General features: G+C 37.6%; 1 non-coding gene across 1 annotated transcript; it reads left to right on the top strand.

The window, feature by feature from the left end:
* Nucleotides 1-35,223: 35,223 nt before the first annotated feature.
* On the top strand, nucleotides 35,224-35,329 carry LOC141635139 (small nucleolar RNA R71). The gene has a single exon (XR_012539843.1). It is a non-coding gene; the product is annotated as a small nucleolar RNA R71 (small nucleolar RNA).
* Nucleotides 35,330-72,089: the final 36,760 nt, after the last annotated feature.

Genomic DNA, 72,089 nt, shown 5'->3' with positions numbered 1-72,089 from the left:
CTAAAAAAAAAATGACAAAAAAAAGAAAAGTATTTTAGAACTTAACCCCTTATAGTCTATTTTTAATATATTATTTTTATTTGTAACCAATGGAAGCCTAAAAGAACAAGAAACGTGAGCAGACTTCGTTAGATGATTGATTGTACAAATAAAATATTTTAAAAGAATGATATCTTGATTCGATCACGATTTCTATAATATATTTTTTTTTCAGTATGGATAAAAGATTATCCTATGTTATACTATTTAATTTGCGACAACGAATTGATATAATAGTTCATATATTGTTATTCATGATATTAGTCCTATTCAATATCATCAAAATGGAATACATATATTCCATATAAATTTACAGGTGACATTTTGATCATCTCTATGGGATTAAATCCCGAGTATTGCGAACTAAAAAAATGATGAAATTATGGAAGTAAATATTCTTGCATTTATTGCTACTGGCGCTCTTCATTCTAGTTCCTACTGCTTTTCTACTTATCATTTATGTAAAAACGGTCAGCCAAAATGATTAGTTTGACTGAAAATTGACTTCTTCGTTCTTTATCGTAGGCTAGAATCATCAGTATTTGATTCGATTTGGTAGTAGTATGGTAGAAAGAAAATTGTATTTCTTTCTACCATATTATTTTTCTATTTTTACGATTTTTTAGTTATTATTATATTTTTTTTGTCGTGGATAAAAAAGTTGTACTATACTACAGATTTTAAATTTTTAATATTGACTAATCTATATTGTATCCTATATATGTTATGTACATATTGATCCTAATTCTATTGTTTTGCTACATCTATTTGATCGATTTGTATTGATAGTGATTCTGATCAATCTAAAATAATCGGAAGGCAACTCTGACTTTTATTTTACAGCTCAAATTCTTATATTTCAAATAAAAAAAATACTAGGGAAAGAATCAAAGAAAGAAACACAGGCATTTAAAAAATATCTGTTTGATTAACATTAGTATCTTTAAAAATACTTTATGGAGTGATCTACAAAACAATTGATAAGGTTTGATTCCCCAACTAAAAACTCAATTAGTTAAAATTAGCTAAGTTAAGTAGTATTTCTAGAGTCCACTTCTTCCCCAGACTACTATTAAAGCAGCCCAAGCGAGACTTACAATATCCATGTGAATTTTGTCCCCTATTTCTATGAATATGAAGGAATTATTCCATTATTGATTACTAATAATAGTGAAATCGGTACAAAGTTCAAATTTTTTTAGAACTATTTCTAAATTTAATGAACCAACCCAAAAAAATTCACGTACATATAAAAAATTCTTACATAATTTTTACCCGGTTACTGAAAAGGGGTTTTTTAATAATTGAATAACTAAGTACTAAGATATTTTTTTTAGTTTGTATACAAATTATATCTCGCTTTTCTGCCATTACTAATTTAGTTAGTATATTACCTCTCACCGAAGTGGCTCCAATAGGAGTGTAAGGGAATCGAGACGTTTTGATAGCCCTTACACTCCTAATGCTTATTATTAAATAAAAAAATTTTCCTTGAATTCGAGATACAAAGCTTTAGAGCCCACTAGATGCTTAGAATTAGATGCTTAGAATCAAGTACGTATCAAAAGACCCTAAGGGATTAGGATATTTCAATTTTTTTAGAATCGGGCGACACTCGGATTTGAACTGGGGAGTAAAGGATTTGCAGTCCTCCGCCTTACCACTCGGCCATGCCGCCAAAACAAAATATATATGAAAATATTTCCTTTTGTATTGTACTTGCGTTTTGAATCCCATTTCCTTAATTCTCTTCCTACTAACAAAAAGCCTTTTTTTCCATACCCCTAAAAAGTCAAAAGAAATTGGAACCATTAACTATTTTGGAATTCATGAAGGAGTCTTGGATTATGACTTCAAATCATGATTCCCTAATAACATAAGAAAATTTAAGCAGTAACTAATAATTATTATTGTCTTTTCAATAATTTTTTTTTCTTTTTCTCAATTTCGATTATAACAACAATTATGCCTTATATGTAAATCCCGGAACCATAAAAGAAATTGCACAAAGCGTATCTTATATATGATATATAGAAGATGTAACGGCACGGATCTAAATTTAACGCTTTGCTTTACAATATAAATAAGCCTATATTAAGAATTAAGATTAAAAAATTTACGAAATAGTACTAAAATAGATCTTGTCTCCGCAAATAGGTTTTTGTTAAAAAAAACCTATAAAGTAATAAGTAAAAAAAAAACTCTATATTGTTTCTGATTATTCTTATCTCGGTAAAGGGATCAAATACTGTCATCTCTTTATCCAATCAGAGTAATAAGTTCATAGCTTTCGCGGTAGCTTCATCGATGTTACCTACCAAATAAAAGGCTTGCTCCGGAAGACCGTCTAATTCTCCGGAAAGGATCAATTGAAATCCTCTAATTGTTTCCGCTAGAGCAACATATTTTCCTGGGGATCCTGTAAATCCTTTAACTGTTTCTGCTAGACCAACTGTTTCCTGAAAACTTTCTTTGGAGTCCGAGCTTAATGTTAAGCTCCAATTTCTTGCTTGGTTGATATTTCTTCAATCTTTCTTTTCTTTTCTCTTCATTTGCCGTTGTAGATGATGTCCCGCGCCATCTCACTCTTCATTTTCCCCGTGGCACACTTCCCAAGAATACTTTTCCGAACCACTACACACTTCAACAAACCGTCAAAAGGTTCCACAATTGATGCACATTTTTAAGGCATACATACTAGCTAGGAAAGCGGCAAATTGCAGAATTTAACTATTTTATGAATGCATGTAAATACTATTCTAAGGGATAGTCGTTTATTTAACGTCGACGGCTCGACTTAGTCATTGTTCGGAAGCTTAATCATGGTAAATTGGATCCTCCACAAGAAGATTCTCTTCACCATTCATATAGACTCCCTTGAAATAGTGCTTAAGTTTTTGTCCGTTAACCTTTGACTATTTTCCCCGACTTCGGGTTTTCAAATTCTATTGCTCCGTGAGCAAGCACCTTTCTTATCTTGTAAGGTCCAAACCATCTTAACCTCAACTTGCCGGGAAAATTCTTGAATAGACTTTGAAAAATCACCACATCCTGCCCTTCTTCGAATACCCTTCGGTTTATCATCTTGTCATGCCATACCCGGGCTTTCTCCTTGTAGAGTGCCACATTATCATATGAGTCATTCCTTATCTCTTCCAATTCTTGATTTTGGAGTTTTTGGTGCTACCCCGCCTCATCGATATTTTTGATTGAATGATTTGATTGCCCAATAGGCTTTGTGCTCCACCTCCACGGGGAGGTGACATGCTTTCCCGTAGATGAGCCTATATGGAGACATGCCAATTGGAGTTTTATAGGCCGTCTTATAGGCCCATAAAGCCTCATCTAGCCTTTTGCTCCAATATTTTCGGTTGGGGTTTACCGTTTTATCCAAGATGCTTTTAATTTCCCAGTTGGAAACTTCCGCTTGACCATTTGTTTGTCGGTGATATGCCGTGGAAACCTTATGGATGACTCCATACTTTTTTAGCAACACCCCAATTAATTTGTTAAAAAAATGTCTCCCCCTATCACTTATAATGGCCTTTGGAAATCCAAATCTTGAGAAAATATTGCTTTGGACAAAAGCACTCACCGTCTTGGCATCATCACTTCTTGTGGGGATTGCTTCCATCCATTTTGACACGTAATCAACGGCGAGGAGAACGTATAGAAAACCATGGGAATTGGAGAATGGCCCTCATGAACATACCCGGCCTGTAGACACCTCAAAGTTGTCTACTAGCCTTAAGAGTATTCGGTGATAAGGCTAAAACTAATGACTAAATGAAAATTGATAATGTTATAATTAACTGCTCTTTACGCTTATTTCTCCATAAATGACTCAAAATGACACAAAACCACGTTTTAGCTCTTTATTCCTAATTAGCCCACTTTAATATATTAATGGCACAAAACCGTAAATAATAAATGACTTAAAGTAATATCTAATTAAAAATGCGCCAACACCCATATTGACCTCACCATATTCTAGTCAAACCAACAGCCATTTGATTACTTGCTAGCCTTATTCAAATATAACTAAAGCCCATATTACAATCACCGACATTGTCACGTAGTTTGGCAACTTACCAAACAAAATGACAAGTGAAAGTTCATTGGGATGCGGAAGTGGAATAAAATTTGGAGTACTTTGATCACAAGGAGTCTAGTATGGCCGGCTTTCTAGCTAAAGACGTAAAGAAGGAAAGCACAATTCCTTATCAATGTTTCTTATTGGATTAGGAAATTAAATAAATAATTGTTAGATCTGATGGACAAGCATATTGCATCGTAACTAATGTGAACAAGATTGATTTTGCCAAGCTAGAAATTTATCTTTCCCAAACACCAATTCCTTGTATATCCCAAATAGCACAATACTATATAAATACCATGCAAACAAACGTTCACAAGAGAGAACAAAATACTCCCTCTGTTCTAGTGATATATTTACGCTTTCTTTATTTTGTGAGGGGAAAATAAAGGAAGTGTAAACATATCACTGGAACGGAGGGAGTACACAACTATACGACACACCCACAAATCACGAAACCATATACCAGAAATTATATACTCTCATACACCGTCTCAAATATTCTATCCCAATTTCAAACCAAACCATTCACATAAAATCATCCTAATTTTCATATAAGCGCATAAGAGCCAATAATTTACCACAGTCGAAATTCATTCATAGTCAACATCCAAATAGGCCTGAGGGTACCGAAATCAAATAAGTTTTCTTTACTCTTTTTATTCTTCTTTTATTTATTTTCTCTAGTTTATTGCATTTGGTGAGCCGAAGTCGTATGCTCCCAAAGATGATATTTATAACACCTAAAACCTCTAACTAAATGATAGTATATGGTAATAAGGATCGATCCACAGAGAAGACAATGTAATTTGATGTGAATTATAGTATAGAAAATAAGTAACCAATATGGGGCGAATTCAAGTGATTGAGTAACTAAACTAGAGATTAGATAAGCAACGTAAATTGAGTAATAAAGCTAATGACTTTCGGTGTATCAAATGATTTAAAAGGGTCTTAGAGCCAAGCATATATCCACACTCAATAACAATTGGTCACTGTAAGACGGTTTCAATTACTGATCTTGATTACTCTATTGTGAATGACAAATTCCAATTCTCCTTATGAATAGTTAATTAAAACGAATCCCTTTCTTAATCAACCCTAACTGTTAAACAACCTTAACAATCCAGTTCAAGATTTAATTCAACAACAGCAATATAAAATAGAGAACTCGATAGGGAATAAATAATGCATACAATCAAGTTGCACTTTAGATATTTATGTGAATGCTTCTAAGTACTAATATCAACGTATCCCGTTCAATATTAATTCCTAGTTGTTACTAGCGTAAAGTTAATCAATAAATCCTATTCAATTAACAAAACTAACAATAGAATGGAGAAATCAATCACTAGTTGTACACCTAGTAATAATCAACCAACATTCATATAAATAATAACTAAGCAATTCACAATAAACAAGAAGAGGAACTAAAACATTCAAACTCACAATCGGTTTAAGAGTGCTTCAATTGCTTGAATCCAAGAAAAAATATTAGTTGCACATAGTCTTGATGAAAATAACAATAGGGTTTTTTCTCTAAAAACTGCATAAGTCTTTTCTAAAACTGCAATATTAAGTTATATAGTAATTAGGTAAAATAACTAGATTAGGAAATAAAGTACTAAAAATAATAATAAAAGTAATAATCGGAACAAACCGACTAAAGTAAAGAAACGAGGTAAGTCAAATGTAGGTCGCGCCTCGGTCGAACGACAGTCATGAATTTCGTGAATTCCGCTGCTGCCAAACTCCTCGTCTTTCATATGCGCGCATGAATAGTGCGCCTAATTCACGCGCACAGTGACCTTTAACTTCTTGGGTCACTAATCCTCGGACTTCCGGACTTGGACTCCATCTTTAACTTGTAAAACCGACCCATAATCCAATCAAAAACCACGAACAAATAACCTGCAATAAAGCTCCATAACACCACTTTCAACCGTCAAAAACATGATAAATATCCTCAATTAACTACGACTAAATGAGTCGTATCAAATTCCCCATGCTTGAACTTTTAATCGTCTTCGATGAAAAACCAAAGACTACAAGGGAAAGTTATACCAAACCAGCTCAAAACAACCTCAGCCTCATGGGAGAAAAATGACTCACAACAAGAATGCTCTCTTCGCTCACTCGCCCTCCAAAACTCCTTCCAAGTTAATGTATACGGTCATTTTGCAATCTACATACTTACACCAAACACTAATGACCGTCATAAATCCCATATCATAGTATCCACAACGCAAGACAAAAGGTTAACCACGTGTCATAGTTAACAAGTCATTAACAGCTATGCCTCTTATATCTCCAACCTAGACATAAATTCACATGGCTTACCAAAAGTAATATATCTAAATCAACAAAGTATGCGTCAACAACACGACACCAAGCCATGTGAATAAACCTAATCGCCTCTACTCCTCTAGCTAAACAGAGTACCAACAACCGCTATAGCAAGGTGCCCACAACAACGCACCGCGGTTCTTCTCACCTTAGCCACTAGTCCTATCTGACCAACCTTCTTTAACACCCTTCTTATGACTCCAAACCAGAAAACAGGACAAAAGAATAGTGTGAGATCAAACTTTTTTTTTCCCTAAATCTCTCATTTTGCCTAGAGCGCCCGCCCTTGCGGGTTTTCACCCTAGCTATTTTCCTCACACTACTCTCGTGGCACACATCTCCATTCTTCATTTTATCCGGTGCCCCCTTTCGGGTTTTCACTCCGTCCTCGACCACATTTCCCATTTTTGCCTAGGCGCCCTTTCGGGTTTTCACCTAGCCAGGTATTTCTCTTTTTTTTTTTGTCTTTTTCATTTTTTCAATTTTTTTAAAAGACTTAAATAAAGCAAATTAAATTATAAGTGACGGAATAAAATATGTACAATAGTGCATATACCCCTCCCCATACTTGAACTCAACATTGTCCCCAATGTTGTACGGGAACACAAAAGAAAAAGGAAGGGGACATACCGCCAACTAGGAAGAACGAGACCCGAACCACGAGCCGAAGCACGATGGACGGGTCTACTGCCTGGCTCGAGCACGAGCCTCTCTGTCAAGACGTCTAGTAGCCAACTCCGCATACAAGGTAGCCTGAGGGAGTTTGTAAGACTCCGGATACATGTCCTTGAACATGTCACTCATGGCACGCTGAAGTGCCAAAGACTCCCTATTCTGATCAAGAATAGCCTCCATATCATCCCTCAATTCCTCCAAATCAATCTCCACACGGCCTCTCCAAGTAGCATCACCAGCTACTACTCCAGCACCAGCACTAATACACTCACCATCATCAGCCTCCTCTTCCTCATCATTCCCAGGTTTGCTCGAACTGTCAGCCTCCTCCATAGTGACATCCTCACCACCCTCAACTCCATTATTCTTCTTCTTTGAGGCAACTAGAACAAGTAGCTCCGAAGGGTCCTGGGGAATGTATAGATCGCTGTTACGCGGCCCCACCAGAATCAGCACTCCCTCCGGGCGAGGTAGTCTCAAGTAGGCTTCCTTCTTAACAGTGCCTAACAGCAAAGCATAAGCCAACTCCTCACAATCAATGCGACCCAACATCTGCATATGGCAACACATGAACTCAATGGTTAAAGAAGAGATCCTGTGGACGCGATCTCGGGGGTCTAAATCATACCCCAAATGAGTAGCAAGCAAAGTCACCATTCCTCCCATAGCAATCTTACCAGTTGTCACACTCCGAATATTAATACACATTTGAACAAACTCGCTCACCCAATCCGGCCGACCTACTCCTTCCGGCCCCATACCCAAAAAACATGTCAATCTCACTCCGGTTGATATTGGTAGGTTCTCCTTGGCACAAGAATGTCATGACAAGGACACGGTGAACAAAGCGGAATGCTGGGTGAGATATCCTAGAACTTTTTTGAGTGCGACCAGTACTACGCTGATGTGTAAGTGCATACCAAAATTCGTTTTTTTCCGCCCAAGAGGAAGTACCAGCTCAACTCTACGTATCAGTCTCTGGGCTACACCAAAAATCTCCCTCAAAGCACTATATGTGTGACACCCCCATACTCCAAGTGCCTTACCAGGACCACTCTGGTATAGAAATATCACCATCTCGGTTTCCCGAGACAATGATAATCAAATGACAATAGCGAAACATAATTTAAATAGTAATAAGTTTAAAGTGATTACAATCCAAACCCAAACTGACAAAATACGATACAAGTTCCCCAAAAACTAAATGTCTAATAACTAAACAACAATGTCTGACAACAGCGGAAGACTCTTCTAACTGCAGGTGATGACTCATCCCAGCTAGCCCATAAGCACCATATCAAACTTGCTCAACAACTGCTCACCATCCCCGAATGGATCACCACAGTTTTACAAAACAAAGAGGGGTCAGTACTAATCACACAATAATATAATTACAACCAAACAAGAAATCAACACAGCTCAATCATCACATCAACCCGAACTCCATCACCAACTCCCCAATACTGACTACACACTAAAGTGTGTAGCCCTGCCAGAGTACCCATCGCAACAGGTTACTCCTCGCCGCCATGGGGACCGCAGCCGTTCCCACCTAAGCCCCGCTCATCTCCATCGAGCGATAAACCCAAATCCATTAATGTGCACATCCCTTCTGTGGCGGGTTCCACAGAAGGCGAATAATGGGCGTGAAGCCACTCTCGCAAGTGACTCCACTCAGCCAGGGACGCACCCCGAAAAACACAGACAGATACAATCAACAACAACCAAATCCAACAACCGTCACAATACGAACATGATACTTTAACAACAATCACAATCAAACAGCAAACGATATTATGTGACTAATACTGAGTAGGGAAAACCCTACCTGGAATGCAAACACAAACAGTCGATCTCAACAGCTGTCTCAAAACCTTTCCTCTACGAATCCTCCTCCTAACACATAATCACATAATTACTAACAGTACAACTAATCACAAAAACCCCCAATCCCATAAATTAGGGTTTAAACAAAATTAATCAAATGCTATAAAATTGGTATGTAGATCTTACCCTTGACGCAAGGATCACTAAGATGCAAAGAATAATGAAATACGACCTCTCAAGCTCCGGGATTTGTCAATAACGCGGATGAAGAGATTAACGTAGTTTTAAATCTCCCTTGAATGAATTAGGTTTATGAAAAGTGTTTAGGGAAGAAGAAGATATAAAATTAATACTAATCCGCGTCATTAACAAAACCCGTCAAAATATTACCTGTTAACCGACTTACTCGATCAAGTAACTAACGTACTCGATCGAGTGCCACTTACTCGATCGAGTACCAAGGCTACTCGATCGAGTACCCTACAGACAGAATACTGTTTTGTAACTCAAAACACCCTTACTCGATAGAGTAAGGCCCACTCGATAGAGTACCCAGAGACTCATAAAACTGTAGTATTACAATATGATAACACAAATTCTTGGTTCATTAATTGAAATTTAATGCTAGGAGGGTCACTCTCAGACACATGCTCAACGGTGGATAAGAACTCCAACGTCAATCTCTTATACGTTTCTGCCTTCTTATTCAAAAATTCACTCAACCCAGCCCGTCCTAACAACACCTCCACCACCTGAAGGACTCCCAACTGACTCAATGCCTCTCGGTCATAAAATTTGGTTACTCGAATGGTTCTGTTTGGAAGGATAAGGGCTCTCCAATGTTTCTTTTGGGCATCAGTAAAATTACATCCCATATAATCTATAGCGGTACTAGCATGTAAGGTACTAGCACCAGCTTTTGAGGTAGTTTTTGTAGCTTTTTGAGGTGGGTTTTTTTCGTTTCGGGGCCATCTCACGACAACACAGCACTAACCAGCAACAAAAACACAAACTGCAACAACAACTTCAACAACAACTCAGCAACATACACCTGTAATTCACGACACAACCTCTCAGCAACACAACATTTCCAATTACAATGTCAACAATACAGCAACCCAACAGCAGCATGCATGACATAGGCCAGCTCAACACTCACCACACTTCACAACCCGACACAACCCTAAATCCGTACAACAACCGATAATTCAACAACAGTTCCCAACAGATAAATTGAAATTAAGCAGAAGGACTCACAAGTGTTCTACTCGAGCAATGGAAATAAGAATTTTTGCAAAAAAGAGAGATAGAACACGAAGACATGAGTACTTACAAAACCATGCGAAAGCAATCGTGACGAACTAGAAGCCCGATGAAACCGACGCAACAAACCCAAATCAGCGCCCCAAGATCGGCAATTGAAATAGCAATTCGATGTGTCATAAATTAGGGTTTCGGAAACCCCAGAATTTCGTCCTTATTTCAACAGTATAGGGATGAACTAATAAAAGAGCAATGAATGAAATCGATTTATTGAACAAAGAGCTTGGATCTTCGAAATTTCGGAAATTAGGGTTATAAACCCCCAAATTTTCGAACTAATTGCAGAAATATGGAGATGGAGTTGAGATAAAACAAAGAACGAATTAAAGCAATTGCTATTGTGAGGGATTTTCGTGAGATTTCAGCAGCAATTTGGAGGATAGATTTGGAAATAAGAAGGGGTTTATGTTTGAGTGATTTGATTTTTAGAAAATAGAAGGGAACGAGTCGAAGGAAAAAGGATTTCCATACCTGAGTGATGCGCGACATTCATGTGAATGTAAGGTGTGCCTTGGGTGAGCGTCGAGCGCACGTCAAACGCGCCTAAGGTGAATGTGGGTCCCAAAATAGGACTGCTCGTCATTTAGTCTTTGATTTATGCGCGTGAGAATAGTGCGCTTGAAGCTCGAATAGGTCGCGCAAGCTTGACTCTCCGTCTTGAAATTTTGACCTCACATCTTGACCTTCTGTCTTCACAACTTTTTCCCTCCGTCTTGAAATATCATTCTACGTTCCTAGTATACATAATAAACCGTCAAAATAAAATTAAATAAAACGATTAATGCATGTAAACACAATATTATTTCTAATTACTAATTAAACGAAATAAATTAACTAACTATGAGCCACAATTAAAGAATATTTCAAAGAAAAGGATACAAAATTTGGGTTGCCTCCCATTAGCTCTTTTGTTTATAGTCGTTTGCTCGACTTAGTGGTGAAATTAATCTTCATAAATGGGGTCGTAGAGATCCAGTGACTCTACCACCTCAATCTCAACACTATCATGATAGGGCTTTAGTTTTTGCCCATTTACTTTTGGCACTTTATCCGTCGTCGGATCTCGTACCTCAACTACACCATAAGGATAAACATTATTAATTATAAGTGGACCAATCCAGTGGGATTTCAACTTACCTGGAAATAGGCGAAAGCGGGATTGGAACAAAAGGACTTTTTGACCAACTTTAAAGTCCCGTCTCAATATCATCTTATCATGCCAAGCTTTCGTTCTTTCTTGGTAAGTAGCTGCATTCTCATATGATTCAAGTCGGAGCTCTTCCAACTCTTGCAATTACAACTTCCGATGCAACCCCGCGTCATCCAAGCTCATATTAAAGCTTTTTATTGCCCAATATGCTTTATGCTCCAATTCTACAGAAAAATGACACGCTTTCCCAAACACAAGTCGATAAGGTGACATACCAATTGGGGTTTTATAGGCCGTTCGATATGCCCATAATGCATCATCTAATCTCAAGCTCCAATCCTTCTGATTAGGATTCACTGTCTTCTCAAGGATAGATTTAACTTCTCTATTGGACACTTCAGCTTGTCCATTGGTTTGCGGATGATATGCCATGGAAACTTTATGAGTAACACAATACTTTTTCAACAAAGTACCAACTTTCATGTTGACAAAATTTGTTCCACGGTCACTTATCAAGGCCTTAGGAATTCCAAATCGAGCAAATATGTTAGCCTTGATAAAATCTGCCACTACCTTTGAATCAACGGTCTTAGTGGGGATAGCCTCTACCCACTTTGACACATAATCTACCGCAAGCAAAATGTAAAGATTACCATATGAACTTGGGAAGGGACCCATGAAATCGATTCCCCAGACATCAAAAATCTCACAATTAAGCATGTAGCTTTGCGACATCTCATTCTTTCGGGAAATATTGCCTACTCTTTGGCAATTGTCACAAGTTTGACAAAATCCATGAGCATCTCTAAATAAAGAAGGACAATAAAACCCACAATCTAGCACCTTTCTCGCCGTTCTTCTTGCACCAAAATGACCACCACAAGCATGTGAGTCGCAAAATGTAAGGATAGAGGTCATCTCATTCTTCGGTATACACCTTCTTATGATTTGGTCGAAGCAATTCTTCCACAAATAAGGCTTATCTCACACATAATACTTCGCATCACTACGAAGTTTGTCGTTTTGAGATTTGGAAAAGCCTTGTGGAAATTTTGAAGAGAATAGAAAATTTACCAGATTGGCATACCATGGCTTTACAAAACGAATAGCGAACAAGCTTTCATCAGGAAACAGTCCTTTAACCGGATTTTTCTCATGTGGATTCACATCAACATCCACCAATCGGCTTAAATGATCCGCTACAATATTTTCTGCTCCCTTCTTATCTTTCACCTCCAAATCAAATTCACTAAGCAATAAAATCCATCTTATCAACCTCGGCTTAGACTCTTTCTTTGCCATCAAATGGCGCAGCGCTGCATGATCTGAAAATACCACCACTTTAGTACCAAGTAAATAGGATCAGAATTTCTCCAGAGCAAAAACAATTGCTAGAAGCTCCTTTACAGTCGTGGTGTAATTCCGTTGTGCTTCATTTAGGGTCATGGATGCATAATGAATAACATGGGAAGCCCTCCCATTCTTTTGACCCAACACCTCTCTCAAAGCATAATCACTCGCGTCACACATGATCTTAAAGGGAAGAGACCAATCCGGCGCTTGAATAATTGGAGCGGAGGTAAGCCTACCTTTCAACTCATCAAAAGCCTCCTTACAAGCCTTGTCGAATATGAAATCTATCTCCTTCTACAACAGCTTGCATAAGGGTGAAGCGATCTTAGAGAAATCCTTGATAAACCTGCGATAAAAACCTGCATGACCAAGAAAAGATCGAACTTCGCGAACATTAGTAGGGTAAGGTAGAGACGAAATAGTATCAATCTAAGCTTTGTCTATCTTAATACCTTTTGAAGACACAACATATCCAAGTACTATATCTTGTTCCACCATAAAGTGACACTTCTCAGAATTCAAAACAAGGTTGGTGTCAATACAACGCTTAAGAACAAGAGATAAACGGTGTAAACAACTATTCAAATAATCACCATACACTGTAAAATCATCCATAAATACCTCAATGAAACATTCAACATACTCAGAAAATATGCTAACCATACATCGCTGAAAGGTAGCAAGTGCATTACAAAGTTTAAAAGGCATGCGTCGATACGCAAAGGTACCAAAAGGATAAGTAAATGTGGTTTTCTCTTGATCCTCAGGGGCAATAGCTACTTGAAAATACCCTGAATACCCATCTAGAAAGCAATAATAAGCCTTACCCACTAGTGTTTCAAGCATTTGGTCAATAAAGGGAAAAGGAAAGTGGTCTTTTCTTGTAATTTAATTTCCCCGGCAACGGCGCCAAAATTTGGTGAGCCGAAGTCATATGCTCCCAAAGATAGTATTTATAACACTTAAAACTTCTAACTAAATGATAGTATATGGTAATAAGGATCGATCCACAGAGAAGGCAATGTAATTTGATGTGAATTATAGCATAGAAAATAAGTAACCAATATGGGGGGAATTCAAGTGCTTGGGTAACTAAACTAGAGATTAGATAAGCAAAGCAAATTGAGGAATAAAGCTAATGATTTTCGGTGTATCAAATTATTTAAAAGAGTCTTAGAGCCAAGCATATATCCACACTCAATAGCAATTGATCATTGTAAGACAGTTTCAATTACTGATCTTGATTACTCTATTGTGAATGGCAAATTCCAATTCTCCTTACGAATAGTTAATTAAAACGAATTCCGTTCTTAATCACCCCTAACTGTTAAACAACCTTAATAATCCAGTTCAAGATTTAATTCAACAGCAGCAATATAAAATAGAGAACTCGATAGAGAATAAATAATGCATACAATCTAGTTGCACTTTAGATATTTATGTGAATGCTTCTAAGTACTAATATCAACGTATCCCGTTCAATATTAATTCCTAGTTGTTACTAGCGTAAAGTTAATCAATAAATCCTATTCAATTAACAAAACTAACAATAAATTGGAGAAATCAATCACTAGTTGTACACCTAGTAATAATCAACCAACATTCATATAAATAATAACTAGGCAATTTACAATAATCAAGAAGAGGAACTAAAACATTTAAACTCACAATCGGTTTAAGAGTGCTTCAATTGCTTGAATCCAAGAAGAAAGATTAGTTGCACATAGTCTTGATAAAAATAACAATAGAGTTTTTCCTCTAAAAACTGCATAAGCCTTTTCTAAAACTGCAATACTAAATTATATAGTAATTAGGTAAAATAGCTAGATTAGGAAATAAAGTACTAAAAATAATAATAAAAGTAATATTCGGAACAAAACGACTAAAGTAAAGAAACGAGGTAAGTCAAATGTAGGTCGCGCCTCGGTTGAACGTTAGTCATGAATTTCGTGAATTCCGCTGCTGCCAAACTTCTCCTCTTTCATATGCGTGCATGAATAGTGCGCCCAATTCACGCGCACGGTGACCTATAACTTCTTGGGTCACCAATCCTCGGACTTCCGGACTTGGACTCCATCTTTAACTTGTAAAACAAACCCATAATCCAATAAAAACCCACGAACAAATAAACTGCAATAATGCTCCATAACACCACTTTCAACAGTCAAAAACATGCTAAATATCCTCAATTAACTACGACTAAATGAGTCGTATAACATTATTCGTATATTTTGTACTTACACTAACCTAGTTAACTTGTCTTGTAAATAAATTGTATATCTTTTGTATAAAATTGTTTTATAACCTTTTTTATCGTTAATTTTCGTCAAATATATAATATTACAAATAAATAGTAGAGGCTGTCAGTTTGATGGGCGGTCCGGGTACCTAACACCTTCCATGACCGTACCTTTACCCCCGAATCCGCAATCTTTGGTTCAGATCGGAGTGACGGATCAGTCCCCACTCCAGGGATCAAAAGGAGCCTTTTTCGTTAACTTGTTTTTGTATGTTTTTTTATAAAACCTAGTGTCGACCTCATATTATTGACTTATATTTAAAAAGGATATTTTTTCAGGGATCTCACAGTGAAGTCGCAAAAGTTCCCACCACATGCATACTCGTGGCAATATCGGAATATGGACGGTATCTCTTGATCGGTAACACATCTTCGAATCACTTGATCTTGGCAATATTTCCAAAGGTATGGGTCATCCCATAAGTAGTATTTGGAATTTGCCTTGACCTTACTCCTTTGACTAGATGATAGGGTGGGAGGGAACTTTTTAGTCACCATGTAGTTGACTAAGTTAGCATACTAAGGTTCAACCGTCTTTGGAGCATAAAAAGACTCATGTGGAAAGCTTCCATCCACCACACCCATTCTTCTAGCTTAATCTTCATAAATGTGTATTCTACTAAGGTGGTCGGCTACCACATTGGTCACCTCTTACTTGTCTCTTACTTCGATATCAAATTCACTAAGAAGGAGGACCCATCTTATCAACCCCGGTTTCGTATCCTTCTTCTCCACTAGTTGTCTTATTGCCCCGTGATCAGTGTAAATGATCACTTTGACACCCAAAAGATAAGAACGGAACTTCTCTAGAGCATAAACCACCGCCAAAAACTCCTTTTCGGTGGCGGAGTAATTCTTTTGGGCATCATTGAGCAATGAAGAGGCATATTGAATAACATGAGAACATTTACCTTCCTTTTGGCCTAGAACGGCCCCAATAGCATAGTCACTAGCATCCGTCATTATCTCACATGGGAGCTCCGAATTTGGTGCTTGTATGATCGGTGCCGAAATGAGCCTTTCTTTCAAGAGATCAAATGCCTTCCTATATTCATCATCAAACAAAAACTCCGCATCCTTGTGCAAGAGTTTGCAAAGGGGGTTAGCAATTTTCAAAAAATCCTTTATAAATCTCCTATAGAACCCTGCATGTCCTCGAAAGGACCTAATGTCTCGAGTATTAGCTGGGTATGGCAAACTTTGAATTACTTCAACCTTTGCCACATCAACTTTAATCCCTCTTTTGGACACTACATATCCCCACACGATGCCACTACTCACCATTAAATGACATTTATCGAAGTTTAAAATAAGGTGGGAGTCAATGCATCGTGTCAAGACCATAGTTAGGTGCTCTAGACATGACTCAAAGGATTCTCCATGGACCGTAAAATCGTCCATGAAGACTTCCAAAGTACGCTCTACAAAATCAGAGAAAATACTCATCATACACCGTTGAAATATTCCTGGTGCATTTCATAGGCCAACCGACATCCTAAGGTATGCATATGTTCCAAATGGGCAACTAAAAGTGGTTTTGGATTGGTCCTCCGGCTTGATAGGGATTTGAAAGTAGCCGGAATACTAATCCAAAAAGCAATAATATTCTTTCCCTTTTAACCTTTCTATCATTTGATAGAGAAAGAGTAGTGGGAAGTAATCTTTGAGTGTTACCACATTGAGGCGACGGTAGTCAATGCATACCCTCCACCCCGTGTCCAAGGGGGTGGGAATTAATGTTCCTTGGGTGTTTTTTACTACTGCCATCCCACCTTTCTTGGGTACCACTTGGGTGGGACTTACCCATTGAGAATTGCTTATTGGATATATGATGCCCATTTGAAGGAGCTTGATTATTTCTTCCTTAACTACCTCCATCATTGGGGGGTTTAATCGCCTTTGAGGTTGTCTCACCGGCTTTGCATCCGCTTCCAATCTAATCTTGTGCATGCATAGGCTTGGGTTCAACCCTTTTATGTCGGCGATTCTCCAACCAAAAGCTTCCTTATGCTCCTTCAACATGTTCACCAACCTTTCTTCTTGATCTCCCTTAAGTTGGTTTAAGATAATTAATATAAGGGTTTTGTTTGCTCTCAAAAACACATATTTGAGGTGGGTTGGAAGAAATTTGAGTTCAATCTTGGGTGGTTGGATTGTGGATGGGAGTGGTCGTTCAAGGTTGGCTTCAAGTGTTAGGAATGTCCCCTTGTGATAAAGAGCATATAGTGAAGAAGCATTTGTGGGGTGGCAGAGGATTGCGCAGGCTGCGCCGTACTGCGCATGCTATGCTTTTCTCTGGAGTCTTTTCCTCTTTTTCCTTTGTTTCATCTTCCTTGCTTTCTTCTATAGGTTCTTCCCTCTCCAAAGCTTGGATACACTCATGCACATCACTAGACACAAACATCCGCAAGCCTTATTGCTTCAAATTAGTAGTAAGGGTCACTTCAAGTGGATCCCTTTGGCATAAGTTATAGACACGATAAAAAATTAGTTCGATTTTATCAATGAAATAGCATGAGTGTGAGTCATCAATTTGTTTCATAGCATAATAAATCTTGTAAGTGAGCCTTTTCCCTTGAAAATCCATGGTCAAATCCCCATTTGAGACATCAATTTTGGTACGAGACGTTTTCATGAAAGGACGCCCTAATAATATTGAGGTAGCCATAGCATCGACTTCCATGTCAAGGACATAGAATTCGGCCAGGAAAGTGAGGTGGTCAACTTCTACTATTACATCCTCCACCATTCCCTTAGGGTAGATGTTTGAGTGATCCGCCAATTGGATTACTAAGTACGTATTGGTCAATGGGGGTAGTACTAGTGTCTCGTAAAGGGTGTAAGGCATGAAATTCATGGACGCACCTAAATCAAACATAGCATGTGTGAAACTCTTTTTTCCAATAAAGCGTGGGATAGTGAACATCCCTGGATCGCCGCACTTCGTAGGAAGTGACTTTTTGAAAATGGCGGAGACGTATTCACTAACTCTTACCTTTTGAGTGCCTTTATTTGAGTTTCTCCCACGCGTGCAAAGTTCCTTTAAGAACTTTGCATACCTAGGCCCGCTTTTCAATAGGTCGAGTAGTGGGATATTGACCTCACACTTTTTAATTGTCTTATAGATGTCAGAATCATACTATATTTTCTTAGAACGTGTGAGGGCACTGTAGGGAAATATCCGTAAAATTCCCTTAAATTTTAGGACTATAACGTAAATTTAACATGTGATTATTGTCATAAAACAAAATACAAGAGAAAACGATAAGAGAATAGAATCAACCTCGGGTCCTTTGAAATTCGGCCTAAGAACAGAAATCAAAGTAGATTTCCTCCTAATCGTTGCACCCAAGATAGTCTGAGACTATGCCCCTTGTGCTAGAATTGCTCTCTAATTGCCTTGCAATATTGAGAGAGCTTTTGTGAGATTTTTCGATGAGAGATCTAGGATTTCAGAGAAGAGAGCTCCAAAACCCTAATTTTGTGTAAAATGAAATGCATTTGGTCAAAAGGAGAGAGGCTCTCTCCTTTTGTTGCTTCGTCCAAACCGAGATCACAAGGGAGGGAGTGGGCTTTCACTTTCTCCTTATTTGTAACTCGTGGTCCGACTCAAAATGCTAAAATGTATATGACGGGATTTTATTATAAATCGTCATCGGTTATCGGTTATTAAAATATCAACTAGTAACATGACTCAGTCGATATATTAATACTTGTCCGACAAAGACAATATTGTATAATTAATTCAATATACATCAATTAAATATAATCGTTTATATTCAATTTACGAAATAACCGCTTAATTCGTCTTAGCCATTATTATTTAATCCGTATTAAATAATTATCTCAACATCGCGTTTGACTAATTATTAGTCAATAATAACTCCGACTAATCGCTTAGTCATATTGGGCATCAACATGACTTTGTATTTTCATACTTGTCACATCTCTCAAACGTATCCTATAGGTGTGACTTTTAGGGACCATTGATCACCGCCATCGTGATGACAATAACGTCAAACTTATCTAGCAAGCCAACCGTTATTGATAAACGTGGATCAACTGATAATAATACAAAAGTATACCCTTTGATCCTTTTAGAGATTTATATGTCATTGCACTAACTGTAGAGGACACCAGCCCCAACAAGCTCCCACTTGTCCGTATAAGTGTACGTGCAATGACGTTATCTGCACTCATTGGAGGACACCGGCTCCAACAAACTCCCACTTGTCCGTACAAGTGTATGTGCGATAACCGATTCTCATATTCATTTAAAATTTCTCCCACTTAATGTAAAACAATTTGCAGATCCTGATCTGCAAAGGTCGTATTTTACAATCGATCTGTATCAAGAGTGGTTTCCCCGACTAGAGAGTAACTCAACTGATAAAACGAATTCGTATTCGAGCATGGCCATGCATTTCAGTTACAGCTCCTCGAGTGGCCTTGAGAAATATCGAGTACCTGATAAAGGCTGAATATTTCCTTCAACTCGACTCCTGCCGATCTAAGCACAACATGAAATGACCCAGAAAAAAATTTACTTGGCCCCCTGTTACGGATGACCGTGAGAAAGAAACCAAAGTCACCCAAAATAAGCCTTAGTCTCAAGAGACAGTCGATAGTCAAAAGAATCGACTCTTAGGATCACCATGGAGGTCCTATCCACGACCTGGCACCGAATGTTATAAAACATTTAGGACTCCACGTCGCTGTCACAATTGTGTCCTACGAGATATCCGTATAACTCGCCTCTGTGATTGGTCAGTCAACCTTTTGACTTATGGCTCGTTGAACCCACCATCAACCAACGTCACAAAATAATTGCCAGAGTTATCAGCTCACGTGGGCAATTAAGGACCAAAAATATAATGTTTGTTCAGTTCACTTTGTGGTGTTCAAAATTGTCGTACAAATCCACATGAAAAACAAAATATATAAATATCAAAACGATGATGTCGTATAGAGTACAAAAGAGAATGAATCTAATCCATAAAAGAGTACTATAACTCAGGAACACGTTTAATTCCCATGGAATTAACATGCCCTTCATGCTTATCTTGTCGTAATGGTTTAGTGAGAGGATTTGCTATAGTATCATCTGTAGCAATCTTTTCTATCACTACCTCCTTTTGCTCCACGTAATCTCGGATTAGATGAGCTTTCCGTTGTACATGTCTAGACTTGTTGCTAGACTTAGGCTCCTTAGCTTGGAAGATGGCACCTCTATTATCGCAATAGATGGTGATCGGGTCATTCGAACTAGGCACTACAGATAGTCCTTGTAAGAATTGACGTATCCATATCGCTTCCTTTGCAGCTTCAGACGCGGCATAGTACTCGGACTCAGTCGTAGAATCTGCTGTAACACTTTGTTTGGAACTCTTCCACTGATCTGCGCCATTTAAGAGTAAAAACGAATCCAGACCGAGATTTCGAGTCATCTCGATCCGTTTGGAAGCTAGCATCTGCAGAATCGGTTGCGCATAGCTTTTGTTCGCCTCCATAAGTCAATGCCCAATCTTTAGTCCTCCGTAGGTACTTAAGAATGTTCTTGACAGCCATCCAATGTGATTCACCTGGATGCTGTTGGAATCGACTCGTCATACTCAATGCATATGCCAGTCCGGACGTGTGCATATCATGGCATACATGATTGATCCTATAGCCGAAGCATAAGGAATCCGGGTCATGCGCTCTTTCTCTTCCGGTGTCTCTGTTGCCTGAGACTTGCTCAAATGCACCCCAGGAGCCATAGGAAGAAACCCCTTTTTGGAGTTAGTCATGCTGAATCTCTCTAGTATCTTGTCTATATAAGACTCCTGACTAAGAGATAACATCCGACGTGATCTATCTCGATAGATACGGATGCCCAAAATTCTTTGTGCCTCACCCAGATCTTTCATCTGGAAATGGTTCTTCAACCATACTTTTACCGAAGTTAAGAGAGGTATGTCATTCCCAATTAGGAGTATGTCATCAACATACAATATTAGGAAGACAATCTTGCTCCCACTCGACTTGATATATAGACATGGTTCCTCGACCGATCGAGTAAATCCATTTTATTTTATCACTTGGTCAAAACGATGATTCCAACTCCGAGAAGCTTGCTTAAGTCCATAAATGGAACACTTAAGCTTGCATACTTTCTTAGGATGTTCGGGATCGATGAAACCTGCGGGTTGTACCATGTACAACTCTTCCTCCAAATAACCGTTTAAGAAGGCGGTTTTCACATCCATCTACCAAATTTCATAGTCATGAAAAGCGGCAATCGCTAAGATAATCCGAATGGAACGCAGCATGACTACGGGTGCAAAAATTTCATCGTAGTGCAAACCTGGCACTTGGGTGAAACCTTTAGCAACTAGACGTGCTTTATAGATATCTTGTTGACCTTCCACAGAATGCTTTATCTTGTAAAGCCATTTGCATTGAAGGGGACGAACCTTAGCAGGCAAGTCAACAAGATCCCATACGTTGTTCTCATACATACAGTCCATCTCGGATTGCATGGCCTCAAGCCATAGCTTTGAGTCGGAATTAGTCATGACGCCTTTATAGGTTGCGGGTTCACTACTCGTTAAGAGCAGAATGTCATCTATGTCATGTTCCTCGACCATACCAATGTATCTGTCCGGAGGAATAGAGACTCTTCCCGACCTCCTAGGTTCCTCAGGAATATTCACCGCAGCTGGGATTGAAGGAACTGGTTCCTCCAATGGTTGCTCGGCATTTGGTTCTGGAATCTCCGACAGCTCGAAGGTTCTATTAATGTCGCACTAGCCGCAACAAATACACGTTGTTCGGTTGGCGAATAAAAGTAATGACCAAGTGTTCCTTTAGGATAACCTATAAAGTATGTCTTGACCGATCGCGGGCCGAGCTTATCCTCGTGTCTCCACTTGACATAAGCCTCGCAGCCCCAAACCCGTATAAAGGACAAGTTAGGGACCGTTCCCTTCCATAGTTCATATGGAGTCTTGTCAACAGCTTTAGACGGTCTTCGGTTAAGTATTAGAGCAGCTGTCAGAAGAGCATAACCCCACAATGAATCAGGCAACACGGTGTAACTCATCATGGATTGAACCATATCAAGTAGTGTTCGATTTCTCCGTTCGGACACACCATTCAATTGAGGTGTTCCAGGTGGAGTTAATCGCGGCAATCCCACAGATCCTTAAGGTGTTGATCAAACTCGTGAGAAAGATACTCGCCACCACGGTCGATCGCAGTGTTTTAATCTTTCTACCCGAGGGTTACGTACCCGATTCTGGTATTCTTTGAATTTCTCAAAGGATTCACTTTTGTGCTTCATTAAGTAGACATAGCCATATCTACTTAAATCGTCCGTGAAAGTGATGAAATACCTATAGCTTTCTCGTGCGGTGATTGACATAGGTCCACACACATCCGTATGTATGAGTCCTAATAGGTCAGCAGCGCGCATACCAACACCTTTGAAGGAAATTCGAGTCATCTTGCCAATGAGACATGATTCACACGTGCCAAATGATTGAAAATCAAAGGCCGAGATAGCTCCATTCTGTATGAGCTGTTTAACGTGTTTCTCATTAATGTGTCCCATACGGCAATGCCATAGATACGTTTGATCTTTGTCACCAACCTTTAACTTCTTATTCATTACGTGCAATATTTCGGTGGTCTGATCTAAAACATAAATTCCGTTCATGGAGACTGCCTTGCCATAAATCATATCGTGTAATGAGAAAATGCAGCTATTATTCTCTATTACAAATGAAAAACCAAGTTTGTCAAGTGCGAAACCAAATAATGTTTTTAGAAAGATCTGGGTACATAATAGCGATTATATAAAAATAACTCAAATCCTCTAGGAAGCTGGATCACGTATGTTCCCCTCGAGACGGCAACCACTCGTGCTCCATTCCCGACACGCAGATCCACCTCACCCTTTACGAGGGGTTCGATGTTTCGGAGCCCCTGCACATGATTACACAGATGAGAACCACAACCAGTATCTAGTACCCAAGTTCCGTAACTTGCGTGGTTAATCTCAATCATATGAATAAAAGTAGAAGAGGAAGAAGACATACCAACAAGTTTAACGCGACTTGCTTTTATGTCCACATGGTAAACAGGACATGTACGCCTCCAATGCCCAGTCTTGTGGCAATGATGGCATTCCATGTTATCGGTCTTGCTCTTTGTCGTGCCTGATGAGGTGCTCGACTCACCAGGCCCACTCTTACCTGATCCCGACTTCTTAAACTTCGGTTTGCCTACCGCTAGGTCTGCCTGAGCTTTGCCCTTACCCTTGCCCTTGTTTGAGACAACGAGAACATCCTGTTTCAAGCTCCCACTAAACTTCATATCCTTCTCGGTCTGTACGAGTAGGGAGTGTAGTTCATGAGGACTTTTCTTCAAATCATTCATATAGTAATTCGCTCTAAAGAGCGCAAAACCATCGTGGAGTGAATGAAGCATGCGGTCAATCACGATATTCTCGCTGATTTTACAATCAAGCGCCTCCAGTTTCTCGACATTCTCAATCATGCTGAGAATGTGTGGGCTAACCGGTTGACCCTTCTGGAGTTTCGCCTCAAAGAAGCGAGTGGTATGCTCATAGGTCACGATTCTCGGTGCTTTCGAGAATTCCCTAGTGAGAGTGGTGAAAATATTGTTTGCACCTTGGGCTATGAAGCGTTTCTGCAAATTGGATTCCATTGCAAAAATGAGTACGTTTTTAATCGCACCCGCTTCCATGACGAAATCGTTATACTTGGCGATCTCGTTAGCTCCAGCCGTGGGGCCTGGGTTTGACGGGATGGGCTCTGTCAGATATTTGAGCTTCCCGTCGCGGCGCGGCATTCCGTAATGCCGCCTCCCGATCCGCGGTTTGATCCATCATTCTTGATCGAGTAGACGATTCATCGATTCATGAAGATCCGAAGCCGGGACTCACGGTCCAATGTGGCACTTGGCATTGGGTCGTCGGCACGACCAACCATTTTGTTATTAGCGCTTTAAGTGATCGTGATCTACACTGAAAAAGAAAGGAAAAACAAAACGAAATAAGCAACTCATCGAGGTGATTTAAGTCTATTTAAAATTCATTTTAACGTGTAGACTCATTGCACTTGCATAATTGATCTCCCTCAAGAGTAATACAAGTGATCCCAAGACTCAATTTCCGTAAATTGATAAGCCAACTGTTTAGCTAGTTCTACCATTAGAACTCTTGGTCGATAGATTTCCCTAAATCCTATCTATAGTCCATCATAATCACGGGATCGCATTTAGTGACCATAGTGTTGAGATAAAATAGGTCAATCAGTTCCAACTTACCCGACGTAGAAGGGGTCATATTATGCCTACCGACGAAGAAGGGATTCATTGGAGTTTGACCTATAAAGACTATTCTCAATTTTTGGTTATACGAGGAAGATCCCATCAACTTAGTTTTAATTCATTTTAAGTGAACGAAAAACTAGCATTGCGTGAATGAATTAATTTAGGTGATGGCTTATAAAAAAAACGTGTGATATCTGTATATCAAAGAAAACTAACGCGTGACCTCTATATGAGACAATTTTCATGCAATTATTAGGTGGTTTGGTTTTAGGCGGAATATGATGCAAACTATCGTTACAATAAAAGATGTAAAAGAATGCAAAACGTAAATAAAAGTCCTAGTGTGGCCTATCCTAGTAAAAAGAACATAATACAACTTTGGAATCCACCGTTGGACCCGAGAAGCTTGTCTTGATGTTCCATCTTTGTCCATGCAGCGGGAGTGAGCATCCGATCTCCATCTTTGGTCTTCTCAAAATTACAATTTAAAAATTACAAAATATAAACCTATTTACATTCTAAATAAAAAACTGTAATTACAAGGAAAAACCAAAACGGAGATACAAGATCTCAAAATACAACCAAGACCGTGTTCCATCATTACGGTAACACGTTCTACTAAGGCCACAATAAGTTACAACCGTTTGTAAAATTAAATACGTAATAAAACATTCAAGGCATTCAAAATAACGATAAATAAAATGCATCAACTAAAACAAAATTTATTCGTGACATAATTCCGTAATTATGTTAAATTTATCGAAATCACCTTTTGACGATTAAAATTATTTGACAAAACCGCTTCTATCAACTTAATTTTAATTCATGATAATCCGTTACTTTAAATTGCTTTAAAATAACTAAATGGTACGTGAGTGAACCGTTTCACTATCAAGCGAGTGTACAAAATCCGTATTATGTACATATTATGGCCAAAAGAAAAATTAAAACATGAAAAAAAATGATTTTTCAACACTGCCACAACTCATTTCCTCGATCGAGACACTAAAATCCTCGATCGAAGAACAAAAAGGCTCGATCGACTGATGCTGCAAGTCGATCGAGAGGTTTGACAAACAGAAAGTGCTCGATCGACTAATCTCGTGGTCGATCGAGGACTTTTATTTGCAATAATGTTCGATCGAGTACGAGGACTTCTCGATCGAACAGTTAGGGTTTTAAAACAGTTCTGAAACAACAAAACCCTCGTGAATTCGATTGAACAAAACAAGATCAATTGCAATTATGATCTAATTCATATACAATTAAATCTACAATTGATAATACTTTAACATATTGCTATAATTATCGTTTAGAATAACAATATGCAAAGAACAAATCGAAAAGCAAAACATATCAGCCGTGTATATACATGTCACGGTTTTCAATGCACGAAAAAAAATAGGAAACAGCCGTGATGCTCATTTGGCCGCACGGTTTTCTAGACAAAAATTATCGTTTCAAAATCGTTTTATGAAAATCACAAAGAAAAATTTACGTGGCCTCGCTCTGATACCACTTGTAGGGAAATATCCGTAAAATTCCCTTAAATTTTAGGACTATAACGTAACTTTAACATGTGATTATTGTCATAAAACAAAATACAAGAGAAAACGATAAGAGAATAGAATCAACCTCGGGTCCTTTGAAATTCGGCCTAAGAACAGAAATCAAAGTAGATTTCCTCGTAATCGTTGCACCCAAGATCGTCTGAGACTATGCCCCTTGTGCTAGAATTGCTCTCTAATTGCCTTGCAATATTGAGAGAGCTTTTGTGAGATTTTTCGATGAGAGATCTAAGATTTCAGAGAAGAGAGCTCCAAAACCCTAATTTTGTGTAAAATGAAATGCATTTGGTCAAAAGGAGAGAGGCTCTCTCCTTTTGTTGCTTCGTCCAAACCGAGATCACAAGGGAGGGAGTGGGCTTTCACTTTCTCCTTATTTGTAACTCGTGGTCCGACTCAAAATGCTAAAATGTATATGACGAGATTTTATTATAAATCGTCATCGGTTATCGGTTATTAAAATATCAACTAGTAACATGACTCAGTCGATATATTAATACTTGTCCGACAAAGACAATATTGTATAATTAATTCAATATACATCAATTAAATATAATCGTTTATATTCAATTTACGAAATAACCGCTTAATTCGTCTTAGCCATTATTATTTAATCCATATTAAATAATTATCTCAACATCGCGTTTGACTAATTATTAGTCAATAATAACTCAACTAATCGCTTAGTCATATTGGGCATCAACATGACTTTGTATTTTCATACTGTCACATCTCTCAAACGTATCCTATAGGTGTGACTTTTAGGGACCAGTTAATCACCGCCATCAGTATGACAATAACGTCAAACTTATCTAGCAAGCCAACCGTTATTGATAAACGTGGATCAACTGATAATAATACAAAAGTATACCCTTTGATCCTTTTAGAGATTTATATGTCATTGCACTAACTGTAGAGGACACCAGCCCCAACAGGCACTTAGAAAGGGTACCTCCGAGATGTAATCCCTTACTATTTCCTCAAGTTTGTCCTTTGGAAGTGCACATTTTTCTTCATCTTTGCTCATTGTTCAGGAGTGCCCTTGCTCTTTCTCTTTAACCCTTGTTGATGGTGCTTTCCCTTTCTCAACCACAAGCTCTTATTCTTCATCAACTTGGTCTAGCTCCCTTTCCCTTGAATTTGCTTTCCTCTTCTTCTTTGGAGGGGTGTCTAAGACTCTTCTCTTTCTCAAGGTCATAGCACTTGCATTTTCCTTTGGAAGGGGAATTGTTGTTGAAGGTATTGATATGAAGTGCCTTGTCTTGTCCTTGGCAATCTCTTGCGAAATTTGGCCAAGTTGATTCTCAATAGTCTTGAATCTAGCCTCATTGAGATACTTGTCATTTTCCGCCCGTTTGTCTGAATCGATTTGCCTCTCAAGAGGAGTTTAAGCATCTCCTTGGTGGATAAATCATCCTCATTTTGAGAAGATGTACCCCCCCCCCCCTTCTTTGTTGTTGTTGTTGTTGTTGTTGTTGTTGTTGTTGTTGTTGTTGTTGTTGTTGTTGTTGTTGTTAGTTTGGCTGCTAAATTGAAGGATCCCCCTTAGTCTTGGTTTTGATTTTGAAAGTTAGAATTTCGGTTTCTTTGAAAGTTCAAATTTTGGGCTTGTTGGAAATTTTGGTTCCGGTTTTGGTTTTGGGTAAAATTTTTTTGATTGAAGTTTTGACCTCTTAGATGGTTGAATTGCCCATTTTCAAAACTCTTGAATTTGTCAACACCCCAACTAAGAAGAGGGTTATCTCTAGTTCCAATGTTGTTGTATGGATTTCCACTTGGTTCATAGTTGTAATAACCTACTCCGGATGGGTTTCTAGAGTTGTACACTACTAAAAGAAATAAAACAAAGTGACCGATTTTGGCGGATCGAAATCGATCGCTAAAATCAATTTGGCGGTGATTTGATCATAAACGCCCGATCGCGCGGACTTTAGTCGCCTTTTCTAATTTTGGCGACTAATATCGGTCGCCAAATTTGGCGACTGACAAATCAGTCGCCAAATGACTAAAATAGCGACTGAAATGGTAGTTGCCAAATTGGCGACTGATTTAGGGTAGTCGCCAAAATGGCGGCACATCAATTTCGATCGCTGAATCCTTTTAGTCGCCAAATTTGGGTGACTAGACCAATATCAGTGAGTCAAATTTGGCGACTGAAAGGGGATTTGGCGACTAAAATTCAGTCGCCATTTTGGCGACTACCCTAAATCAGTCGCCAATTTGGCGACTGAATTTCAGTCGCCAAAGCCACTGTATGTTTTGGTGGTTTTTTTCGTTTTCATTGCTAGCCAAATATTTACAACCTGCATACAAACCGATGTTCCACAACGCCATACATCCCAAACTTCAACACACACAACACCATACATTTCAAATTTCAACCCAACACCACACATTTTCCCAAACTTCATTTCATATATTGAAAATGAAAGTTTTACAAGCTAAGATATTCTAAAGTTAAAGTCTAAAGTTCAAGTTTTACAAGCTTACATGCTAAAATCATCTTACTTGGAAGCCAACACCGGCTCCACTCCCCCCTTGTGGACCATGCAGATCAAAAGGATCGTAGTCGAGTCTAGGTCCAGGGTTATAACCTTGCCACCAAGTCTCAAACATTGCCATTTTTTCCTTCATTTGGCGGAATTCTTCATCACGTTTTTTTCACGTTCATCACGCTCTCTTACTTGAGCTTGAAGTTGACTAATAATTCCCGGTTGATACGTGGTGCTGGGAATTGTTGAAGTCGATCTCGTAAGTGTGTTCTCATAGAAAGCCAGTGTTGAACGTCCGGTACCATACACGTGCCCTTTCTTGAAGCCATTCACCAACTCAAACCATATGTCATTATCCGGTTTTTCTGGATTGACGGCTTTTTCATGTTCAAATGCATCCTACAATATTAAGCAAATGGTAGTAAGTTAATATGGTAACCAGCTTATATATGACATTTTAAAAGAGAATAAATTAACAAAAATCAAGTGTTAGGGAAAACTTACATATAATTCCTTGTCTTTTGGCTTAGTCCAACTTCTAACCCCTTTGTGGTCAACCCTGGAATGCGTGTACGAAAGCTTGATTCACCGCCGCAATCGGCTTTGACTTCTTCTTTCCTTTCAGAATGAAAAAAAAAAACATACATGTTAGAAAATCAACAAAAAATCTAACATAAAATAAACATGTTGCATTGAAAACCAAAAAAGTGTGAAATAATAGACAAACTTACACCCAATACACATATGAAATCATAACTAATAAGTTACTGATATTATTTATAATATAAGAGAGTATATGCTAATTAATACAAATAACAAAACAAGTTAATTAAATACCTTTCATGTTCTCTGGCTCCTTCGGGCGCCTGACCGTCTTCCAGATCACGTCCCGATATCGTCGAGTACCGACTTCATTGTACCTGTTACGGACATTCTGTTCTTGAGACGGTGACCAAGCAAATGATAGCTACAAAAAAAAAGGTGACAAAATTTCATATCGTATAAAATAAAAGTCTAACCTTGGTTCTTAAAAAATTTATCAAAATCAATTATTTGGTTTCTAAAACAAAGAACTACGGAAAATATATATCCGAAAGTTATTGAACCACGCCTCTTTTTTGTGCATTAGAAGCTTGTGTCCACGATGTAGGAATTGGACCCACGAAATTAGTATTCGTGCTTTTCGTGACACCTCGTATCACGCAATCGTCCATAAACCTGCATTTATTTTGAACATGTAAAATTAGAAACAATTATTATTTTACAAAAAATAATAATAATAATAATAATAATAATAATAATAATAATAATAATAATAATAATAATAATAATAGTAGTAGACTAATAAAGAATAAGACTTACCATAATCCCGCTGGCTCAAGTATCATCCGATGATCCGAAGTGTACCGTATCGGCACCAGTACCGCCTCGTCGGTAGCGTCAATCTCGTCACCGTCACCGTCACCGTCTGTCTGCATCGGATCCTCACGGACAAACTCCTCCTCCTCCGCACGCGTACTCTGTCCAGCACCTGAGCCGCCTCCACGCTTCCTACCTCGACCTGCTCCAGCCATCTGCAGTAATACAAATAAAAATTAACACAAATAATGATAAATAAAAATTATACGGACTTCTAAATTTTACTCTTGAGGAATACAAAATTATACCAAGTTAATCATACTCATCATCATCGTCGTCCTCCTTCTCATCCTCATCCTCATCATCGTCATCATCATCATCATAATCATCTTCATCTCCAAACCCCTCGTCCCTCCTCCTCCTTTTCTCCTCCTCCCTTCTCCTCCTCACCTCCTCTTCCCCCCTCCTCTCCTCTTCTTCTTCCCTTCCCTCCTCCTCCTCCGCCTCATCCTCCCCCGGCAGTCTCTCTTCCACATCATAATATTCTTCCTCTTCCATGCCTTCACCATCTTTATTCTCATGCTCATAGTTGATTTCATCGGGTGGAGACAAAAGTGTTTCATTTGAAACTTTTTCTTCTTGGAAAAAAGTTGTATCAACTTGTGATCGTGCCTTTGTCTTAAAGATTGCACACCACGCATTTTGATTTATATCATTTGTTGTGCTTGGATAAGTAGCAAAATACACTTGATGAGCCTGATGTGCAAGTATAAATGGATCATACTTAGAGTATGTTCTAGTACGATTCACTTCTACAAGCTTGTATTGTTCATGTACTCTCATTCCAGCCACAGAATTATCCTTCCAGTCAACCTTGAATAAGACAGTTTTATAAGCTCGGTCACGTCCATTATAACTAATTTCAAAGATATCTTAAACTATACCATAGTATTCGTTGTCATCAAGAGAAGAAATAGTAACCCCCCAATTGCACCTAGCCTTACCTTTACCGTGGTTGAATGTTTGAAAATTAAACCCATTAACCGAGTATCGATTCCACGTTCTTACCATTTTTTAAGGACCAAAAGCCAAACTTCTTATCCAATCATCTTGAATATTCAACTCAATTACATGTTTCTGAAACCATGTTGGAAATTGGTCCTCATGTTTGTCCCAAACATCATCCATACTTATATTAGGATTCCTCTCAATGAAGTCATTAACAAACTGTGTTTCGTATGACTCCAAGAGGTCACAATTAGATAGCACGTAAAGGTGGGCACGATTATACTCCTTATCATCCAAATATCTTGTTTGCCCCTTTGATGAACACCCTTCATCATCTTGAGTTTGAACAAATTCGGGTAAACTTCCGTCTATTTCATCCGGTTTCTCAAGATTCAAGTTTTTTGCTTTGGTTTCTATATGTTTTTCAAAGTAAAGAGAACAAAAGTTTGCAATCTCTTCCGTTAAATAAACATTGCATATAGAACCTTCCACCCTAGCTTTATTACCAATTTTTTGCTTCAAATGATTAAGAAACCTATAAAAGTTAATGACGAGTTTTATTAATAATAAAGTTAACATATAATAAATAGATTAGTTATTATTATTAATAATTTTAATTTAAAAGTAGCTAGATTATCTTAATTACCTTTCAAATGGATACATCCACCTATATTGGACGGGTCCCCCAACTTTGGCTTCATATGACAAATGAACCGGTAGATGCTCCACATTATACAATAAACATATGAAAATAATATATAAATATTGTCAATAAGTAATCCATCTTCGAATGGGGTCCTTATCACTCCAACCTAAACCCGTCAATGTACGTTTCAAGTCACTAGCAAACACACTTGTAATTTATTAATGAGAAAAATTAAAACAATTCCCTTGATTCTCCAAATACACATCAATGTAGAATAACTAATTACTCCACATATACATGTATTCGGAGAACATTAAAGGGATCGCCACCAAACTCATTCCTCATTAATAAATCACAAGTACGTGTTTACTACCGAAATGACTTGAAACGTACAAAGACAGTCCCAAAATGGGGACTATTCAAGAATTACTCCTAATGAGTAATTCTTGAACGGGTACTAAGTCAACATCAAATCAAACTAACATTAATTTGAAGTTTAAGATAAACAACAACACACTTGGTACTAAATTAATTAAGTCAATCAATATCACAATTCAACGACATAATAAAGGTTTCACTACAAGAAATCCTGTTTCGGGCGACTAAAAATGACGACTGAAAAAATAGTCGCCAAATTGGCGATGAAAAAAAAAATCGGGCGACTACTAGTTGCGCTAATTTGGCGACTACCAAATTCCTCCAAATTATTGGACACAGCGGCGATTTTGAACAGGCGGCGAAATCGATCGCCAAATTGGCGACTACCCCTCTGTCGCGCCATTTTGTGTGAACAAATAAAGTCTAGGATGACACTTCCCCCAGTCCTCACCTACTTTTACTTTTACAAACCCAAAAGCTCTTCTTTCTCTTGTTTTATCCAAAACTTCATATCTCCATCTTCTTTTATTTTAGATTCTAACCCAACTCAGATATCTTCACCTTTCACTTGTTTTCCCAATAAAATCACAAATATTCAAAAATCTCCCAACATAATCTCATTAAAACAACATTAAGCTTCCTCACATTTTTAGTTTTATTAAGTCTCAATTCGAATCTCATCTTATTTTTATACTTGTTTGATTAATTAAAGATATTATTTCTCTTTTCAGTTTTATTACTCTCTTATCTTCATCTTCCTCTTTTTGGATTTCTTCTCATTAAAACAAGGTGTTGAGTCGGCCGAAAACGAGACGAGAAGCAGTGGAGACGGATTCTAGGTGTTTTTTTTATAGCTTTTGTAAGTATGTTCATGTAATTTATGTAAATGTCAATACTAGTTTGTAATGTAAATTTTTTTAAAGTATGTAAATGGAAATTGATTGTAATGGCTTTTGAAGTATGTATATTATGGCCGCACTTCAAATTATTTGGTTGTAGTACAATTTAGAAATTAAGCTATTACTTTTTTTGTATTTTTTTTTTTTTCACATTTATTTTCCTTTCACTGGATGGTTGAATTGGATTGTGTATATGACATTACATCCTACAAGGTGTTGATTAAGAAAGTTGATTATTTGGATTTGAGGGTTGTTAAAGTGTTTTGGTAATTATCGTTTAATGTGCAACACCTTTTAATAAATGCCTAATTGTTGTTGAGAATTTCTAAGCACAAATATAAAGGTACAAAAAAGTAGTGGCCATCAATATTGCAAAGTTGCAGTCGAGTTGCGAAAGTGCCTTTTTTATGTTGAAAGATAAAAGTGGCGGCGATTTCGATCTCTAAAGTGGCGGCGAAATTATTTTTTGGAGACTGATTTCAGTCGCCAATTTGGCGACTACCTTAAATTTCAGTCGCCAAATTGGCGACTACCTCTCAGTCGCCATATATCCTATTTGGCGACCAACATAGCAGTCGCCAAATTTGGCGACTGAATTCAGTCGCCCGAATCAAAATAGGCGACTATCGCTTGCGACTGTCCTCGGGCGACCAATTTTAGTCGCCAATTTGGTTTTAGCGACTGTTTTCAGTCGCTTTATATGGTCGCCCGAATCCTTTTTTCTTGTAGTGTTTCTATCCTAAAGTCCGTATCATAATTTGAACTAAAATTAGTAAATTTAAAAGGTAACCGGTAAGAGGAGGTTACCTAATCAAATAAAAGCAAAAATGAAAACTAAAGCAAGAAGCAATAGCTACCGCGGACGGTGGTGCTCAGCAGCGCGGTGACAACCCTGAAAGAAGAAAAGAAAAACAAAAAAAACAAGGTTATTCAACCTCAATTCATCAATAACATGAATTATCAAACTAAATTTATCAAAATCAAGTCCTAAAGAAGGTTCCACTTAGCTAATAGCTAATTTCTCTTAATCCAAAAGATGGTTCCACTTAGCTAATTCCATTAATGTAAAAGACGGTTTCACTTAGCTTAATATTAATAATAATAAGACGGTTTCACTTAACTTAGTAATAATAATAATAATAATAATAATAATAATAATAATAATAATAATAATAATAATAATAATAATAATAATAATAATAATAATAATAATAATAATAATAATAATAATAATAATAATAATAATAATTAAGACGGTTCCACCTAGCTTAATACTAACGATAATGAACGGTTTCACTTAGCTACCCAACACCATACACCACCCACGACCCACCCAAGGCCACCCCACGACCCACCCACCCACGGCCCACCCACCCACCCACGCCCGACCAACCCCACCCACCCCCCCCCCCCCCCCCATAACCCTAAACCTAAACACAAACCTCTTAATCATTCCCTTTTAATTCAAACACAAATTAAACTAAATCTAACTACAAATTAATCAAACATACTAACTACAAATAAATCTAACAAACTAACCACAAATAAATCTAACTAACTACAAATTAATCTAACAAATTAAACTAATTAAACTGAAATTAAACAAAAAAAACTAACCTAATTAAAGAGGGTGGAAGTGGCGGTGGAAATGGCGGTGGAAGTGTGGTTGTGTCGTTCGTTGCTCATCGTCCGCTGTCGTCGCCGTTCGCCTTTTTTTTTTTGGGTTTCGAAAGAGTAAAGTAGGAGAGAGAGGGGGTCTGGTTTGTTTAAAAAAATTTGGCGACTGAAATATGATTTGGCGACTGAATTTCAGTCGCCAAATTGGCGACTACCTATAAATCCGTCGCCAAATCTGAAATATCAGTCGCCAAATTAGATTCTCTTTTTAAAAAATTCAGTCGCCTAATCAGCGACTGATTTTAGTCGCTAATTTGTAAATCAGTCGCCAAATTGGCGACTACCATCATCAGTCGCCAACTTTCGGTCGCCTGTTTTAGTTTTTCTTGTAGTGGTAGTTACCATATCCCATTGCACTCACATTTTCGACTCCAATTCCTTCCTCTATCATAATGGGACAAGTCTCTATGGGATAAGGTCCTAGACAAAACCCACACTCAATTTGAGATCCTTGACCTCCTCCAACATCTTGATTATTTTTCACCAAACTAGCCACCAAATGTGTGAGGTGACTCCCATAATTCTCAAGTTTTTGTGTGGGTCAGGTGGATGTCCCGATGGATGAGACATTCCTTGACCCATGGTATTGCTTCCTCCCATAATTTCTTGTGCTAGCGGCTAGCCTTTCAATTATTTCAATAGCTTCCGCCACGGAGTAATTATCCACGCCTCCACCGGTAGATGCATTCACTAGTCTTTCGTCTTCTTGAGTCAAACCTTGGTAAAAGTTGACTAGCAAATCATCCCCACTCAAACTATGGTAAGGGCATTGAGCCACAAATCTCTTGAACCTCTCCCAATATTCATAGAGGGTTTCATCAACCTCTTGCTTAACGATTGTAATAGCCTTCTTGGCATGATTGTGCCTCGAATCCGGATAGTACTTCTCAAGGAAAGCCGACTTCATGGCCTTCCAAGTGGCAATGGAGTTTGCTGAAAGGTAGAATAACCAATCTTTAGCCACGTCTTGAAGAGAAAATGGGAAGGCCCTAAGTTTGAATTGGTACTCTGTGACCCCATTTGGTATGGCCCCGTCGCACATCATGTGAAACTAAGATAGATGGCGGTTTGGGTCATTACCGGCATGACCATGGAGGTTATGGAGAAAGAATCCTTTCAGTTCAAAATTTGCATTTGCTCCCATGGGTGGTTAAGCAATACAAAGAGGTAAAAATTCTAGAGGCCAAAGCTAGGACTTACTCCAAAGAAAAAGTATGTAAGCTTCTTGACAAACACTTTGATAAGTGTCGCTCACAAACTGAAAAGTTGGATCTCATGCAAAATGAAATAGAGGAAATTGCTCAAGAAAACTATCATCTTAAAAGTGAACTTAAGGCAAATGACGGTCATTGTTGCCTCGATGAGTGAAAAGAGTAAAAAAATTGAACAAGGAGTTGTCAAATGAACTAAAGTGTTTTAGGTCGAACCCCAATGATGTTTCTGATCTTGAGAATGTCAATACCACTCTGATTTTACAAATGTCCATGATAACTAAGGAACGTGATGAACTTCTGAATGAACAATCCATATCTAAAGGTGTAATTGATGAATTAGTTGATGAGATAGAAGAACTTAAAACAACAGTGTCTCAGACTGTTGCCTCTCACAGTGTCAAGAAAGTGTCAAATGAACTAGTCACTAATTTATCTAAAGAGAACGAGTGTCTTAAAGTGAACTTAGATGCCTACAAAGGGGTCATGAAAAGGTTGCCAAACTTCAAAATGAATCCCCCGAATGTAGCTCGTCTAGGTCCAAAATTGTTCATCTAGATAGATGCATCTCGAGTCTTAAGCTTAATGTTCAACAAAAATCTTAAACTTTCATGGAATTAAAATATGAGTATGTCTTAATGAAGAAGGAATTAGAAAACTCCAAAGAAAGGAACAAATATCTCACCTTTAAAGTCGAGGAACTAAAAAGGAAACTTGTTGAGGCTAAGAATGTGTCTAAGAATTGGGAAGGAAGTCAAAATGTCTTAAATTTCCTCACTAATCAGTTCAAGAGATGTGATAAAACTGCCGATCTCGGTTTCAAATGGAACAGTCATTCCGACTGTTGCCTTAGAAAACCGGATCCAACTCAAACCGACTATAGAAGAAGGAAATATGTTGGTCTTCCCGAGTACATCATTTGCAACTATTGTGGTAAAATCGGTCATATCTTTAATTCTTGCAAGAAAAGACATAATGACATTAACAAAAACATTAAGGTTGTAAAACAAATTTGGATTCGAAAAGATTTGTTGCGTAATGTAAAGTACAAAAAGGGACCTAAATTTATTTGGGTTCCTAAACTCAAAGTCTAATCTTGTATAGGGCTTGGTGAGAGGCGGCCACAATTGGTACTTGGATAGTGGATGTTCTCGTCACATGACAGGAGATAGAAGCCAATTCCTCTCACTAGAAGCTTATGATGGTGGCAAGGTAACTTTTGGCGACGACAAGAAAGGTGAAATAATAGGCATGGGAAAGGTCGGTAAGTCATCGTTACATTGTGTCGACAATGTGCGGCTTGTCAAAGGTTTGAAACATAATATCCTTAGCATTTACTAACTTTGTGATAAAGGTATAATTGTGGAGTTTAGTGCTAATTTGTGTCGAATAATTGATGCCACAACTCATGAAATTATTCTCGAAGGAAGACGTGTCAAAGATGTTTACTTAACCGACATAAACACGTTATTCGGTCATACCATGTCATGCATGAGTGTAATGAAAAATGATCCTTGGTTGTGGCACAAAAGGTTTGGACATGTTAGTGCTAAAACTCTTAATACTCTTAAGACTTGACTTGGTAGAAGGCTTTCCTCACATGAAATTTGACTTTGATAAAGTATGTGATGAATGTGCTAGATGTAAACATGTTAGGAGTTCCTTTAAACCTAAGAGGAATGTGAGTACTCTTCGTCCATTACAACTTTTGCATATCGACTTATGTGGACCCATGAGAACTAGAAGTAGAGGTGGTAGTCGTTATGTGTGTGTCATTGTTAATGATTATTCTAGGTTTGTTTGGGCACTTTTCTTAAGCTCCAAGAGTGAGGCATTTGATGAATTTTTAATTTGGTTGAAAAAGATCCAAAACAAACTTGATCTCAAACTTGTTTCCATAAGAATGGATCATGGAACCGAATTCAAAAACTCATCATTTAGCGCTTATTGTAATGACTATGGTGTAGATCATAATTTTTCGGCTCCTAGAACACCACAACAAAATGGAGTGGTCGAACGAATGAATAGGACCCTTGAAAGTATGCCTAGAACCATGTTGTTGTGTAGTAAATTGCTTAAAAACTTTTGGGCCGAAGCGGTAAACATCGCTTGCTATATTCATAATCGAGTCATGATAAGAAGCATAATCAATAAAACAACCTATGAAATTTTACGTGATAGAAAACCCAATATGTCATATTTTAGATGTTTTGGGAGCAAATGTTTTGTTCACAACAATGGTATAGAAAACTTGGGAAAATTCAATGCACGTAGTGATGAAGCGGTTTTTATTGGTTATTCCGAGCATAGCAAGGCTTATAAAGTATATAACAAACGAACCATGCTAATTGAAGAAAGTCTCCATGTCATATTTGATGAATCTAGCATTCTTGGACAGGTACAAAATTATGGAGAAGATGATGAATTTGAGATAGGCCTTGTGAGAAAAGACTTTGTGTTTTAGGATGAGGAGGCTCCAAACAATGACGTTAGGCAACAGTCACATACACTGTTGCCTTCTGGAGCAAGCAGGAATCCGGGGGAACAAGCAGTGACACCGTTGCCTCTGATTCCAACCCCCATTCAGCAACGGTTTCTACGATTGTTGCATCCACTTCGAGAACAGTAACAGTCCCAGACACTGTTGCCTCAGAAGAATCCTCAAACCCCTATCCAGAGCCTACCTCCAATCAACAGACAACAGTCACAGAGACTGTAGCCTCTGAGGGGGAACAAAGCGCCTTTGTTCCTAGAAAATGGAAACAACAAAGCTCTCATCCACTCTCAAATCTGACTAGTGACTTGAACTCCGATATCAAAACAAGGGCCTCTCTCAACAACTTTACATCTCTTGATGAGTTTTGTGCCCATAGCGCATTTCTCTCTCAAATTGAGCCGGACAACATAACAATTGCATTGACCGATGCCGATTGGATGCTTGCTATGCAAGATGAGCTTAATCAATTAAAAAAAAATGAGGTATGACACCTTGTCCCTAGACCATCTAATCGTACCGTCATTGGTACTAGATGGGTCTTTCGCAATAAGCTTGATGATTCCGGTGAAATCGTAAGGAATAAAGCTAGACTAGTGGTGCAAAGTTATAACCAACAAGAGGGGATTGATTACGATGAAACCTATCCACCGGTAGCTAGGCTTGAGGCCATACGATTATTGATAGCTTTTGCGGCTCACAAAGGCATTAAGCTTTTCCAAATGGATGTCAAAACCGCTTTCTTAAATGGATATTTGGAAGAGGATGTCTTTGTGGAGCAACCTTCGGGATTTTTAGACAATGATTTTCATAAACATGTTTTCAAATTAGACAAAGCTCTTTATGATTTAAAACAAGCACCTAGGTATTGGTATGATAGATTGTCTAAATTTCTCATTGAAAATGGTTTTAGAAGAGGTTCCATTGACAAAACATTGTTTCTAAAGCAACAGTCCAGTGAAATTTTGGTTGTCCAAGTATATGTCGATGACATCATATTTGGAGCAACAAATGAGATTCTTTATACTTATTTTTCGGAACTAATGAAATCGGAATTCGAAATGAGTATGATGGGTGAGCTAGGATTTTTTCTTGGGCTCCAAATCAAGCAATCTAAAGATGGAATCATGATCCATCAACAAAAGTACATTAAAGAGATGCTTAAGAAATTTGGGATGACTAATGGCAACCCTCTCCACACCTATGGTATCCAAGTCCAAATTGGACAAGGATGAGAAAGGTAAGAGCATTAGCGAAAAGGTGTATCGAGGTATGATTAGATCGCTTCTCTATTTGACCGCAAGTCGTCCCGATATTCTTTTTAGTGTTTGTTTATGTGCTAGATTCCAATCAAATCCGAAGGAATCTCACTTTAAGCCGTTAAACGCATTCTTCGATATTTGATTGGAACACAAGATCTTTATTTATGGTACCCCTTACATTGTCTCTTTGATCTTATAGGATATTCCGATGCGGACTATGCGGGTTGTAGTGTTGATTGAAAGAGTACATCCGGAATCACAACGTTCTTGGGTCCGTGCTTAGTCTCATGGGGCTCAAATAAACAAAATACGGTTGCTCTTTCAACGGCCGAAAGTGAATACGTTAGTGCCGCTCATTGTTGCTCACAACTTCTATGGGTAAAACAACAACTTCTCGATTTTAATATTATTTATGACTCCGTTCCCATTTTATGTGATAATACGAGTGCGATAAATATATCAAAAAATCATATTCAACATTCTAAGACCAAACAAATTGAAATTCGTCACCATTTTATTCGTGATCATGTAGAAAAAGGACATGTTGAACTTAGTTTTTGCAAAATCGAAGATCAAATTGCCGACATATTTACTAAACCACTTGTAAGAGAACAATTTGAAAAACTTAGGTTACAGATTGGTTTAATTAATTGCATGTAATTTTTTATGTGAATTAAACTAATCCTTTATATGATTGACTAGAACGGGTTTGCTATCTTTTATTCTAGTTTATTCATTCCATGTTATGTCTGTAATCAATAAACCGTGTGTGTGCTTAATAATCACTCAGCCACATGTCTAGTCTTGTATTTAATAGTACCTACCCTATTGAATGAGGACACCTCCCCTCTCAAATCAACTCGAAAACCAACCCTTTAAACCACCTTCAAATGGATGTCTCTTACTTTTCAAATCGCTCAAAATCCTTCATTTTTAATACCCAAAGACCTCACCCTTTTACATTCAATTCACTTATGTTGCGAAGGTCTATGTGAAACAAATAACCAAATAACTACATGGTCTACATATGCATCAAGAAATGATTGAGAAGTTGGTTGGAAAAATGGAGAATGACAAAAAAAAAGGTGGAAAGAAATGGGAACATAATATGGGGAATGTCAAAGTGATTGTAATTATTAGAAAGCAGATGGAAGCGAGTGAGGGTGAATTTCTTGAAGAAAGTAGTAAGGCGAAAAATTGGGGGAAGTAGAAAGGAAAGAAACAGTATATGCTACTGTTGCTATGATCAAAGGTCAAGAAAGGAAAGCAACAGTGTATGCGACTGTTGCTATGCTCAAAGGTTAAGATCAAATTTGTCAAAAAAAATTTCATGATATGAAAGCAAAATATAAGAAATTGATGTTCTTTTATCACAAAGTCCAATGCAACAGTAGAGATCACTGTAACTCAAGCCTTCGTTATCAAACCTCAACCTTTTTTGAAATCCTCTTCATTAACTTCAACAACAAAAAAAAAAAAACACTTCCGCACCCTAAATTTGCCCATACTCAAACTTATCTTTTACCTTACACCTATTACCCCTCTCTCATTATCATTCGGTGGTGTACTAATTAAACTATGGTTTAGCCTTGTTGAACCTTGTGTTTAAACTCATGTTTAAACCGTTGCTTTGTGTTGACCTTGTTATTATGATGCAACTATGGTTGTCTTTCATGTGACGTCTCATGCATGATTATTCTGTGTCCGGGGTAGCTTCTTATCGGTTTGATGATGTCAAGAGGAGGAAAAGGGAAATTCATGTTCTTATTACTTGTTTGTTGATTAATCTCTTGTTTGTTTGGTAGATTAAGTATGTTAGTAATATTGCTCTAGGATTTGGGACCTCATAAGTTTAGCTCACTACTTCTTCCTTCATGATTATTGTTGGACTAACCATTTGAGGGGGAACTTTTTGGAACATTCATTTTTTGGGGCTTGTCATCATCAAAGGGGGAATTTGTTAGAATACTTTTGTTGATGATGACATGCTTACTTTAATCTTGCTTTAAGATGTTTTATTTCAGGATTAAATCCAACCTCCGAATCAAGAGATTATCAAATGCTTATGGTCGAAACGTGTTGAACAAGCTACCCAAGAAATGTGTTGTAATAAGAGTCACTTATGTAAGGGTAAAAGAGTGTAGTACTAAGGCAACAGTAAGCAAGACTGTTGTTTAACAACGGTCTGCTTACTAAGGCAACAGTCTGAATGACTGTTGCTTTAACTCGTGTCACTTGGAAGAAGTCTTCAATTTCAAAAATACTCATTTTCCAAATACAAACTTCTATTTTTGAAATACTCATTTCTGATATCTAAGTTTTGTGAAAGGTTGTTGTTTAAGAAAAAGATATTCCAATGACATCTTTTAAAAGGTTTTAACTCAAAATGGCAATAGATTTTTTCATGGCTTTTGAAAAGAAGAACTTGTTTCTTTCTAAATTTGTTCCTCTAAAAATATCTTCACCTGGTTGTCATTCTTGCTTTGAATGGTTTTCAAAGGCCTTTTAAAGATAATAACAAAGCTTCTTTTCTTCTTCAACCTTTGGAAGAATTCCCCTTTTATGCAAACTTGGTTAAGTCAAAAATATTTGTCTTCTATCATATGTCTTGACCTCTAAACCCTATTTTGCTTCCCTATAAAAGGAGCACTCTTCTCCTTCATTTCTTAAGACTTTCCTGAGAATTTTAAAGTGTTTTGCAAAATTGTTTTTAAGAACTCAAAGCTTTTTACTTCCTTTGCAAAATAATTCTAAGTCTTCTAGTGACAACAGTCTTCACTACCATTGCTTTAAGTATTGCATTCTCTTGCCTAGAATTGTTTGATCTATAAGTTGTCCTTATCAATTCTGTCATAGAATCAGTTTGAGGAAACTTGATCTTGTAAACATTCTAGTTAGAGTCTTAAGTTTCTAGACGGAGTAGTCTTAGAACTCGTGTCGCAACCGGAGTAGGTTGTTGGTCCTTTTATTGTAAGTGTTTAAGTAGTCGGAGTAGATCACTTCACTTATTAATAAAAGAAGATTGGACGTAGGCCCTTAGAGTATTGGCCGAACCAATTCAAAAACATCGCGTTGATCTCTCGTCACTTTTATTTCCACTGCATTTATCTTACTTGTTCTTCACTCACGTTTTTATTTAACAACGGTTCCTGATACTGTTGCTTTTGGTCAGTAGCCTTATCTCATGTGCTAAGATAAACAAGCAACAGTCAGATAAACCGTTGCCTTACAGCAATCATTCTTAACAACGTGATACACTCTTAATCAATCAGTTTATTTGATGTATCCATTTGTTCTTCATATCATTAATCAACTTGCTTTAATTCAATAAAGATTAAGTTGAAATTTTTAAAATAGTAGCTAATTCACCCCCTCCCCCTCTTAGGTACTTAGAATCTTAAACTCTTCACCGATGATGATACATAGTTTACAAATATGATCATCAATGAAATTCAATATCAATTCACAAATGTGATTACCATTAAATCTGACAGTCAATGGTCATAATATCGGAAAATGAATTCCAGCTAGAATTTGAGGAAATAGTTTGAACCCCGAGCAAAAAGGTTAGACCTACATATTACATGCATGGTCACTCCAAGATTATTACTCTGTACGTACTTAATATATCGAATTACAGTGTGAAATAAACATAATCGTCCCCTCCTCATTTAGGTATGCTTCTCGTCTTTCATAATTTTGCAAGCATACAATATATGTACCTTAAAATATTTAAGGACCTGCAAAAAAAGGAAAAAAATTGACAAATAAATATCAGTAATACAATAGTTGATGCTCCGTAAATGAATTACGTAGGGTACATTAACCTCATAGGCAAGTTCAACGCTTGCAAATCATACTCCCTCCTAGAATATTAACTTCAACACCATCAATGAAAACAACGTTTGCAAAATTAACTTCAAAAGCCTTGTAACAACATGGTTTCTCAAAAATGAATCCTGCTCGATCGAAGTCTATGCATACTCAACTACAATTCATAATTTTCGCACATTGTTACTTCATATATATGAAGCCAACTCTTTGGCTTTATCAGTTCTGTTTGCTTATTACTCGCACAACATAGAAAAAGCTACTTTGTCTCAATCTTTTATTTATCTTTGTTGATTAAAATAATCCTAATAAATGACTGATTAAAAAAGTTATTGATTACGATAACCGCCGCATCATATTTTTAAGACGGGAGCAGAGAACGCGCAAAAGAGAACTTGGAGTGTTGTAGTATAATTATAGGCGGCTTGTATAATTTCGAACATGTAATTGATTTTATCTTGCAAAATTAAACAACGTGCAACTTTTAGTCTTACTAAATTCATCTAACTAATAATGTACTTTGTACAATAATATATGGTTATTAATCACAAATTAGTCTATCATGGCAATTCAACTATCTAATTATGCAATTAGACCAAGACGATAATTTTACCAAATAAAACGATGGTATGATGTTGGCAAGGGAGAGTAGATTAGTTGATAATTTCCATCCATGATTTCAACGATCGTCTTAATCTTTTCCGTACCTGAAATTTCAACACAAACACTATTAGTACAGATGATAACTCAAACAATGGCTAAGATAGAACTTGTTACTTGACAACAATAAACACGCATGCATATGAAAAAAAAAAATATTCATCTAACCTACTTGCACTCAAAAATAAATTAGATTTAAAAAGTTTGTTTGTTAGTGAAGTTTATATATAGCAATTTATACTACTCCGTACAAAGTTATTTCAGAGGTAGGTGAACTCTATTTTTTATCTTGTAGTTATTTCTTATCTTATAGTTAGAGTTATTAATTTCATAGTCTTCGTGAAATACTATAGAGCGATAATAACTCGTAATTAATTTATTTTTCTTATCTTATAGCAATTCATGGACTATACAACCAATTGTATATGTTGTACGGTGTAGAATCCGAGCTTTGTGATAAAGTATCTGAGCTTTATGTTAAAAAATATGAGCTTTATTAGAAAGTATTGAGTTCATCCATTTACACATTAAAACATGAACTTTCAATTAGCTCAGAAAGAATACATATAAGCTCGGATTCTTATACCTTGGTTGTACAATGCTTATGGTACAACTGGATGTATAATCCTATTTGTGATCTTATAGTTATTTCATAGTGTTATTAAATTCATAAGTTTCGTGAAACACTATATGTGACGCCCCGCGATAAAGCGGAAAGTAAAACTAATAAATACAAGCGGAAAATGAGGAATTTTAAAAACTTTTATTTAATAGATAAGGTTTAGCATGCGAGAGTCACTAACATTCAACGGAAAAAGAGTATGGGGAAATAAAAACATAGGTTCATACAAATAAGATAGTCAAAAAGTGGGGAAAATATATCCCGCGAATGACAAGACGAAAAACGTGAGTCTATGCGGTAAATAAGTAATCTACTAGTCCAAGGTACTCGCGAGCTCACACGTATATTCCCCACATATTCATCTTCACAAACCTATCATTCATGTAAACATGAAAGTCACAGTTAGTCGGGAGTAACTCAAGGTTCTCCCAGCCACAAATTGTCGAAACAAACATAACAAAGAATATAAACAGATAAGCACATTAAATAAGATGTGAGTGACTTGAATCATAATAACTAAACATGGGATCATACATGTTTAAGACAACAAGATAAGGAGAAAGGATGGAGTAAATAAGTAGGTAAGGCATAAGTAACAATAAGTAAATGAAGAAGGAAAATAAGGAGAGTAAACACGATCACTTAGCCACGAGCACGTGTTTCAATGAGATATGACCAATACAACCATCCAAATAATCCAAGACCTTTACTACACTCATTAAGTATAATTTCCCCAGGTAGGACGACCCTAAAGATCATAGTAACTCAGTCCTAGTCTAAATCTGGCCAGACTCTCGGGACAGAACGATTCCCGATTCGACATGCGGTAGAACAGTCCGCATCCAAGACTCGATCGACAGAACGGAAGTCAAGTACCCACATTTGGCAGAACGGTCCGAAAGAGGCGGAAGAAATGAGATAAACCCATACTTGGCAGAACGGCACAAGTAGGCATAAAGGTAAATCAAGCATGTAAGATAGCATTATGGCATTTCACAAGAATACGACTCCTCACAAATAATTATTTATAATAAATCTTTCATACTTGTATTATGTCGATAAACATTTCATTTTATATATATAAACATGCCAGTTGAATAAAATATAACAAGCGGCAATGAATAATTTGCGTTATGTAAAATACGAGATGAAATGTTAATAAATACAAATGGGTCATTCATGTCTTCACCATAATATTGGGTTGGCCCAACAACACAAGATGTATGCAAGCCCAACTAACAAAATATAACAAAACATAAAACAAGGTAGAAGGAAACAAGGGGTATGACCCTACTACCCAACCCGTGTCCACCCTAACAACGGTCAGGCCGTGGCCATGCTGCCAACCCACGGCCAACCACCACGGTCACCCAGCCAGGTCCACCGCCTTCCCCCACGGTCAGCCACCAGCCAAGTCCACCGACAATACTACTTATAGCAACCACCTACATACACCACATTGCCCACCATTCACCCGCCAACAATGGCCCACATAACCACCAATTCGACCACCCAAACAGCCCATTTAAGCCGCATAAAACCGTGCCAAACACGGTCCATATCAAGACACTTTAAACACGAGTTTTCAAGTATAAACAAGACGGAGTTTTCCCAACACAATGTGTAATAGCAAGATGAATTTGACATGTATAAAGCAAGCTTAAAATAGTCCCGAAAGACCACAAAAATCGTTCCACATTTCAGCTCTAAAAGCCGCCCTTTCACTGCTCCAAAACAGGGTCCAAAACAGTCTATTCGAATCCAAATTAAGACGACATGGAAACCAAAGTTATTGAGACGGAAACAAAGCACAACTAACACATAAATAACAACCACTAAATTTATCCCAACAATACTTGAAAATACCATGTAAAACAGGCCATTTCTACCCGTCTTTTGAGACGGAAATTCACTCGGCTAAAACATCCACCATACCCCAAAAACTACATGGAGATACAAGCTATGAAACTACTTCAAATAAGCATGTAAAGTAACTAATAAAACCACACATTCAACCACACATATGAGGAAAGCATAAAGAACCAAACTTTATAACAAAAAGAGTATAAAACCGAGATAAAGGGACAAAATTTCGACACTTTGTCGAGTAACCTATCACCGTTACCTCGAAAGCTCTCTAATCTTAAAGTGAATGGTTCACAATGTAAGAGTCTCCCTCCGGGTCTTCAAATTCTTCACCTAGAAGCAAGGAGATGGAATGTTAAAGCTAAATATTAAAACTTTCATAAGGTGGCAGATTTCGAAACCTTTACAAGAGTGGAACTTTCTTACCTAGAAAGTTGAAGGACGGAAAGGGGAAGAGAATGGCGCAAAAATAAAAGAAAACGGTCGAGAAATGAAGGAGAAATCTATGTTTGATGGGGGAAGTGTTAATGGTGTGTTCATGCTTGTTGTTGTTGCTGTGAGTGTTCGAAAATAGAAAGGGAAGGAGGATGAGGATGGTACAAAAAGTGTAAGAGTGAGGGATTAAAAGGATTAATTTAAGTGAGGTGTAAAAAGGTAGGTGTTGTGGACATGGGTCACCCGCGGCGCGCGCGGAAGGGGGCTTGAATGAGCCTGCATTTGTGGAGTCGTCACCAATTTTTATGGGAAATTGGAACCGTTCGAATACCTCGTGCCATATCAAGACACAAAGTAGTGACACGAACACTGAGAACTCGTTACCCTTAGCATTCTATGTCTAGAATGACTCTCGAAGATGGCAATGAACACGGATGTCCAGAGATAACTGGAGTAAGGGGTGAGGGTACGTATTAGGAAACTCTTTAATTAGAACACCTAATCTCGCCCGCCTCGATAGCGGCCTCTACTAATGATTAGAGAAATCGTTCATAGTTGATACGTCGTTGATGTAATGCATACAATGCAACAAACACAGATTAATCCTAGCATGTGAGATTAGACTATGTCGGTGAACACATAATTTAGCAAACAATTGGGGTCAAAATTGATGTTAGATTAAATTACATGTAAAAGATCAAGTAAATAAATCACACATAACGCAATAAATGAACTATAATAAATTACAATAATTAAAATTACAAGGGATTACAATGGATAATTTGATCTACGTCAAAAACACACTCAAAACATAATCTTGAAGAAGAAAATAAAAGAAAAGTAAAATTAAAAGGATTTAGAATTAAAAGGTGAAAACTACGTCAGATCAGAGGCGATATTACGGTTAATAGTCGATTAAATACGTAATTAGAAGCTACGTCAAAGCGTGAATGAAGTTCATGGACAGAAGCCAACCCAGAACAGGCGCAACATCTGCTGCGTCCTCGGGAAGAGGCGCAGCTCCTCCTGCGTTTGTTCTTGAGCTGGACTCTATCTGTGAAGTCAGAACCGCGGATTGTTAATGTTCATTGGTAAATTTAGGATCGGTTATTGATATTAGACTCAAGTAGAAGTAATTTAACAGATTACATGCATCTGGAACCATTATAAAACGAATTAAAGGTGAGAATTTACAGCGATTTAACATTATTAATATTGATACAATGTCGGAAACGGGTTTATATACAAACTCGCAGTTAAAGGTGGAAAAAAACATTACGAATTATTGACAAAACAGAATTAAAACATGTATCAAAGACGAATTCAAGAGACTTAATATGAATGAACCGAGCCTCTTAAATCTGGGTTTGAATAAGTGACGAAAACCCGCAAATATCGAGTTATAAGGGATTTATGTCATATTACTGTGACACCCCCATACTCCAAGTGCCTTACCAGGAGCACTCAGGTATAAGAACGTCACTATCTCGGTTTCCCGAGCCAATGATAATCAAATGACAATAAAGAAACATAATTTAAATAGCCAAATTGTTTAAAGTGATTACAATCCAAAACCAAACTGACAAAAGGTACAATGCACGTTCTCAAAATCCAAAGGTCTAAACAACTAAAGTATGACAGCGGAAGACTCTAATCAGCTCGTGGTGACACATCCCAGCTAGCCCAAATGCCTCTAGTCAAACCTGCTCAATAACTGCTCACCATCCCCGAATGGATCACCACAGTATTCAAAACAATTAAACGGGGTCAGTACTTGTTGGAATATGTGTCCTCCGACAATAATGCGATCACGACTGTTGATCATGATGATCACATGTTTAAGTCTCATTATATAGAATACAATTGGGAAGTAATATTGTTACTGTCAACTGGTCAACATATATCGGTAATGGTTGGTGACTAGAGTTTGACATTACTTGTCGTGCTTGACGGTGGTGATCAGTTGACCCCTAGGTCATACCTATAGGGCAACACTCTTAATTGATTATTTAATTAATCGTATAATGTTACGAGTTAATTAAATTACTTGAAAATTGACGGACGATTTTTGGAAGAAAAATTTACGTATCAAATTGAAATGTGATTAAATGAGATACGGTCTGAGTAATTGAATTGTATCATTACTCGGATGAAATTATTGTTTAAAGAAACAATCAAAATTGAATGAATTATTATAAATACAATCATTGTTGATTTATAAATTGGTAAAATATTTTGGCACAAGTAATTGTGAAATTACTAAGTCGATTTTTGTATGTGACGTATTCTTATTAATACGTTGATTTTTAATATGTTAAAAATTACATAACAAATTTATGTGACATAAGACATGTGACATATTGACAATTGACAAAAATAATATGGATTCCATATTATCCCATTGTCTTAGAAATAAGGAGGTGGATTAGGATAATATTGTGTTTTATTAAGTTAATGGTAAACACAATGATTACCTATTAATCTAGCCATGCAACCCTATGGTGCATTGTGAAGACAAATGAGTCCATGCATTGGCTCCTCTCCACCTCCTCTTGGCCGGTTTTTTAGAGAGGAAAAAACCACTTGGTTTTTCCTCTTATTTTTACATATACACTATAATGTTATGTGTGTATCATTCATTCTTTTCACAATCTAAAATAAGAGTTTTAGAGAGATAAAAACTCCCATCTTCTTCCTCCCCAAAAACCGAAACATACAAGTGTTTTATAAATATTTTGGTTCAATTTTCTACCTAATTAATATTATACTAGTTCTTGTAATATTAATTAAATTAAGAGAAAGCCTTGGGTATAAAGCTTAGGGAGAGATCCTACACTTGGATCTTTGTTCATCCATAAGGAAAGCTCAAGAACAAGAGAGAAAGGTGATCTCTCTTGTGCCCAATATAACCGAAATCTTCAATGTAAGGACATGATTTCTCCTCTATTTTTATCTTGTTTGCATGCATAAAATCCACATTTAATTTTATGACAAATTAATTTCGACATATATGAGTATGTTAGTATGTATATGAATCTACATTTCGTTCAATCGGTATCAGAGCCACGGTTGTTTGCATGCAAATCGGTTAAAAGTTTTTCCGAGTTATAAGAATAACAAATAAAACTTGTAAAATTTGTGTTATTATGAGATATCATGAAATTAATCCATGCATGTTAACATTTCTGGTCCTAAAATGTTTTAGGATATTTTGGTTAATTTTTCGGATTTTTATTGTTCATAATTTACAATAATGGCATTTAAATGTGATTTTATGAGTAAAAATGTCATTTTTGGTCTAAAATTAGCTATGCTTCGAATTTTCAGTTGGTTTTTGGATATGTTGTCACATATATTATTTTGAGATAACCTGTAACTTTTCATAATTTTTGGACTTGTTATGCTCGAAAAATGAATTTTTTATTATTAAATTCGAATTTAGGTGAAAAATAGGTTAATATGAGTTAAATTTCGAATCTGGTCATAGAAAAATAATATGTTGTCACATGCAATTTTACAAGATGTGTGTAAAATAATTGGCTATAAAGAAGTCTTTTTGCATGATTTATGGATTTTTGAAGAAAAATAGCATAAATAGTGACATTATTAGTGGAAAATTAATAAAACATAATCTATGACTTAGGAAAAACGTCTAATGTTGCATTTTATTATCGTTTTCAGATCTAAAATTGAAAAGTTAATGAAAATAATTTTTCCATGTTTTTATGATTATTTTATTAAAAAATCGATAAACCGCAACATTGTTTTTCCGGTAAATTTTTGAAATTTTTAACCTAAGATTTTGAACATTATGAGTGTCATGGAATTTTTCCAGAATGTTCATGAGTTTAAATTTCAAATTTCAAATTTATTTGAAATTTCGTGATTTATTTGAAGTTTAATAGCTTATTTTTGTAATTTTTGGTCCATTTATGAACAATTTTGTAAATATGGGTTAATTATGGTCAAATTATTAGTGAAGACTAAATTTTGAGTCCTAAGAGGTTAGGGTAATTAACTTATGCATAAATATGAGTTTATGTATTTTTGTGATTATAAAATGTTGAAATCACGCAAATCCGTAAAAACCGAGTAATATACGATATTGGCTATTTAAAGGCGATTTAGCATTAAAATTGAGCATGTTCATACATATTATAATGCTGCATTTTCTTTATGATTGTCATAATTTTAACTTATGTAATTTTGAATTATGTAATTTTACTTAGTATGGCCTTAGATTTTAATTGGTATTTCCCGAAATGTATGGGAATACCGATTCGGTTGTAATTTTTATTGTGATCTCGTATCACCGTTTTGTAATTTAATAGATTTATTTTATTTTAGTTACAAATGTATAATAGGAAATTATGTAATTTGTTATGTAATTTTTTTCATTCCGGAGTTCCAAAAGACGGATTTCTTCAAGAATGGCGATACATAAAGACGGTGTTACCTCGAGATGCGTGCCACAACCGAAGTTCAAGGGACCAATGGAGTTGGTTTCCGAATATGTAATAGTTAAATAGTTTTTCTATTTTAGGAAAGGCCATACTAGGATTTATTTATCTTTATGCTTGCATTTTATTTTATGTCGCATGCATCGCTAAATCGCCATAACTAAAACATGCATCCTTATTTTATCGAGTTTATCGACCGTGTCAATTCGAATTATCGTAGTTCACCGCTTTAGTTCACTTAAAACGTGATAGATAATAAATTGACATGACCTCTCGCTAAAACAAACAATTGAGACATAGCCTTACCAAATAGTAGAAACCATGAAAACCTATTTCGCGAGGGAGTGCACTCGGCCCTACCGGGTACAAACCTTGTTACGTAGGGGAAGTGGGTGATGAATGTTAATCCACCGAGTTCATGTTAATGAAGGTTTCATCGGCCATACCGTGCCCAAGTTGATGTGGACTTGGATCATGGACACATTTATTCGAAATTTGGATTGAGCTCAACGGAAGTATTCGCGACCGTAGTTGCATGTGTTCCGGGCTATAGATAAATATTAGAGTAATTTTATCGACCAAGAGTTCTAAAAGTAGAATCGATTAAAACGTTAATCCACCGAGTTATATTGATAAAGGTTTCATCGGCCATACCGTGCCTAAGTCAATATGAATTTGGGTCTTGGAATCATTTATCTAGTTGGGTAGAGGTCACTAGAAAAATGCATAAAACTTGTTTAAATCATACATTTTACAAGTATTATTAAAACGACATTTGTTTTACTCCTTATATATTTTTGTTTTGTAGACCACTTCTTTTTCATAACAAATGGCAACATTAACACCAACTCCTAATGCTACACCACTCGCTAGTTCGTCTTGGCTCCGATCCTTTATGGATCGATGTAAACTTGAAAAGAATGGGTCAAATTTCTCCGAATGGGATGCCCAACTCAAATTAGCCGCCGAAGGTGACGACAAGCTTCGTTACCTTACCGAAGCCTCTCCACCCGAACCCTCTACTAGGTCCACCGCGGCCACTAGGGAAGCATATGAGGCTTACCAAAAGGAGTCCGCCGCAATGAAAAATGTCTTAATATTTGCGATGGAGGCGGACCTCCAAAGGAGAGCCTTTAAAATGGGCAATGCTAATGAGATTTACTCCAAACTTGTGACCATGTTTTCACAAACTCCGCGGATCGTCCAATATGAGGCGGCCGCGGCATTCTTTGATCTCGACTTCAAAGAGGGCCAAAAGGTTAGCCCTCATGTGCTCAAACTCATGGAGCTTGTCGAGACCTTGAAAATTCAAAAGGTTGAAATCCCCAAAGAACTCATCGTAGATAGGATTCTACACTCCTTGTCCAAAGTCAAGGCATATGTGCAATTCCGGGTGAATTTTAACATGCAAGACAAGGACGTGTCTCTTGAGGAGTTGCACAAGTTACTTGTGCAAGCCGAGAGGGACATGGGGTTAAATGTGAACCCTCCCAAGGATGTGCTTAATATAAGCACTAAGAGTAAGGAGAAGTTCAAGAAGAATGGGAGAAAGGGCAAGAAGCAAGCTCCCACATTCACCAAAGCTAAGTCTTGTGAAGCTAGCACCTCCAAAGTCAAGAAGGGTCCTCTTGATAAGTGCCATTATTTTAATGGCATGGGACATTGGAAAAGAAATTGTTCCAAATACCTTGGTGATATCAAAGCTGGAAAGATCACTCCAGTAGGTAAATGACTATCCTTCTTTTATGTTTCAAATTCAACTATGGTAATATGATGCAAAGTTGTGATAATGTATCTCCCTTTTTATTGTAAATAGGGCCTCCACCAAGCAAAGACAAAGGAAAGGAAAAGCAAGCATGAGAAACCATGGAGAAGCTAAGGATAGCTTTTATGGAGCTTTGCTTTTCATTGTCATATTTTAAGTTGTGTTTTGGATTTTTAGAACTTTAAGTTTCCGTGTTCGACATGGAAAGGTATTTTGGATAATGGTTTGTATTTTGGATGATGGTGACTTGGTTTGCAACCCAAGTCACCCGTTTTATCATTTATCCTTTTATGTTCTAAAAATTCATCTTTAAATGCTTGCACTTTGAAACATAACATTAGTCACTTAAAGTGATCTAATGACGGGTATGTGTATGATCATCTATAATGACGGGTTTCATTATATGTCCACATGCTTAAGGCTTGTGTATGATCATTTATAAAGCGATTTTGAGTCTATGAACTCTCATAAAGGAATGTCAATCACCAAGTCCACATATGATATCAATAACTATTAGTCTATCTATGAGATAGTTTTCCTTATACTTCAACATCATTAATTTGTGTCTCATATGCTATCTTTGAATATATAGTGTATTTATTCTAAAGATAGAGTGGGAGAAATATGAGGACACAACACACAAGACAAGATAAAATTGTGTACTTGTGTAAGTGAAGATCTTCGCAAGAGAAAATGATTTGAATGAAGGTATATCTATTTACATAGTATGCCGAATAGATGAGATCTATGGTCTCAAGTTAGTTCGATATGACTAAAGAGACCAAGTACGCTTATCATAAGAGATTATTCTCAAGATAACTACACGAGGAGACCAAAAGAAAGTTTTGGAAGAAAAATGACTAATGTAAAGTCTTAACAAGTTTTTGACTTAGTTTATAAAATATTTGACCAATAGTTTCAACCTTGAGATTTACTTAAGAGCCTAAATGAATCAAAGTAACATACTAGTTATGATCGAGTTGCAAAGATTGATATACCGATATCTTCAATGGCCAAAGTTTTAACCACGCAAATGTCTTTGCTTAACCTCCCTATGAAATGTTTAAACCTCCTTCCAAAAGGGTAATTGTGAAGGACGTATTCTAGATATTGTTTATATTTGAATAATGACATTACTACACATCATTATGACATGAGTGTGTTGGAGATTTAAAATCTCTTTCCGTAAGGTTAAGATGAGACCTCTTCAAAATAGGTATTTTGAAAGGATATGATGGGAACATATATGGTTTTATCCTAATAACTTGGCAATGCAATTTATATTTCAATTCTCAATAAGAGTTTCGATTGAGAAGTCAATTTCGAAATATGTAGAATTGAGTGGGAGTTAGGAAATTCTCATGTGAAGACATGGAATTTAGTGGGAGCTATCATCCTTGAATGTATAAAACTCATTACTCATTAAAGAATGACGAGCTAATACCTTCTTTCATAAAGAAGCTTTTGAGTTTTCAATTCTGGATGAAAATGGACTATGATGAATCCAATTACATCAAGGGATGTTGGGTTAGTATTAAGAGATGCACATCGTATCAACATTAACATAGGTTATTCATGTAGATGAAAATGGAATTGCCATTAGCAGTCATGGTCGTTCATTGAATCTATGAATGGTTGATCTCATGATTATTTGTAACTAATGTTTCCGCCATTAGAATAATCATGTACATGTCCAATTATAAATCATATGCATAAGAGCATGATGATTGATTTGTGAGCCATAATAGAAACGTCATGAATTCTCAAGTAGAATCCGATGAGCGATTTCAGTGTTTGACGGTATGTTCCATTGTGTGTTAAGAGGTTGCACATATTGTAGAAAATCCGAGCACATATGAGGATTTATGGGAATCCCAAATTCTTTCAAGCCTAGAAAGAGAAATGAGAAGTTTTTGGAAAAATGCTTGGTTGAATAAGAGGTTATTCAAAAATCAATCTTTCCTAGTCAAGCTAGGACTTGTGAGAAGTGCTAAGCTAAATAATCTTGTCAATTGTTACAAGATTCTACAAAACATATACCTAGTGCATTGTGTGTGGATGGAGTACTTGATCAGTACAAGTTATATCATTCATCACAAATTCGTTCGCTATGTGATAGTCGATAAGAAAGTTCTTTCAAGATTAAAGAACCGAAACCAAGGTCGGGAACCTTGATGTGTACTTGGTAAGATTCATGCTATGAGAGAGAACATGAATGTGAAGGAAATTGCAAGTGTAAGAAGTTTGAACACATGGACACATGGGATGTTAAACTTCTGTTGCAATCAATAAGTGTTTACACTGATGATATACATCACAAGGTTGTAATATGATATTGACTACCCGAGTGTGATGTCGACATTTGTCGTTTGAGTTATTATTAACTCACCTTGTACATTGTTATATCCAAACGGGTTGTAGAGACAATTGATTGTAACACCCGCGAATTTTCCATTTTGGCAAATATAATTTAATTAACCATTCTATGTCTTATTTATATTTTAAATTATTTAATTTAATTAATTTCATTATTAAACATGATTTTTATAAATATTATATTTTTAAAGCTTAAGTTATACAAAATAAATATTTTGGTCGGATAATAATGATAATAATAATAATATTTCCCGTCTTGAGTTATAGTAAGCTTGAGACGAAAACTCTAGTGGAAACCGACTCAATTTGAATTGTTGGGCTTTATATAACTCATGGGCTTTTCCCTTCTCTTTTCCCTTCACAAAACCCCCAACTAAACCCTCACAACTCCATCTCCCTCACTCCTAAATTCTGAAATTTCCCAACAAACACACAACTACAACACCATTGTTACACAACTTCCACCTTCTTCACCAAATTGGCCATAAAACCTTCATTTCTCATCGGTTTTCAACGATTTTCGCGTCTATCTCTTCCTCTCATCGCCCTCCATCTTTCTAGGTAAGAAAAGAACCATCTTTCCTCCATTAATGGGGCTGTCGAGCCATTCTCTACATGGTACCCTTTTTCTAGTTTCGATTCTTAGTCTTATTTTGTGTTTTCCTATGTTTAGGAGAAAGTTTAGTTGACCCGGAAGTGGATTCTTGAAAGGTAGACGAGTATATTGTGGATTTAAGTGCAAAAAGGTAACGGTGATGGGTTACTCGACTTTTATGTTAAAATTGTGTGAGTTGTGTAGTATTAGACTCACATGAATGATAAATTTGATGTCTTTCATGCCCTTTGGTGATTTGGTGTTGAGTAGAATGCTTGTATGATAATTCTCACATGTTTAAGGAGTAATTTCATGCCTAGTTGTAATATGGTGAAATATATGATTGTCTTAAAGGAATTCTCTCATAATTACATGATTAAACCTCATTTTAATGATTAATAGCCAACCCCATATGTTAATTACATCTTGGAAGTGGTAATTTTAAGTATTCATCATATTAGGGAAGTATGAAATGATTAGATGAAAGATAGTTGAATGTGGAAGACTTTGGATGTTGTTTGTTGGTGTTTTCGTGCTCTGTGTGTCCCCTGCTAGGTGGGCAGCGCCTACCAACCGGCAATGAGACCTTGCCTTCCTGAGTTGAAAAATAAGAAGAATTTAGTATTTGCATGTCTTTGCCGGTGGACCGGCAGCGGTCTACCAACCGTGCAAAGCGCCCCTGTGTTTTGTTAAGTTCAATGTATGTCCCTGCCGGTGGACCGGCAATGGTCTACCAACCGGCGAATGGACAATGTAATTTTGGTACTTCTTATACCTGGTGTGTTCCCTGCTATAGGTGGGCGGCAGCGGTCTACCGGCAAAACACACACATCGCATTTTTACCTTGTTTCATCTATAGCGGTGTTCCCTGCCGGTGGGCGGCGGCCTAGGTCTCTAAGAAAACACACATCAGCATTTTTACCTTGTTTCACCTTGCAGCAGGTATCCTTTGCCGGTGGGCGGCGGCCAGGTGCCCACACCAAGATAGTGCACCTAATATTGTTTTACTCCTATACTTTATGCATGCTTCACATGAATTGTTTACGTTATGCTTGTGCAACCTTTGTTGCTCGTATTTGTGAACCAAGTGTGACTTTTACATTGTGAGACTACTCGACATACCTTATTTATTTGCCCTCGGACATTGGGTCACGGTTAGGTGCCATTGTTTCCGAGTTGGGCTATTTTTCCTTCCGCCTTTTTCGGACCGGGGGTCACGGTTAGGTGACAAGGTTCCGCTTGAGGTTACTCGACTTTTGGGCACGGTTAGGTGTACCATATTTCGAGTCTTGGATACGATTTGGTATCGTTTGTCGAATCGGGTGTCGTCCATCCCGAGAGTCCGCCAGGTTTAGACTAGGACCGTATTATGATCGTCGTCCTACCAAGAGGTTGGAGTCTAGAGGGTTGTCTTGTTTGAGTCTATACTTTGTAATTTGTCTTACATTTGAGTTGAGTCAATTTTTGACCGTTGGACCTAATTATTCTTCTTTCATTTATGCATAACTACTCTTATTGCATTTTGTATACTAATCATGATTCTCTTGTTACCGTAAGTATTTATTCTTATGCTTGTTTGTTTAATTAATTTCCTAATTACTTGTATTTTGACATATAGTGGTGGGAGAACCACGAGTTACTCCCCACTGACGTATGCGTTCATGTTTACATGAATGACAGGTTTGTGATGCAGATTATGGGGAAGACGTGTGAGCTAGCGAGAACGTTGACCCTTGGATCTTAGTTATAGGTTGCTTAGACTCACCTATCGTTAGACTTGTGTTTATTCGTGGGATATCTTTTCCCCAACGCACTTGTTTTAAATTGTAAAACTTAATTATCTTTCTTTTCATTTTTGTTCGATCACTTATGGTGGATTTCGCACTTTAAGCTTTTAAAGGTTTTAAAAATCTCGTATTTTCCGCTTTAATTTTGATGCCCTATTGAGGGGTGTCACAGTTGGTATCAGAGCATATGTTGCTCCCGACGCACACACGTGTACCCCGAATTTAAATTGAACTTGACCTTGAATAATGAATGAGAGATGGGTAGACTTAAGGACCTAAGTTGGTAGTCTGTAGTGTGGTTGCTCTTTGTTAGGTTCTAACATGTTGTTGATTGTCCTTTAATAATTTTTGTGCCCTTGGATCAATGACCGTGAGCTTACCTACGTGAAGATCAAGACTTGATGCCTTTTTGCCGAGAATTGAAGAATTGTTCGACTTTTGAAGAATGCTTCTTCTTCCTTGAAGATATCCCTCATTCGTGTATACCTTGCCTTGTTCCTTCATTTCTTGATGCTTATTTCCTCTTCTAAACTTTCTTTTCTCTTTTCCTTGGAAGCTACTCTTGTACCCTCCTAACTTGTCCTTTGTTCCTTACTTATCCTCCCTTAACGCCCTTTTGATAGTACCCTTTCTTTTGCTTTACCTTGGAAGCTAGTTAGTACTCACCCGACCTATCTTTCGTTTTTGTTTCTCCTACCATAATATCTTGCATATAGATCTCTTTCTCTTGAAGAGTGTCTCTACCTTCTCCGAGATTCCTTCCTCTCTTAGAATGCCTTGTCTTATTCCCTTGTCTTTGTGCTCTATACCTATCGTAACTCTTCTCATATATCTTGAGAGTTGTCTTTGCACCTTTTCTTCTTATAATACCCCTCATGGACACCTTCATCTTTGTCTTATGGAATGTTAACCTTGGTTGAGAATTTTGGGTTTGTGGAGTTAGTTTGTGATGGATTCCTAACCCTCGCCTTGAGAGTTTGTTTTGTTAGAGAGGCTTTGCCAATGTGGTAAGACATACCTTGAGGTTTCTTAGACCTAGTTGCTTGACATGAACTGAGTGTGGTCGATTAGTTGAATTATTTGGGTCGTAAAGTGTGAGTTGCATGTGTTACTAAGGTTATAGAACTTGGCTTTGTTGTTTATGGTTGAGATTTAAAAGGCTTGGGAAGTGTAGTGAGACGTGTCTTGGAATACTAGTGCCTAGTACTTGACTTAGAATGGTTGAAATTGAATGGTGGAATTGAAGAGGTAAGATTGAATGAGTAAGTCGAGTTATGATAGGCTTTCGTAATCACTTTGGATATGAGGGTTTGATAATGTACACGGGACCATGAGAAATGCTAATTGTGGGATTATTGGTTTGTCTAAGTGAGTGATCTTGATTACTACTTGAGGTTGGTATGAGAGTGAGACTAAGCTACATTATTGGGGAGTCTTAGCGCTTGTTTTAGTAGCTAGAAAGGATAATAGTATGGTTGATGCCAAATGTTAAGCTGAGGAACATAGTTTCATTTATGGAGTTAGAATGTGGGAACATAAGGTGGTAAAGTGTTGTTACAACTAAGACCTTGTTTCTTGAGAACTCGATGGTAGGTTTTGTTCTATGATACTGGATTTGAAAGAAAATACTTTGGGATGCTGATGACCGTAACGGATTGGTAATGTGATTCGATAATGGTTGGCTCATGAGAGTTCTTGAGTTGAGAGAGACTTTCATATAAGGAATGAGATGAATTGCCTTGACCCTCGTTTTGGAATTTGGTCGTTTTGTTATGATGGTACAATATCCTAATAGGCGTGACCTTGTTAGAGAGAACCTTAAGTCTTAGAAAGGGTATGGTTTAAGCCCTAAAATCCCCCCTCGTACCTTTAATTATCTTCATTCCCTTCGTCCATACCTTGATTACATTTATTTCTTAAGTATAAAAGTTTACTTGTCGTTTCCTTGCCTTGAATACCTCTCTAATTCTAATGTCTCTTACTGGTGTTAACTAGTTACCTTTACTATTGACTCCTTTAATCTCACACCTCGTCATGTTCATGTATCCCCTTGAAATTTCCTATCATTTCTTGACCTAGTTATTACTCTTTGTCTCTTTAGTGGAGTGATGGCATTGTTAGCTATGTTGTAGAGTGAGTGAGATGCTCTTTGAGGATTCTTTGTGAACCTTGATTTCGTCAAAATTGGATAAGTGGAACTTGAGTTGAGTTGGGTAGGAAAAATTGTATGACAAACCTATTTACTTTTGGTTGGTGGTCTTTATGATTTGGGGAATGCGATCATCTATGCTTGTGGACTCGGGTGTGAATAAGATTTTGGTTTGGAGTGTTAGAAAGTATGAAGACCTTAAGATTTTGACCTTTGATTGAGGATTTTACTATAATGAGAACTCCTAGTGGTCGATAGTTGGTTAGGTGTGTAACTGTTTTAGTAGTTTTGATCTTTCGTGGAAATCGTTTATAGATGATTTATATTTGAGAGTTATGGAATCACAATTGTGGTGGAGTTACTTGACCCACGGGGTAGCATAAGAGTAAAGTGTGGGTATTTTGAGGAAATGCTTGGGAGTTATGTGGTTATGAGTTTTGTGGTTAGGAAGTTTTCGAACCGTTCTCGGATGACCTTGTTGTTCGAGATTTAAGTATCTCAGCGTTTCCTTGTTGCCAAATTTCCCGTCCTCTTTGACCATAAGTGTTACCGTTCATACCTCTCTTTCTCGTTTATGCTTGCTCCTCCTTTATAATTTGATGTTAACCTATGAAATTCAATCTTTGATATCCTTGTGGATTCGATTTCAACTCTTCTCCTAGGAAGTTTATCATAGCTCTTTTGTTGGTTAAGTTTGAACCCTCTTAGCGTACCTTGTTTTCATGATATCTAAGCTCTCTTCATTTCGTACTATTTCTAAACATTTCAAGCTACCACTTTTTGGACCCATTGCTAAAAGTTTATGTTACTTTTACAAAACCCTACCTATTTTAAAGGTTTGAAAATGGGAATTTGATTTAGTTCTCCTTTTGTTCTATGAGTATGACTTCTTTTTATTGATTTTTAATTACTAAACCCGAGTTACTTTTAATTTGCTTAATTTCTAACTAACTTTGATCTACTTATGATTTCCTTGTCAAAAGTTTAATATTATATTTTCAAGAATTTGACTTCCTTTTGAATTTAGAAATGAAACCTCTACTTCTATTTTGATCTTTGCAAAAGAAAATTTGAGTGAATTGCCTTCTCTTTTGATTTTGACGTTGATCGGATGTTAGAACTCGTTATTTGAAACGTTTAATAACTTGTTCTGCGCTTGTCGGCGAATGATTTTTGTTTTAAATTTGTCTTAGACTTGGAAAGTTAGCGTTCTTGTGTGCACGACAAGAGCAATTTCGTTCCATGAATGAGACTTATACTTTTGAAAATTCTTTATTAATGTTTTTGAAAGTATTTTGATTTTCGATTTATACAAATGATTTGCTTTTGACCATATCTTCGATTTGGAATGTGATGTTCTTGAATGCGCAACGAGAGCATTTTCGTTCCTTTGATGAGAATTTGGTTATGTCGGAAAATTTTATTTGGGATTTTTGAAAGGATTTCGATTCTTACGATAAGTAACCTTTTAATGTTTTGTTTACCGATTTCCAAAATTTCGGTTTTATTTTTATATTACTTTTCCTTTCTACTTTCAAGTTTCGAGGACGAAACTTTTTAAAAGTTGGGGTGATTGTAACACCCGCGAATTTTCCATTTTGGCAAATATAATTTAATTAACCATTCTATGTCTTATTTATATTTTAAATTATTTAATTTAATTAATTTCATTATTAAACATGATTTTTATAAATATTATATTTTTAAAGCTTAAGTTATACAAAATAAATATTTTGGTCGGATAATAATGATAATAATAATAATATTTCCCGTCTTGAGTTATAGTAAGCTTGAGACGAAAACTCTAGTGGAAACCGACTCAATTTGAATTGTTGGGCTTTATATAACTCATGGGCTTTTCCCTTCTCTTTTCCCTTCACAAAACCCCCAACTAAACCCTCACAACTCCATCTCCCTCACTCCTAAATTCTGAAATTTCCCAACAAACACACAACTACAACACCATTGTTACACAACTTCCACCTTCTTCACCAAATTGGCCATAAAACCTTCATTTCTCATCGGTTTTCAACGATTTTCGCGTCTATCTCTTCCTCTCATCGCCCTCCATCTTTCTAGGTAAGAAAAGAACCATCTTTCCTCCATTAATGGGGCTGTCGAGCCATTCTCTACATGGTACCCTTTTTCTAGTTTCGATTCTTAGTCTTATTTTGTGTTTTCCTATGTTTAGGAGAAAGTTTAGTTGACCCTAAGTGGATTCTTGAAAGGTAGACGAGTATATTGTGGATTTAAGTGCAAAAAGGTAACGGTGATGGGTTACTCGACTTTTATGTTAAAATTGTGTGAGTTGTGTAGTATTAGACTCACATGAATGATAAATTTGATGTCTTTCATGCCCTTTGGTGATTTGGTGTTGAGTAGAATGCTTGTATGATAATTCTCACATGTTTAAGGAGTAATTTCATGCCTAGTTGTAATATGGTGAAATATATGATTGTCTTAAAGGAATTCTCTCATAATTACATGATTAAACCTCATTTTAATGATTAATAGCCAACCCCATATGTTAATTACATCTTGGAAGTGGTAATTTTCTGAGTATTCATCATATTAGGGAAGTATGAAATGATTAGATGAAAGATAGTTGAATGTGGAAGACTTTGGATGTTGTTTGTTGGTGTTTTCGTGCTCTGTGTGTCCCTGCGGTGGGGCACAAATGCCTACCAACCGGCAGCGAGACCTTGCCTTCCTGAGTTGAAAAATAAGAAGAATTTAGTATTTGCATGTCTTTGCTTGGTGGACCAGTGTCTACCAACCGCAAAGCGCCCCTGTGTTTTGTTAAGTTCAATGTATGTCCCTGCCGGTGGACCGGGCAAATCTCTACCAACCGCAGCGAGGACAATGTAATTTTGGTACTTCTTATACCTGGTGTGTTCCCTGCTGGTGGGCGGCAAGGTCCTACCGGCAAAACACACACATCAAAGCATTTTTACCTTGTTTCATCTATAGCAGTGTTCCCTGCGGTGGGCGGCGGCGGGTCTACCGGCAAAACACACACATCAGCATTTTTACCTTGTTTCACCTTGCAGGCGGTATCCTTTGCCGGTGGGCGGCAGCCGTGCCCACACCGCATAGTGCACCTAATATTGTTTTACTCCTATACTTTATGCATGCTTCACATGAATTGTTTACGTTATGCTTGTGCAACCTTTGTTGCTCGTATTTGTGAACCAAGTGTGACTTTTACATTGTGAGACTACTCGACATACCTTATTTATTTGCCCTCGGACATTGGGTCACGGTTAGGTGCCATTGTTTCCGAGTTGGGCTATTTTTCCTTCCGCCTTTTTCGGACCGGGGGTCACGGTTAGGTGACAAGGTTCCGCTTGAGGTTACTCGACTTTTGGGCACGGTTAGGTGTACCATATTTCGAGTCTTGGATACGATTTGGTATCGTTTGTCGAATCGGGTGTCGTCCATCCCGAGAGTCTGGCCAGGTTTAGACTAGGACCGTATTATGATCGTCGTCCTACCAAGAGGTTGGAGTCTAGAGGGTTGTCTTGTTTGAGTCTATACTTTGTAATTTGTCTTACATTTGAGTTGAGTCAATTTTTGACCGTTGGACCTAATTATTCTTCTTTCATTTATGCATAACTACTCTTATTGCATTTTGTATACTAATCATGATTCTCTTGTTACCGTAAGTATTTATTCTTATGCTTGTTTGTTTAATTAATTTCCTAATTACTTGTATTTTGACATATAGTGGCCGGGAGAACCCCCGAGTTACTCCCCACCGACCGTATGCGTTCATGTTTACATGAATGACAGGTTTGTGATGCAGATTATGGGGAAGACGTGTGAGCTAGCGAGAACGTTGACCCTTGGATCTTAGTTATAGGTTGCTTAGACTCACCTATCGTTAGACTTGTGTTTATTCGTGGGATATCTTTTCCCCAACGCACTTGTTTTAAATTGTAAAACTTAATTATCTTTCTTTTCATTTTTGTTCGATCACTTATGGTGGATTTCGCACTTTAAGCTTTTAAAGGTTTTAAAAATCTCGTATTTTCCGCTTTAATTTTGATGCCCTATTGAGGGGTGTCACATTGATCCCCGTTAAAGTGAACATGGATTAACATTGTTTTTGCCCATAGTTACTTATATGAGGTGACGTCTCGAAGTGACTAGAGTGTGATGCGATTGATGGCAAGTTCAAGTGCCATAAAGTCATGTGAGATGACTAGTCGATCACATAGGCAGACTGTTAGGAACATTTTGTCGGGCCTAATGACCGCTTATAGAGTTCTGGCAAATTTATATAGCCTGGTCGTGGCGAGAGCTACTATAGTATTTAAATGAGTCGATTCTTTTAACTAAAGACTATTCTCCTAAGATGGCACAGTTTCAGATTAACTTTGATTTGTGTTACTACGACCTTCGTAAATGGGGTCAAATGGGCATATTTTAGGTTATGATGGCTGTGGCTAGTCGAAGGGAATGAGTGCGATAGGAATTGTCCATCCCTAGTCAGGGTTATAACAATATCTCAGGGCTACTCGAGGAGTAATGAATCGAAATGCGTGGCCACGCTCGGAAAGTATCTATGATAGATGAGTCCGGTCAATCAGTTATTCTCCAGATCGAGGAAACCACTCTTGATATGATCTCTTGCAAGTACGACCTGAAAGACACCTTGCATTGAGTGGGAGATAGTAATAGGACAAGATAATTGGTGACGCACACTTGTCGAGGACAAGTGGGAGATTGTTGGAATATGTGTCCTCCGACAATAATGCGATCACGACTGTTGATCATGATGATCACATGTTTAAGTCTCATTATATAGAATACAATTGGGAAGTAATATTGTTATCACAATGGTCAACATATATCGGTAATGGTTGGGTGACTAGAGTTTGACATTACGTCGTGCGACGGTGGTGATCGATTGACCCCTAGGTCATACCTATAGGGCAACACTCTTAATTGATTATTTAATTAATCGTATAATGTTACGAGTTAATTAAATTACTTGAAAATTGACAGACGATTTTTGGAAGAAAAATTTACGTATCAAATTGAAATGTGATTAAATGAGATACGATGCGAGTAATTGAATTGTATCATTACTCGGATGAAATTATCGTTTAAAGAAACAATCAAAATTGAATGAATTATTATAAATACAATCTGTTGTGATTTATAAATTGGTAAAATATTTTGGCACAAGTAATTGTGAAATTACTAAGTCGATTTTTGTATGTGACGTATTCTTATTAATACGTTGATTTTTAATATGTTAAAAATTACATAACAAATTTATGTGACATAAGACATGTGACATATTGACAATTGACAAAAATAATATGGATTCCATATCATCCGATTGTGCCGAAATAAGGAGGTGGATTAGGATAATATTGTGTTTTATTAAGTTAATGGTAAACACAATGATTACCTATTAATCTAGCCATGCAACCCTATGGTGCATTGTGAAGACAAATGAGTCCATGCATTGGCTCCTCTCCACCTCCTCTTGGCCGGTTTTTTAGAGAGGAAAAACCACTTGGTTTTTCCTCTTATTTTTACATATACACTATAATGTTATGTGTGTATCATTCATTCTTTTCACAATCTAAAATAAGAGTTTTAGAGAGATAAAAACTCCCATCTTCTTCCTCCCCAAAAACCGAAACATACAAGTGTTTTATAAATATTTTGGTTCAATTTTCTACCTAATTAATATTATACTAGTTCTTGTAATATTAATTAAATTAAGAGAAAGCCTTGGGTATAAAGCTTAGGGAGAGATCCTACACTTGGATCTTTGTTCTTCCATAAGGGAAAGCTCAAGAACAAGAGAGAAAGGTGATCTCTCTTGTGCCCAATATAACCGAAATCTTCAATGTAAGGACATGATTTCTCCTCTATTTTTATCTTGTTTGCATGCCTAAAATCCACATTTAATTTTATGACAAATTAATTTCGACATATATGAGTATGTTAGTATGTATATGAATCTACATTTCTTTCAATGGTTAGTGAGCTTATACGATGATTATGAGAAACGTGACAAAAGTTTATTTGATAGAAATGCGTGAAAATGTATGCCATAATATGAAGGTGATCATGTTAGCATTTACTTCAGGTTGTTAATAACGGTAATTATGTACGAGTTTATAAACCCTACGGTAATTACAATTATGATAGTTATAGAATTGTTGAGTTATAATATGAGATATAACATATAGTAATGCGTATATGCCTTGTTTATTGGTTGAAATTTTCCACTGCGTGACAATCGATTCATGTAAGATGATTTTCTGATGATTGGATTTGGAATATGATAGGTTAATTTCTTATGTAGAGTATAAATTATATTTTTTTGACATATGAAAGAATGAATTAATGTTAATTATATGTTTCATGTTGATATGAACCCGAGTTTAGTAGTAATGTGGTAAGATAAAGTTAAGTATGGTATGATGACGTGATTATGCTTGTGAATGACTGGGTAGCAGGTAAACCGAGTTGGGTAATTTGTTGTAGCATAGTATGACATAAGCCTTGATTGTTGAGACGATGTGGTAGGCTTGAGTAATAATGGTAATACGTGAACGAGTGTGATAATTAGTGCCTAATTCCGAACTTAGTTTGGAATCGACACGCGATATTGTTTTTGCAGGAATCTTCGATCTACTTCGTAGTTTTGACCATGTACTTAACTATACTTGACCGAGTGCGAGTGCTTACTAGGCTGAGTAGACCTCACTCGATCTCGTTAGGAAGCTATGGCGTCGGGATGTGGAAATTTTCTGCAGATACTCGACGAAATAGCGCCTACTCGATCGAGTAGAGGGCACTCGATCGAGTACCCTAGACACTCGATCGAGTAGGCTACTGTACAGAGCCACTTACGGATTTCTTAAAACCCTTATTCTTTCTTATTCTCCTCATTCTTATTCCTTATTTCGACCCATAAGCTCATATAATCCCTCAAAATCTCTTATACTCTTGTGTTGGTGGTGACTAGTTTGGGTTTATCACTTGTTAGTTTTGTTCTTTTACTTGCCTATTTAATCAAGGTATGATCTTTCCTTTATTTATATGTTTTTATTGCTTTAAATTTGTTGGAATGAAGGTGTAATCTGAAATTTTCGATTCATATGGATAGATTATTGCTTTTAATTGTTGTAATATGATTCACATGCCTTCTTTTCTTGATTGTTGGTGATTAATTGCTGTAAAATAGATTGGAAATCACGAAATTTGGGGCCCGAAATTTCTAGGGTTACGAAATCAAAAATTTATTTTGGTTGTTTTACATTGATTAGAAGATGAAATTGAGTGCTATACATTATATATATCATGTTGAAGGATGAGTTTTGATGATTTTCACCTTAAAAGTTGCCTTAAAACTCCGTCTTAAAAGTGCCCCAAATTGAAATTCGTCTTCTATATTTGAAAGTCGGTGTTGAATATTAATGTTTAAGTAAGGGATAAACTTCCATATGATAGTGGTAATGTTAATTGATGGGGAATATGTTAAATTTTTTACAGCAGTAGAGACCGTCTGACAAGCCTAATTGAATTGTTTTGTGTCTAATAACGAAAGTTGATGATGATATGTTCTAAATTACTTTGCTATGAGCATGTACAAGTACCTCACATGTTATTAAGAGTGTGTATGGAGTAACATTGAATCATGCTAGGATGTTAGAATTGGTTGGGTATGTGTGTTCACCATGATAAACTTTCCACAACTATTGAACATGAGTGGCTATAAACTGAGTTTGCATATCAAATTGGGAATTCGTTGGTGACGTGTGTACTTAGCTTCGCATTCAAAGTTCAAATGTATAAATTATGTGCTTCACATGCCTATACAAATTTGTTTTAAGTTATATGCTGAAACAGATTCCGAGACCGAACGTAGGGACCCGTCAGAGTAAACGGGGAAGGGTGACACGGCCTGAGATTGGGGAGGGGAGTGGACCCGTGGTACCCGCGGTACCGGAATACCCTTTGATTGTGTTTGTAGATTTCAAACAAAGAGAGCGTTTTGTAGCTTTGCAAAAACGCAAAATGAGGCCAACGAGGTGTGTGGATACCACACTTCTGACTGATTTGGGAATAGAGACGGATGTCCGTCACATATTCGAGACCTTGGGCTTTACGGGTTTGTACCGGCTGAGGAAACACTCCTACCCTTTTCTTACCTTAGAGTTTATGAGCTCCTTTAGTTATGACCCAGTTGCCCAGACCGTTGAGTTTCGGTGGATGAATACCAGTTTCTTGCTTACTATGGACCTTTTTGCTTCTCACCTTGGGTTGGCCAAGCCTCCCAAGGACTCTATCACTGATATCCCTGCTGAGTGCGGTGTCCGCGCCTAATGCCTTGTCTTACCGGGAAACCAGCTCCCACTCAAGCAACATGCTGATTAATGACGTTCAACATGTCACATTGAGGATCTTCCTTCGTTCTCTCTCGAACCTCCTTTACGATAGACCGGATATCGAAACCGAACAACCATGAGGTGTTGCTTCTAATGTCCTACCTCAACCCGCAGCGGGCCAGGAAAGTGGTCTTTAATGCTCCCCGCCATCGTCTGCGCTAGCCTTGCTTTGATGGCTCTGCCGCTTCCCCGTGCTGAGTTGTGGCGCGATCGCCACTTTAGTGAAAAGCTAACCTCCTTTGAGGCTTCTTCGGAGTATGTGCCTCAGCTACACCGTGACCACGATGGACCGTGACTACTATCTCGACCAGAAATGGTTGAGAACTTTGGCCGATGGTAGCCTAGCCTGGAGAGTGTGGGGGATGAGTTGGATGGGGATCTCGGCCCCTGAGCACCTTCCACCGACCGAGCCGTTAGAGCTTGTGGTGACACTTGACTCCGACGAGGAGGAGGAGGATAATGATGTACCCCGCCAGTTGCAGACCTACCTCATTGATGACACGATTCTAGAGCTGATGCCCGAGCCAAAGAAGGGGGAGAACGCGGCGGTCAGGGAGGAGAGACCCAGGGTGGGGAGAGGACCCCGTAGAGTGAGAGAGGACCGCTGAGACCAGACCACGGCCGGTAGCACCACCACAGCAGCACTCTTTTCCGTGCTACCCCTACCTTGACACCCCGGAGACGCGATCGATTTACTTGGCAGAGAGAGTGTCATCTACCTTGACACTCAGGAATATGCACGAGATGGCGTACACTCAGGGGATTGGGACCGAGGGACCGCATCCGGTTTGGTGGAGTGGTGTTGGGGACTATAGTGGGGTTTTCCACTCTTACGGGGTGGATCCGTTAGCTTGGGGGACGCCTCAGTACTTTCCCTACGGTGGTTTGACCCCATGGCACGTAGGTCCGGGAGATGGAGCGGGAGTTGATGCAGGTATTGGGTCATCGGGAGCGGGGACTTCGGGAGGCGATGGTGGTGGTGATGAGGTGATGGAGGAGGAGCGGCAGCAGCAGCAGCAGGAGTGATACTCCTATTTCTTTATCCTAGTGATGATCGTGATGTTGGATGTTGGTAGTTGTCGGTTGTTAGAACTTTTATTTGCGGATTTGTATGCTTGGCCATAAGGCCGGATTTACTTGTATGACCTTGTTGCAAGATTTTGGGGGTCGGGAAGTCATCCCGACTCACTTTTATGCGACGATTATGTATATACATGGGTTTATGACAGGTTTTCCAAAGGCATTTGACCTGTAGGTACTCGACAGAGTACCCCATACTCGGTCGAGTAGCTACAGGTATGACCAAATTGATGCATTCTGATCTCGGGGCTACTCGATCGAGTAGCCAAGACACTCAATCGAGTAGCAGGGCACTCGATCGAGTACCACTGCATACTCGATCGAGTAGCACTGTTACAGGAACTTTCGAAAAATTAAAATTTTTTAATTGTTATATAATTGCATGTTTTATGTTTAACATGATTATTAGTGAGTAGTAACATGTTCGGACCGTTCAATTCATATGTTGGATGTCGTGCCTGGTTTTAAAGGCGTCTTTGCTTCGAATAGTGGAGTTGTAATTATTCTAATGGCATTCATTTTACATCTGTTTAGTCTGCAAGTTATATTTCACCGAATTCAATATATATACAAATTCAAATGATATGCTTATACGTGCTTGACGGTTACTAGTTGTCCGAATAGGGTTGTATGTATCGTTGTGATTGACTAGTTGTACGAGTAATATGAGTAATGTCAACAATAAATACTATGGTTTTAATTTATGTCACGATACAAGTAATAGGTACTATGTGTGGTAATTTGGTGGTGAACTTCGGGGACGAAGTTCCTTTTTAGAGGGGAAGAGTAATGTTGCAAAATAAAAAGGCTGATTTTGAGACTATGTTGTTGTTCGTTTATAATGTCTTGTTGATTATTTGCAAAGTTTTCTTTTAACTTGGTTACTTTAGTTCGTCGAGTAATTCATACGTTGAAGTGAAAGTTGATAGCATGTTTAAAAGATGGTCGTAAAGAGATAGTTGTGGTGCAATGTGTCGTAGTAGAATTACGTTGTTGAGTAACATAGTGGTATAGTCATGCGGCATGAAGTTGATATGAGATATGTTTCGTATTGATAGTTGTTACTAGTGAATGGAGTAATCCCGTAATATTAAGGGCGATCGTTGTTGGTGTTGGTTTGCATTGCAAGGTCGGTGTTTTAGACGATAGTTTGTAAGAGCCGATATACATATACATATATTTGGAACGTTAGATAATGATGATGATGACATGGGGGATGGCGTTTCAGGGGAGTAGGTGATTTGTGTCGGAGGAATAGTGATGTCGTGTTTTCCCGTGTCGTGTGCGTTGAGTTAGGTGAGTTGAACTTCGGGGACGAAGTTCTTTTTAAGGGGGGAAGACTGTAATACCCGTTCTTTTAGGGACCCTTTGACCAGCGTTGACTGACCTTGGGAGCGGGAATAGTTCTTAGGAGTGCGTGCCAAAGCTATCTTGGGTTACGAGTTATGAGTGGTACTCGATAGAGTAGAGGCTACTCGATCGAGTAGCGTGGTTACTCGATCGAGTAGGGGGTCACTCGATCGAGTATGTGAGGTACTCGATCGAGTATCGGGTTTTCAGCGAGGGTTTTTAATCGCGTTTTGTTAAATCCGCAAATCATTTCCGCCTCATTCCTTCTATCCTCTAGTCGCCTCTTTCCCTTCCCTTCACCATAAAACCTCCATGGAAGCCTTTTGAAGGTCCTTGTGCCTTAAGAGAGCATAGCTTGAGTCGGGTAGCGGTCTTTTGCCGGGTTTCTCCTTGTAGGTATGTTGTCATCATCATCCGTATCCTTGCCTTTACAATTAGGGTTTGCTTGATAGTAATAGGTGATTGTGTTGTGGTTATAGGCTTTGCTTGATTGCTGGATATGCCATATGTTGGCATGGATTGGTTGCAGTTGCGTAAAGGTATGTTCGCCTACTCAGTTTCTGTAGATAGTCTAGCGTGTCGATTGTTGTGTCGTTGTTGTTGTATTGCGATTGTGCTGTGTGGCAGCGTATATACGGTTGTGATTGCTGATTGTTTGTCTCTGGTTCTCGAGATGCGTTCTCGGCTGAGTGAAGTCACTTGCGGGAGTGGCTTCACGCCCTAGTTTCGCCCTTCGTGGAACCCGCCACGGAAGGGGATGTGCACATTAATGGGACAGGGTTATCGCTCGATATGATGAGCGGGGATTTGTTGGGTACGGCTGCGGTCCCCCACTGGCAGGGCTGGTCCAGTGGACAGTCGGTGACGGAGATTGACTGGAGTGGGTGTAATTGTGTTGCATTGTATTGTTAGATGTTGTTGGCATTGTTGTGTCTTATCTCAGTACTGACCTTGTGTGGTTGTCTTGTTGTTTTATGTGTATGCCGTGATCCCTTATGGTGAGCATTCTGTCTTAACAGGTGTTGATGTCGTTGGTAGCTGGAGTCCGGGCAGGGATGAGTCTTCACGAGATTTGATAGCATTAGTGGATAGTTATTGAGTTGTATCTTTTATATCGTCAGTTGGTTTAAATCACTTGTAATATAACATAATAGTTCTTTTATCGACGTTAGATTATTACTGTCCTCGGGCAACCGAGATGGTAGTGCCCTTATATGCTAAGGAAGGCCTAGTTAAGGCTCCTCTGGATATGGGG

The sequence above is a fragment of the Silene latifolia genome, chromosome Y, assembly GCF_048544455.1.
Source record: "Silene latifolia isolate original U9 population chromosome Y, ASM4854445v1, whole genome shotgun sequence".
Taxonomy (NCBI): Eukaryota; Viridiplantae; Streptophyta; class Magnoliopsida; order Caryophyllales; family Caryophyllaceae; genus Silene; species Silene latifolia.
This window is presented reverse-complemented; position numbering and strand designations above follow the sequence as displayed.